General features: G+C 44.2%; 1 protein-coding gene across 2 annotated transcripts; it reads right to left on the bottom strand.

The window, feature by feature from the left end:
* Positions 1–23051: 23051 nt before the first annotated feature.
* Positions 23052–48461, bottom strand: LOC137346992 (uncharacterized). 2 transcript variants are annotated; one of them, XM_068010976.1, is made up of 7 exons: positions 48140–48461; positions 47966–48018; positions 34451–34622; positions 31096–31159; positions 29120–29198; positions 26915–27339; positions 23052–24411 (listed from the first exon to the last, which is right to left on the bottom strand). In XM_068010976.1, the coding sequence occupies exons 3-7, from the start codon at positions 34603–34605 to the stop codon at positions 24394–24396; spliced, it is 741 nt and encodes a 246-aa protein (XP_067867077.1). In that variant the 5' UTR covers positions 34606–34622; positions 47966–48018; positions 48140–48461; the 3' UTR covers positions 23052–24393. The 2 variants fall into 2 exon arrangements, with proteins under 2 accessions (XP_067867077.1, XP_067867078.1); XM_068010977.1 differs by lacking the exon at positions 47966–48018.
* Positions 48462–56095: the final 7634 nt, after the last annotated feature.

The raw sequence follows: 56095 nt of genomic DNA, 5'->3' as shown, positions 1-56095 counted from the left end.
TGTCCTTGACCTTTATGTCGTCATTGTCGACAGGAATAGTGCCGGAAGACTGGAGGATAGCAAATGTTGTCCCCTTGTTCAAGAAGGGGAGTAGAGACAGCCCTGGTAATTATAGACCTGTGAGCCTTACTTCGGTTGTGGGTAAAATGTTGGAAAAGGTTATAAGAGACAGGATTTATAATCATCTTGAAAAGAATAAGTTCATTAGCGATAGTCAGCACGGTTTTGTGACGGGTAGGTCGTGCCTCACAAACCTTATTGAGTTTTTCGAGAAGGTGACCAAACAGGTGGATGAGGGTAAAGCAGTGGATGTGGTGTATATGGATTTCAGTAAGGCGTTTGATAAGGTTCCCCATGGTAGGCTATTGCAGAAAATACGGAAGTATGGGGTTGAAGGTGATTTAGAGCTTTGGATCAGAAATTGGCTAGCTGAAAGAAGACAGAGGGTGGTGGTTGATGGCAAATGTTCATCCTGGAGTTTAGTTACTAGTGGTGTACCGCAAGGATCTGTTTTGGGGCCACTGCTGTTTGTCATTTTTATAAATGACCTGGAAGAGGGTGTAGAAGGGTGGGTTAGTAAATTTGCGGATGACACTAAGGTCGGTGGAGTTGTGGATAGTGCCGAAGGATGTTGTAGGGTACAGAGGGACATAGATAGGCTGCAGAGCTGGGCGGAGAGATGGCAAATGGAGTTTAATGCGGAAAAGTACGAGGTGATTCACTTTGGAAGGAGTAACAGGAATGCAGAGTACTGGGCTAATGGGAAGATTCTTGGTAGTGTAGATGAACAGAGAGATCTTGGTGTCCAGGTGCATAAATCCCTGAAGGTTGCTACCCAGGTTAATAGGGCTGTTAAGAAGGCATATGGTGTGTTAGCTTTTATTAGTAGGGGGATCGAGTTTCGGAGCCACGAGGTCATGCTGCAGCTGTACAAAACTCTGGTGAGACCGCACCTGGAGTATTGCGTGCAATTCTGGTCACCGCATTATAGGAAGGATGTGGAAGCTATGGAAAGGGTGCAGAGGAGATTTACTAGGATGTTGCCTGGTATGGAGGGAAGGTCTTACGAGGAAAGGCTGAGGGACTTGAGGTTGTTTTCGTTGGAGAGAAGGAGGAGGAGAGGTGACTTAATAGAGACATATAAGATAATCAGAGGGTTGGATAGGGTGGATAGTGAGAGTCTTTTTCCTCGGATGGTGATGGCAAACACGAGGGGACATAGCTTTAAGTTGAGGGGTGATAGAAATAGGACAGATGTCAGAGGTAGTTTCTTTACTCAGAGGGTAGTAGGGGCGTGGAACGCCCTGCCTGCAACAATAGTAGACTCGCCAACATTAAGGGCATTTAAGTGGTCATTGGATAGACATATGGATGAAAATGGAATAGTGTAGGTCAGATGGTTTCACAGGTCGGCGCAACATCGAGGACTGAAGGGCCTGTACTGCGCTGTAATGTTCTAATTCTAATTCTAAGAGATCCCATGGCACTAGTTAAAGGACTGGGAAATCCTCCCCAGTGCCCTGGCTAATATTTATCCCTCAATCAACATCACAAAAACAGATTATCTCGTCATTATCATATTGCTGTTTGTGGGAGCTTTCTGTGCGCAAATTGGCAGCCATGTTTCCTATGTTACAACAGTGACTGCACTTCAAAAATACTTTGTTGGCTGCAAAGCAGTTCGTAATGTCCTGTGGTTGTGAAAATATACATGCGCTATATACATGCAAGTCTTTCTTTATTTCTTTTATCTTTTGGTGAGGCACTTTACAGCCTTCCAGACTCAACACTGAGTTCATAAATTTCAGATCATAACCACTGCTCCCATCTTTTCTGACAGCAGCTGTTGGTAATGATTCCACTGCTGTCATTTACACTTCCTCTGGACCCATCTTGTATTTCTTTATTGTCTCATTACCATTTCCTTTTGCCTTGCACCATCATTCCTTTTGTCATTTAATCTCTCCTGCCTTCCACCCTATCACAGACCTTCCCTTTTGTTCTTTCCTCCCCTTCATCATTTCCCTGCCTCTGTACGTGCTTAAAACATGTTACATTTCCAACTTTTTCAATTCTGATGAAAGATCATCGACCTGAAACGTTAACTCTGTTTTTCTCTCCACAGTTGCTGCCTGACCTGCTGAGTATTCTCTGTTTTTATTGTGTGATGGAATATTCTCCATTTGCCTGGATGAATGCAACTCCAACAACATTCAAGAAGCTCGACACCAGCCAGGACAAAGCAGTCTACTTGATGGGCACCCAATCCATCACCATAAATAGTCATTCTCTGCACCACCAGCGCAATGTGACAGCAGTGTGTATCGTTTACAAGATGCACTGCTGCAAGTCGCCAAGGGTTCTTCGACAGCGGCTGGAATTTTTCCAGCTCGCAGTGGCGAGCTTCAAAAGCGGCGGTGCACATGTGCAGGATTCGCTCCGCGGAGCCACCACAATATTTAGCGTGGCGGCTCATTTACATGGAGGGGGTGGAACGCCCGCCCCCCCATGACTTGGAGGGGATGGGTGCTTCATCCCCGGCAACAGCATCAGGCGGCACAGCGCAGGTGCCGGCGCCAATTTTAAAGGGCTTCCAGCCCTTCATTTAAATTTAAATATTTAAAGGTACCTGATCTGAAAAATTAAAAGGAAAAGTTTATTAAAATTCCAATTCAAATTAAAGTTTCAATCCCCTCTACCACTCCCAAATGAACTGCACACTTTATTTATTGCTCTCTTCCCCCAACAATGTAAACTTGCGATCCAGACCTTTCCCCCTGTACTTTCTTCACTTTAACCTTCAACCCCTTCCCACCATTCCCGCCACCAATTGCAATGGTTTTCCCTCCCCTCCCCCACCCCCCACCACCCTGAAAACTTACCTGCTCCCCCCTCCCAACCACTGTTCCGCCTCGGATCTCTGAACGGAGATCCGAAGGTGCAGGAGTTCCGGCAACCGGCCGGAATATCGCAGCTGAACGCCATCACGATGACGTAAGTATTAATTCATTGATTTAAATAAATTTAAATATTTTAATGAAGGTCCCGTCGCCGAGCATCAGGGGATCGTCACGAGGGCTCGCTGCCGCTGGTAAAATGGGGCGGGACCTTCCCGGATTCAAGGCCCTTGGCAGGCCTCTCCCGGAGGTATTTTCTGGGCCTCCCCCACCACCACCCCCAGCGTCGGGGGGCTGGTAAAATCCAACCCAGCACCTCCCAAACTCGCAACCTTGACCGCCTAGAATAGTGGTTCTCAAAGTTTTTGGTTGAAGGACCCTTTTTCAAGTGAATTACTAATCACAAAACTGCCAAAATTATAATAGTATTTAATACTCATAATAGGAAAATGCTGCATGTAAGGACTGTTATAATAATGTAGGATCTTTTTGAATCTGTTGATTCTGATTATAACATCAGTAACAGTAAATTCTGCACTAATATCACCTAAAATATGTTTTTTTCACCAAAAGGTCACTAATTCTACAATCGCCCATCTCACCCCAAAACTGAAAAATAGCAGGAAATAGAGAAACACGCAATAATTGATCAACTTTTTGGCACCCACCACTGTGCAACTCTCAGCGCTCCTTCATGTGATCACCCCTCCGAGGTGCAATAATCAACCCACTGTGTGCTGCACAACTGGCGGCCGCACTCTGCACCCACCTCTCAGCTCGCACCCCAGCAGCATAATTGATTATTTCATGGACCCCCGAAAAGTCTCTACCCATTGCCAGGAGTTCACAGACCCTAGTTTGAGAATCGCTGACCTAGAACCTGGTGCATGGGAACACCACCACCTCCAAGTTCTCCTTCAATTCACACATCATCCTAACTTGGAAATATGTCAATATTCCTTCATCACCACTGAATCAAGTCCCTACCCAACAGCACACGGACTGCAGCAATTCCAGAAGGTAGCTCACCCCCACCTAAGGAAGGGGAAAAAGGGTTGGGCAATAAATGCCCACTTCCTGTGAAAGAATTTTTTTTAATTTAAAAAATATTTCCCAATGCTTTCCACCATGAAAGCCTATTCGTTAGATGGAACATTCACTGGCCCTGTGACTAAATTCTTTTATACTTTGTTATTATTGCCTGCATGCACCATTTTATGTTGAGTAAGTAGTTATATGGAAAGATCATGAATGATGTCAAGAAAAACAATATGCCAAATAAGGAATATTAATTCATCGGTTGGAAACTTACATTAAACTTTTAATGGGAAAAAATCTTGCAGTTAACTTTTAAAAGCTGGCAGCAAAGAAACACCTTCTGACATTCCAAGACCCTAACTGGACCCATAACAATGATTGAATTACCAAAGATTGCTTCAGTAGCACAACATTCAAGGCAATCCTAACACCTTGACTTTGATAGAACAAACCCCTACAAGTGTAAAAATTGGCATCCTGGGGCCAATTCTGAACCTTGACTATCATTAGAAGGTTCCAGAGAATACACTGAGGCAGTCATGTAACTGTCTGTCCACCTCTGTGAAAGGTGGGAGTTTCCTTGAACAAATGCTCAAGCCAGTAACTCAGACTGTGCAGCAGCAGGAAGGCTGTGGGCCTCCCGCTCTCTCTCTCTCTCTCTCCCCCCAGATAACACCACAAGTTTGAAAACCATCTGTAATTGTGGACCCTCCAAACCTACAGATTGCTACAGACAGAGACCAGGGGAAGAGAGCCACCTACAAGTCTGCCTCCAAGAAAGCTCTGAGCCAAGCCGGCCAGCCACAAAGTGCACTTTGAATAGCCAAAGACTTAAAGAATACATCTTCAGCCGGAATGCCACCGAATCATCCAACCGCACAGATTATTTTAATTTTTATTTATTCTGGTCTTTAATTCAAACACAAAATCTACTTCTCACTCTGTAATCTATTTGTGTATGTGTGATTCTTGTATGAATGTGTGCGTGAATGTGTAGTGTTTTTTTAATGATTTTATTTAGATCTGGTCTAGATTGTTACGTATAATAAACTCACCCCTTTCTTGTTTAAACTCAAGAAAACTCGTCTGATTGGTTCTTTCACAATCACATTAAAGGTAAAAGGTAAAACACTCACTGAGGTGGTAAGCACAACCATTGTTAAAAAAGGAATAAACCCTTTGTAGTCAAATAAGAGGAAGGGCAAGAGGGGAGCCTGTGACCCCCCCCCCCACCCCACCTCCTCACCTGGCCGTAACAATGACTTTTCCACATAAAATACCCCTGGAAAGTGACCAGAAGGGTGTCAAGTATCTTACACATGAGTTTTGTTACATTAAATGCACTATATAAATGCAAGTAGTCACTGATGTTAATATTGAATAATTACTGTAATTTCAAGCTCTCCCGAAGTGATTAACAAAAGTAGTGTCTTGTTTGGAATAAAGTAATTTCAAAAGTTCATATTTGTTGCTGTAAGACTGAGCAATCCAATTTAATGATTTTGTTTCACAAAGTTACAACAGCCAAAATCAAAGCAACAGGCCCCATCAGAACAACACAAAAATCTGACAAAGTCCCAGTTAATGCATTTATATCGACACCCTTGTCACTATTACTGCTGCCAAATCACCATTATCCAAAGCAATTGCCATCACCTATAAATAAATCTGATACAAATAAAGCCTTTGAAATATAGCTGTCAGAATGTTTATTATGCAAATCTTGAAGTCATGCTTAAGAAATATTTAAAAAGATCCACCCTACCTCTATTGATACGCTGCATATTAAGAATAGAATGACTTGCATTTACATAGTGCCTTTCACAACCTCAGGTTGTTCCAAAGTGCTTCACAGCCAATGAAATACTTCTAGTAAAGGAACCACAGTGACTGATTTGTGCATAGCAAGATCCCACCAGCAAGGGAATACACAATAAACGGGAGGATATTGAAAGGGATAGAAGAAGTGAGAGATCTTGGAGTACATGTCCATAGCTCCCAGAAGGTGGCAGGACAGGTAGATAGAGTGGTGAAGAAGGTATCATAAAGACCCCCACCTGCCACGAATGAGGCATATTAATTTCATCATATGAAACATCAATTTTAAATAGTTGCTGGACTGAAAAGATGACTTGTTTGAAGAGATCACAGCAATGACAGGAAACATTTGCATTCTAAGAGACAGTTGCCTGGAGAAGACAATGGAACTGCTCCCTGAGCCAATTAACCCAAATGGATTTTGATCACCAGACATTGAATGTGTTAAGAGCCAGTATTTCATTCTCCCGCCCCCACTGAGGGTGTCTGCTAATATGGAGAATCCACAAAAACGCAGGAGAGTTTGTTAAAAAAAAAAGAAGCTGTTCACATGACTAACCTGCTGGCCCAGGTTTGGTTTTAAATTGTGTTCACAGAACAGTTTGAGTCAGACTGCAATTTGAAGACGAAAGAGAAGGAAGTTCTCTCCATGACTCTCTCTCATGAATTTCCAGACCCATTGAAGCCACTTAAACCTCAAGAGAGAAGACTCCTACATCGAAACAAGTTTGAAAGCGTGCACTGGTCCCCAAAGAAACGGCAACATTTATCTGCAATCAAAGGCTCTACATTGAACTCAAAAGACAGTAAATGAACTCCAGCTACTGCTTCAAACTTTTCCCCTTTATTTTTTCTCCTCTCACGTCTCTATCTGAATGTGTGTTTATCGCGTATACATGCTAACGCGGTTGTGTCGCGTATTCGTAGTAGTTTTAATTGAATTAGAGTTTTAAGTTAATAAACTTACACCTTTCTTGTTTAAATTTAAGAAAACCTGTCTGGTTGATTTCTTTGCCATTATAACTGGAAAGTAGTGAACAAAGATTCACTGAGGGGAAGCTAAAACACGGTGTTTCTAAAATTAAACCCTGTACGGTCAAACCAGGAAAAGGCTGAGAGGGAACCCCAAGACCCCTTTCTCACCTGGTCATATCAGAAATTTGGGGCCTCGTTTGGGATTTGACCCACAGACAAACGAGAAATTGGAAGTGGGAAGTCAAATTGATCCCAATCAAAAAGAGAAAAGATTTCAATACAGATTTTCTTGTGGTTGTGTGTGCTAGAATACTAACATGTCTGTGACTGAAACCAGTAACTGCCCAAGCCAGAGTGAAGTAATTTGGGATAAGTTAAAAGTACTGTCTCTGGAAGAGTTGAGAAAAATGGCTGAGCAGCGTGGGATCACTGTACGTGGCAAAGCTAGAAAGTCTGAACTCCTAGGACTAGTGGCCAACCATTTTCCCCCCAAATCTGAAGAAACAGGGTTAGAAATAAACTGCGACAGGATATCGCTAGCAAAGATACAACTGGAGCAGAGGAAACTTGAAATAGAAGACAGGGAAAGAGAAAGGGAGAGGCAGGAGAAAGAGAAAGATCCTTCCAGAAGGAATGCGAGGAGAGAGAGATGAGGCAGCTTGAGTTAACTAGGGGACGACAGAGTAACCCCAGTGAAAGCATGGCAAATATGGAGGATCGTAATTCAGGGTTGGGTACTGAATTGTTAAAATTTACTCAACTGATCCCAAAATTCAATGAGGGAGACATGGAAGCATTTTTTGTATCCTTTGAAAAACTTGCAAGGCAGTTAAAGTGGCCAGCTGAGACTTGGGCTGGAAATTTACAGTGGGTGGATGGGAGCCGGACTCCGACGTAAATGTCGGTGCCGAACCCACTTCCGCCCAGCCTGGGGATCCGTCCCGTATTTTACGGATCCCCAGGCTTTAATTGGCCCGAGGTGGGACTTCCACCCACTTGAAGGAGGAGATCCCACCTCAGTGAGCGGTGGCCACTGCTGGGACTGCAGCCCAGTCGACTGAGGAGGATACCAAGGAGTCGTGACTGAAGGTAAGTTTGGGTTGCCTCACCAGGGGAATTGGTCGTGCCCTGGTGAGGTTAGGGTGGTCGTTTGGGGGGAGGGGGCGTCTTGGATCCCTGGGTTGGGTTGGGAGGTGGTGGCGGCCCTTAAGTGGCCGTTAAGTGGCCACTTAAGGGTCTTGATTGGCCTCGGGCGGGCGAGCGGCTTCTCACCCCCAACCTCCCCCCCCACCCCCCGCCGGACCTCCATAAACTTGGTCGGAGGTAGAATCTAGGCGGTTAGGCCTCCCGGAGCCTGCCACTCAATTTTATGCCGTCCCCCGGCCACCATCCGACCCACTGGGGCGACATAAAATTCTGTCCTTGGACTCTTCTGTTCCAAAGCAAGTTAACAGCAAAAGCCCATGAGGTTTATTCCCTGTTGCCAGATGAGAATCCAAATATGGACTGACAAAAATGCTATCCTCGGGACATATGAGCTAGTACCGGAAGCCTATCGCCAAATGTTTAGAACTGGTCAAACTTACCTGGAGTTTGAGAGGTAAGCAGCTGGCTTTTGACCAGTAACTGAGGGCTCTTAAAGTGCAGCCCAGCTATGAAAATCTCAGGGAAGTAATTTTGCTCGAGGAATTTAAAAACTCTTCCCACTCTCCATAAACATGTAGAGGAACAGAAAGTTCCTAGAGCCCGGCAAGCTGCAGTTCTCGCTGATGAGTTTGCTCTCATCTATAAGTCGGTTCCCCAGGGGAAAACCTTTCCTAGTCACCCCTACAAATCGGAATAGGATAAAGAGTGGGAAGGTGATAGAAGCCCAGGCAGTCCTGGTAGAGAGAGAAAAGCAGGAGACACAGGGGGCCCTCCTCCAGCCAAAAAATAAGTAGGAGTGAGACCCGGAGACCTGTGTGCTTCCATTGTAATAAAGCAGATCATCTAAGAGCTGACTGCTGCAAACTATGGGGAAAACCTATAGGGTTAATCAGGGCACACCCACTCAGTGAAGAAGAAAGGACCCTGATGGAAAGCACAGTTGAACAAGCTGTGGCTTTAACTGCAGCAGTAGTAAGGCCCAAGAAACATACTGCTGTAGGTGCAGGAAAATTTAAAAGGATTCCTGAAGGTTATCAAGATTTTGTGTCTGAAGGGAGAGTAACCCCATATCCCTTGAGTGGGGCAAGCAAGCCCATAGTAATCCTCAGGGACACAGGGGCCACCAGATTCCTTTTACTGGGAAAAGGCCTGATCTTTGTCCCAGAGAGTGCAGTAAATACCAGAATCGTGGTGAATGGTATTGGAGGGCAGTGTACCTTTACTTTGGGTGCACTTGGAGTGCCTCCTAGTTTCGGGACCGGTGACCGTAGGGATTGTCCCTAGTTTGCCTGTGGATGGGGTTGACCTCCCGTAGGTAATGATCTGGCAGGGGCGAAGGTAGCAGCTTCCCCAGTAGTGAAAGAGAGACTGCAGGAGGTCAGAGAGACAGGGCAGTGGCAGGAGACGGTCCCTTGCAATTTCCCTGAATGCATAGTTAATCGGGCCATGACTAAACCTGCTCCCCCAGAGAAGACTGAATTGGTACTGCAGGCAGATGACCATGAGGTCTGTCTGTCTGAGACTTCCTTTGGAAAGTTAGAAGACCCAGGGAATGAATTAAATGAATCTTTCCTAGCTGAGGCTCAGCAAGCTAACCCAGTATTGAAAGAGTTAGCACAGGCTGCCCAGTCTGAAATTGAATCAGAGGGAGTTCCTGATTGCTATTATTTAAAGAATGGGATACCGATGAGGAAGTGGAGTTCACTGCACAGACCTGAGAACAAAGAGTGGACAGTGGTTCACCAGTTAGTGGTGTCGCAGAGGCACTGGAGAGAAATATTAAGAATGGCCCATGAGATTACAGTGGCTGTATATGTCAGTATACAAAAAAACCAAAGCCTGCTTAAGACAACAGCTTGACTGGCCAAAACTCCACAAAGAAGTGGTGGTGTATTATAGGAGCTGCCACATGTGCCAGATTGAGGGGAAACCCCAGCCTACAGTGAAAACTGCACCCCTAAGTCCTGTATCAGTGTTTGGAGGACCCTCCAGCAGAGGGCTGGTGAACTGTAAGGGACCCCTGCCGAGAACAAATTGGGACAGACAGGCACAAGGCTGGCAAAAGGTTAGAGAGGAAAGGGGAAAAAGGGACAAAGCGGACAGGTTAAAGGAGATCCGAGAGGAATCCCAAATGGAAACCCCTACTGTCCGGTCAGCCAACCCCGAAATGTTTGAAAAATTAGACCCCACATCCTCCTATGTAAATGCAGTCACCCGAAGCACCCCACCAGAGTTGCATTTACAGAAACCGAAGAGACAAAGAAAGTCCTCAAGAGGGCAGAAAACCCATGAGGGTGATGCCTCACTGAGTCTAAGTGTCGCAGGAGAGTGCAGTAGAATCTGGACAAATACCTGCAAGCAGGAGTGTCCCAGAAGACAAAGGGAAGATTAGCAAATAATCGTCTCTCACAGTCAGGAGAAAAGGGAACCAACCATTCCCTAGGTAAAAAGCCCTTGCATGACTCAACAAAGTACTGAAAGAGAGTTCAGAATGGATCCACCCACTACTGACTCTCATGAGCAGAATTCCAACCTAGGGCTAACTAAATCTAACCCTCCCGCTGCATACCTCAACAGGAACAAAGGCACCCTAGGCAGTCATGGAAATGTGCAAACTGAAAAACTTCCCCAAAAATCACATGTTTGTTGGGATGCCAAAAAGGGCAGTTTAAAGCAACACTGCAACCAAGAAAAGGCAGGTGGTAACAAATTTTTAGGATTTCTGAATGAATGAGAATGAATGAGAGAGATGCCTGTGTGTTTTCCTGTACTTACTCTTCTTCTAGTCATTTTTAATGAAATGCTCTTCTAAAAATCACATTTCATTCCACTGGGTTTGGAGGTGTCATGAAGACCCCATCTGCCACGAATGAGGCATATTAATTTTGTCATATGAAACATTAATTTTAAACTGTTGCTGGACTGCAAAGATGACTTGTTTCAAGAGATCAAAGGAGTGGCCGAAACATGTTTGAAGTGTGCACTGGGCCCCAACGAAATGGCAGGATTTAACTGCAATCAAAGACTCCACATCAAACTCAAAAGATATTAAATGAACTCCAGCTATTGCTTCAAACTTTTCCGCTTTATTCTTTTTCCTCTTCTGTCTCTATCTGCATGTGTTTATCGTGTATGCATGCTAGCGTGGTCGCGTCTTAGAACAGAGGAGGCTGAGGGGTGACTTAATTGAGGTGTACAAAAGTATGAGGGGCCTAGATAGAGTAGACAGGAAGGACCTGTTTCCCCAAGTGGAGAGGTCAATTACCAGGGGCACAGATTTAAAGTGATTGGTAGAAGGATTAGAGGAGACATGAGGAAACACCTTTTCACCCAGATGGTGGTGGGTGTCTGGAATTCACTGCCCAGATTGGTGGTGGAGGCAGAAACCGTCAACTCTTTTAAAATGTACCTGTACAATCACCTGAATTGCTGTAACCTGCAAGGCTACGGACCAGGTGCTGGAAGGTGGGATTAGATTGGGCAGCTAGTTTTTTCAGCTGGCGCAGACACAATGGGCTGAATGGCCTCCTTTTGTGCCGTAACTTTTCTATGATTCTAATGCAAAATAATTGCTTATTTTTCAGTCAGCATCACTAAGACAGATTATCTGATCATTATCACATTGCTGTTTGTGGGAGCTTGCTGTGCGCATATTGGCTGCCGTGTTTCCTACATTACAACTGTAAGCATTTCAAAAGTACTTCATTGGCTGTAAAGTGCTTGAAGCTATCTGGTGGTCGTGAAAGGCGCTTTATAAATGCAAATTTATTTTTGCATGATGTAGCTTGAGGGATAAATATTGGCCAGGACATCAAGGAGAATTCCCCTGTTCTGTTTCAAAATTCCTTTCCTTTTTGGTCTCCTTGTCTCGAGAGACAATGGGTAAGTGTCTAGAGGTGGTCAGTGGTTTGTGGAGCAGCGCCTGGAGTGGCTATAAAGACCAATTCTGGAGTGACAGACTCTTCCACAGGCGCTGCAGGTGAAATTGTTTGTCAGGGCTGTTACACAGTTGGCTCTCTTCTTACACTTCTGTCTCTTTTCCTGCCAACTGCTAAGTCTCTTCAACTCGCCTCTCTTCAGCCCCACCTTTCCAGCTGTCTGCTAGCTCTGGTGATCGCTGGCAACTGGCTCCCACAATTTATGGTCAATGTCGCAGGACTTCATGTCGCATTTGCAAACGTCTTTAAAGCGGAGACATGGATGGCTGGTGGGTCTGATACCAGTGTTGAGCTCGCTGTACAATACATCCTTGCCATCTTCCATGCGGCTCACATGGCCAAGCCATCTCAAGTGCTGCTAGCTCAGTAGGGCTGCCTCGAGGACTTCTGTGTTGGAGATACAGTCCTGCCACCTGATGCCAAGGATTCTCCGGAGACAGTGAAGATAGAATGCGTTGGGACGTCGCTCTTGGCTGACATACGTTGTCCAGGCCTCGCTGCCATAGAGCAAGGTACTGAGGACACAACCTTGAAACACTCGTACTTTTGTGTTCCATGTCAGTGCGCCATTTTCCCACACCCCCTTGGCCAGTCTGGACATAGCAGCAGATGCCTTTCCCATGCGCTTGTTGATTTCTGCATCAAGAGACAGGTGATGGTTGAGCCTAGGTAAGTGAATTCTTGAACCACTTCCAGAGCTTGGTCACTGATATTGATTGATGGAGCATTTCTGACGTCCTGTCCCATGATGTTCATTTTCTTGAAACTGATGGTTAGGCCAAATTCGTTGCAGGCAGCTACAAGCCTGCCGATGAGTCTCTGCAGACACTCTTCTGTGTGGGATGTTAATGCAGCATCGTCAGCAAAGAGGAGTTCCCTGATGAGGACTTTCCGTACTTTGGTCTTCGCTCTAAGGCAGGCAAGTTTGAACGATCTGCCATCTGATCTTGTGTGGAGGGAAATTCCTTCTTCTGACGACTTAAACGCGTGAGAGCGCAGCCATAATAGTGCCATGGTATTGTTTATAACAACCTGAGAGGGCAAACAGGTGCCTCAGTTTGACATCTCATTTGAAAGGCAAACAGTTCTGGTAATGCAGCACCCCCACAGTATGAGAGTGCTTTCAATAAGCCATTAAATGGTTTAATGCTCATGTAATAGAAACTATTGCTTCATCTATGAAGAACATGATGGGAGACCCACCAGTTTTATTTGAAGAACAGACTTTTGTAAGGTTACAGGCAATTTCTGAAACATAAATTTACATATACAAAATAACTAAGTTATATTCTGGGCAGACAAGATTATTGGTACATCAAGCCTTCCTCTATCTTATTAATGTGAAAATTTCTTACCTTTCTCACTTATTGTTTTTGATTATCAAGAAGAACACCAGCAATTAATTCCACACAGCTCAGTCGCGAGATTCTCATTCGCTAGACAAAAACAATAATTGTACTCAAAAACCAGCAGAGCTGTGAGAAGAGATTTTATAAATGTGTTGAGGTACATTTACACGACTGGTTTGGGTTTTGGGATGAAGCAGTTTGGGATATCCAGCATATGGGCTGGATTTAACACGGCTGTCAGGGGTGGGAATGGTGACGTGGAGGGACGGAGAATCGCAACGCAACCATCTGTACTGTGACGTCAGTTCCGGATTTTTCAGTGATGGGAAAGCAAAATGGTGGAATTGCCGCTGCAACACGACAGGAACCTATTTTAAATTGCTAAACTGCCTACTAACATGAATTTAAATATAATTAAAAGCGATTTAACGATCGGTGAGCGATTCTGTGGACGGTGGATGGCACTGACGTGCCTCCGGATCCATGATGGGTAAACCTGGGGGCACTGAGGCAAGAGGCCACATTGTATTGATGGGAAGGCAGCCCGCAGCATTGCTGCATAGCTGAAGAAGGGGGTTTGGAGGCCATTGTGGGACTGTGTTGCTGTGGACTCTGCAAGGGCGGCAGGGGTGCTGGGGGCTCTACGTTGTACCATATACATTTTGTGTTAAATAATTAAAAGATCCTTGGTTCAATCTTGAGGCCTCATTGTCTGAAAGCCATTTGCCATTCTGCCTTAATGGTGAGATGTTGACCTCTCCTTTCCCCCTTCGGGCTTTGCCAATGTGACCACAGCCCTCATTAACATGCCAATGTGATGAGAGCCCTTATTAACACATGGTCGCATTGCATCCGATCGCAGGACAGGGACCACAAATGGAAATGACGTGACAGAATTCAGTCATTCTGGTGAGCCTTTATTTCACTTTCTGTGAATGGACACCAGGATGGCTGTAAATGAGTCATCATGAGGTTGTCTCGTGCCTTCTTTGCACGTTTCTCAACTAGTCTGGCCTTTTGCCTTGGCACCTGAGGATGAGACAATTCTATCGGTGGATTGGCTGATGGACCTCAGATCCCAACCTTGATATTGGCCCACCCTCTGTTCCAACAGTGTGAGCAAACAGACCCATCACACAGCAGTTTTCCAACCCTTTGATGACACTCCTCCCCTCAACCACCATCCCAAACTCACACTTAGACCCCGAGCAGAGCCTTCGGTACCCCAAACCCCCTTGTAGAACCCCTGGCACCCCGGACCCCCTTGTAGAGCCCCGTCATCCTGGAGTCCCTGACACTGCGGGCTCCCCTTGCAGAACCCCTGGCACCCCGGACCCCTTATCGAGCCCTGATACCCAGGACCCCCTTGTGCAGCCCTCGGCACCCCAGAACCCTCTTGCAGAAACTGTGGCTATGTGCTCTACTTAATATGTTTGCGGGTGCTCCTATGTGGTGGCAGCTGGGCTGGAGGCATGCTTCTAATCAGGCTGCCTCTTGGCCAGTGATGATTTTGGCAGGTTCTCTCTGGCTGCTTGAGGCTATGAAGGGCCTGGCTGCCTATGGGTGTCCTGCACTGGTGCAGGATTCTCCTCAGGCACCACAGCTGCTGGAGCTGGGCTCACTGGCGGAGGGGCTGAGGAGGCGGTGGCCACACTCGGAGCGCCAAGATGGGAGACCCTAGATGTGGATAGCAGCCTCTCCTCCTCCCTATGAATGCTCTCTTGAGCCTCCCTTTTCACCAGAGAAGGACCAGGAGCATCAGAAACCTCCAGGCTCCTGTTCCTTCTCTTGCCTTGGCACTGCTGCCTTGAGCTATGTGCATCTATGGGATCTAGCTCTCCATGAGGATCGCCAACCTTTCAATGTACGAAGCCATGTGCTCTTCTGCCTGAGACATGGCAGCACTCATGGCATGGATGGACTCCTCCATTGTCCGCTCATGGCTGCGCATGGCCTTTGGCATCTATGCCAGATGTTGTCTTACCTTTCTCTTGAACTCCAGCATGCCCTGTGCTGTCAACACGAGAGGCTCTCATCATTCTGGGTCTCACCATGGGCCTGACCTCCCACAGTCCTCCAACTGTCAGAGGCCTTGGCGGTCTCCACCTCAGCTGTCTCAGCCTCAGCCAGTTGCTCAGGCACATTTGTGGTGCACTCACCAGCTTGTGACCCAGTTTCCAATGCCGAGTGGGTACCCATCGAGGTGAAAGTATTTGCATCAGTGGAGGGTGCAAGAGAGTCATGGGACAGTGCATCCTCCGAGTGATCCTCTTCCTCAGATGTGGACAACTGTTCCCCGGTGTCTGTAGACCCCTGAGAACATTGATGCAAATGCTGATGGGAGGCAATCCTCACTTTCTTATGCAGGGACTCCAATCTCCCTGTCCAATATTGTATGGCTACCCTGGGTGCCCACCAGCTCCTGTACTTCTCCCTCGGTGGAGGTGAGTGGACGTAGATCTGGGAGTCCTCCGCCTGTTTGGGCCATCTCCCTCCTATTATGGGCCCTCTTGTCCTGCAAGAGGAAGGATGGAGATGATTGAGAATGGCACATAGATCTGTGAAGGAATATAGGTATAATAGGCTTGCTTAAAGCCAAAAGACTTGCAGGTTAATAGGTAAATTGGCCATTATAAATTGTCACTAGTATAGGTAGGTGGTAGGGAAATATAGGGACAGGTGGGAATATTTGGTAGGAATATGGGATTAGTGTAGGATTAGTATAAATGGGTGTTTGATGTTCGGCACAGACTCGGTGGGCCGAAGGGCCTGTTTCAGTGCTGTATCTCTAATCTTAAGTAGAATTTGGAAATTGGTAGTATATTATGCCTTTAGAATTAAAGATTGAATAAATGGTTAGTTTTCAGAGCTCACTGAAGTTCCCCTTTAAGATGGTAGAGATAAACATTTCAATATCTCTGTTAGAATAGAATCTCTGTTACCAGGGGTCTCTGTTAGAATAGAATTGCTGTTACCAGGGGCTTGGGAGATAAACACACACATTGAAATATACTGTGTGACCTCAGTAAGAGGTAGCAATAAAACTTAATTGGTTTACGGGGTCGTTATTCAGACAGGTCAGCTCCGGAGGTTGCTGTGGATACCACGGAAAGGGTAATTAGCAAAAAAGGGAATGTATTCACAGGGACAAGAGAGGTCAGGTAAACACAATTATGAACATTTTGACCAAATAAAAGCTCACAAACTTCAAATTCCAATAAAACATTAAATTAAAGATATAGATTTTAAAAGGGAACACAGGAAGGACACAACTAATGCAAAAGTCATATGACACCTTAGAAATAATATAAAAATTTAAGGTTCTGCAGCAGACACTTAGAAGTGTTGTATCCTCAACAAGGTTTCTCAACTATGGGGATTTAAGGTAAAAGTTTACTTTAAATTTTGATGGATATTCTAAGATAATTTTGCTGTAACATTAGCAAGGTTAAACCTTTGAATTCTATGTTAGAAATAAGAATATATGTTACATCTCTCAGTAATATTTGATAATGTGATATACTTATTCACTTAAGAAGTTTATTGCATGTTAAATTCTTTATTAAATATATAAAAGTTAATAAATCGTCTCATGTAGTATTCTGTATACAACTACAAGAACCTCCTCTCTGTGTCTCTTTAAGTGAGAGATACATATTGAAGAGAGTTACTCAGAGCCTTATAGTATCTGGGATATTTATGACTTAGCCATAAAATATTTGAAGTTGGCTATCCGAAAGATGGTAAAATTCTCTGTTGGTTTTCTTTATTGAGGGAAAGCTAGTGCAATTGTTTGAACCCCAATAAGTGTCTGAGAATTTGTCTGGTTTGAACTTGATTAAAGGAGATTCATGGGGATGTACTCCTGCTTTGGTTTAGTCCCTACAAGGGGTTAAAGTCATAAATCACTTCAGATCAACATGACAGTACAGCTCTTTTCAGCCCCTCATCTCCTACTGAGGAATCTGATGTCTCTCTTACCAACACTTCCTATCCGGGGAGTTAAGGTGGATGAGCTATGAAGGAAGGGGGCCTGTGGCTGAGAGACTGCCATTCAGCTCAAGGAAGAGACAAAATCCAAGCCACTTAGCCAATGCTGCATCACTGCTACCCTCCCCATATTGTGAAACCTCTCACACAGTCACATGCAAATCTCAGAAAGGTGATAGGTATGGAGCACTCACCTTGGCAGAACACAAGAGGCCATTGATCCTCTTCCTGCATTGGACCCAGTTGCACTAGGTGACTAACCTCCTCTGCGATCTCCACCCAGGCTTGCTTGGTCAAGTGGGAGGACCTCTTATTGTCATTGCAGTGGAAAAGAACCTCCCACCTTTCCTTTGTAGTCTGGCGGAGAATCTGCAGGGAGGCATCACAGAACCATGGGGCTACCCTGTGTCTTGCCTTGACCGTAGCCTTCTGCCCTCTTCAGGGGGTGGGGGGCACAAGAACCAGTCAGAGAAAGTTGTAGGTTTCACCAAGCTGACAATGAATGCAAGACAGGAGTGAATGCAGGGCTGGCAGGCCTTTAAATATGGCGCCAGCATCTGCTTTGGAGTCATCTGAGACTGTAATTAATGACTCACCTCCTACCCCTGCCACATGATTGGGGGAGACCCCCGCCACCGCTACATAATTGCGGTGGGGTGGGCGCCCATATGACCATAGGGAATTACGCTTTTTACCAGGCTTGCCAGTCCCAGCAGCAGGCTCATTAAATTCAGTCCGTGGTGTGTGTAAATTGAGCATGGAAGCACCTCCAGGGAGTCTCACTCCACTTCTCTCCATTGGCAACTTGTCCTCCGACTTAAAGCCTGGCTACCCGACCCGAACCCAACTACATGTGTTGGGCTCGGGTCAGGTCGGATCTAAATTCCGAGTCCAGCTTTCTGGCTCAGGTCAGGTCAGGCTAGAAGGTGCTGCCTCTGGGAACTCACGGGACCAGGTTTACCCATGATTCTCCACAACTCCATCTGCAGCAATAGACAGCTGCTGGAACAGATGAACGATATTCTTGTTGGGTCGGGTTGGGCATGAAAAAAAATTAAAGGACTCAGGCCCAGGTTGGTTTTGGGTTGGCTGTGGTCAGGTCGGGTTTTAATTTTATACCTGAGCCAGGCTTTACTCCGACTCAAGATTCAGGCTGTGTTTATTCCATAACTGCACTGCTTCAGTTGTAGTGTAAATGCACCCTTATTCTTTATTAATCTGCAGTGAAATCAAAATTAGCATTGCTGTAGTTTGAATCATGTTGTACGGCCAAGGTTCCATCATGCAGTAAGAGAAATTGGAAGTGAATCTGTCATCACAAAAGAAAGTCTCAGGTGGCCTTTGGAAACATATCCATCTTCTCAACTATCTAGTGGCTAAATGAGTGAAGGCAGTGACTCTGTGTTCGTGAGACATGCAGCCAGTAAATCCCAGACTCAAATCCCAACCTTTCTACCAAGCATGGCTCAGTGGGTAGCACTCTTGCTTCTGAGGTACAAGGTTGTGAGTTACAAAATTGTAAGTTCAAGCCCTGGTCCAGAGGTTTGAGCACAGAATCTAGGCTGAGACTCCAGTGCAGGACTGAGGGAATACTACACTGTCAGTGGTGTTATCATCTTTTGGATGAGACTTTAAACTGAGGTCCAGTCTGTCCTCTTAGATAGACCTTCCTACATGGAAACAATGTCTTTATAATATAGGGAAGAGAAACTTACCATTTGTTAGTGAATTAAGCTCAGAGTCAACAGTATTGTGTAAGGAAAATGCTTCACCAGAATCAATACAAAAATATGTATTAACCACGTCCCCACATTGTTTGTTTGGGTGAAAGAAATAAAAATCGTTTCTCCACAACAGTGACATCACAGTGACAATACAACATCACAATGCAGTTCCAACTGATCTTCTAGAACATTACAAACAACCCCGCTTTAGAATTGCACCCTTTATTGTATATTGTCTCTCCACATTCTTCCTACCAAAATGAATCACTTCACACTTCTCTGCATTAAATTTCATCTGCCAATTGTCCACCCATTTCACCAACCTGTCTATATCCTTTCGAAGTTCTACACTATCCTCCTCACAGTTCAAATGTTTCCAAGTTTCATATCATCAGCAAATTTTGAAATTGTGCCCTATACACCAAGGTCTAGGTCATTAATATATATCAGGAACAGCAAGGGCCCTAACACTGATCCCTGGGGAAGTCCACTACAAACCTTCCTCCTGCCCGCAAAACATCCATTAATCACTATTCTCTGTTTTCTGTCACCCTGCCAATTTCATATTCATGTTGCTACTGTCCCTTTTATTCTACAAGTTATAACTCTGCTCACATGTCTGTTGTGCGGCACTTTATCAAATACTTTTTGGAAGTCCATGTACACCACATCAACAGCGTTACCCTGATCAACCTTTTCTGTTAGCTCATCAAAAAACTCCAGCAAGTTAAACAGGATTTGCACTTCACAAATCTGTGCTGGCTTTCCCTAATTTACCAGCACTTGCCCAAGTGACTATTAATTTTGTCCTGAATTACCATTTCTAGAAGCTTCCCCCACCACCTAGGTTAAACTGACTGGCCTGTAGTCGCTGGGCTTATCATTACACCTTTTTTTGAACAAGGATGTAACATTTGGAACTCTCCAGTCCTCTGGCACTACCCCTGAACCTAAGGAAGACTGAAAAATTATGGCCAGTATCCCCACAATTTCCACTCTCACTTCCCTCAGTATCTGTGGATGCATCTCATCCAGTCCTGGTGCCTTATCAACTTTTAAGTATAGCTAGCCTGGACAACGTATGCCAGCCAAGAGCGACGTCTCAATTCATTCCATCTTCGCTGCCTTCGGAGAATACTTGGCATCAGGTGGCAGGACTATATCTCCAACACAGAAGTCCTTGAAGCGGCCAACACCCCCAGCTTATACACACTACTGAGTCAGCGGCGCTTGAGATGGCTTGGCCATGTGAGCCGCATGGAAGATGGCAGGATCCCCAAAGACACATTGTACAGCGAGCTCGCCACTGGTATCAGACCCACCGGCCGTCCATGTCTCCGTTATAAAGACGTCTGCAAACGCGACATGAAATCGTGTGACATTGATCACAAGTCGTGGGAGTCAGTTGCCAGCATTCGCCAGAGCTGGCGGGCAGCCATAAAGACAGGGCTAAATTGTGGCGAGTCGAAGAGACTTAGTAGTTGGCAGGAAAAAAGACAGAGGCGCAAGGGGAGAGCCAACTGTGCAACAGCCCCAACAAACAAATTTCTCTGCAGCACCTGTGGAAGAGCCTGTCACTCCAGAATTGGCCTTTATAGCCACTCCAGGCGCTGCTTCACAAACCACTGACCACCTCCAGGCGCGTATCCATTGTCTCTCGAGATAAGGAGGCCCAAAAGAAGAAAGAAAGAAAAAAAGAAGCCTACCCAATAACTCCTCTTATCAATTTCAAACCCTTCAAGTGTCTGAATTACCTCTTCTTTCACCATGATATGCGCAGCATCTTCTTCCTTGGTAAAGACAGATACAAAGTATTCATTTAATACTTCAGCCATGCTCCCTGCCTAAATTCCCTTTTTGGTCCCTAATGGGCTCCACTGCTCCTTTTACCACCCTTTTACCATTCATATGCCTATAGAAGACTTTTGGATTCCCTTTTATATTAGCTCCCAGTCTCTTTTCATACTCTCTCTTTGCTTCTCTTATTTGCTTTTTCACTTCCTCTCTAACCTTCTATATTCAGCCTGATTCTCAGTTGTATTATCCACCTGACATCTGTCATAAGCACACTTTTTCTTCTTCATTTAAATCTCTATCTCTGTTGTCATCCAGGGAGCTCTGTATTTGTTTGCCCTCCCTTTCCCCTTTGTGGGAATATACCTTGACTGTGCCCGAACTATCTCTTCTTTAGAGGCAGCTCATTGTGCAGTTATGATTTTGCCTGCCTACCTTTGATTCCAATTTATCTGGGCCAGATCTATTTTTTTTTAAAGAGATACAGCACTGAAACAGGCCCTTCAGCCCACCGAGTCTGTGCCGACCATCAACCACCCATTTATACTAATCCTACACTAATTCCATATTCCTACCACATCCCCACCTGTCCTTATATTTCCCTACCACCTACCTATACTAGGGGCAATTTATAATGGCCAATTAACCTATCAACCAGCAAGTCTTTGGCATGTGGGAGGAAACCGGAGCACCCGGAGGAAACCCACGCAGACACAGGGAGAACTTGCAAACTCCACACAGGCAGTACCCAGAATTGAACCCGGGTCGCTGGAGCTGTGAGGCTGTGGTGCTAACCACTGCGCCACTGTGCCGCCCGAGACTTAGTCCATCCCTTCTTTGAGCCAAGTCTCTGTTATCAACACAACATCTGCAGCTCAACAACCTTAATTACCACACTCCGCGCATTCACATACATGCAAGTAACCCTAATTTAGACGTTATTACTTGCCCTCTTACTCTGACCCCACCTAAATGTTTACTATTTCTTACTCTAATGCAATTTGTCTCTCACAATTCTCTGTGCACCTTGGTGCTTCTCACTTTTATCATCTCCTGGTTCCCACACCCCTGCCAAGTTAGTTTAAAACATCCCTAATAGCACTAGCAAGGTCTCCCCACAAGGAAATTTGTCCCAGCTCTGTTCGGGTGCAACCCGTCCAGCCTGTACAGGTCCCAACTCCTGCAGAACTGATCCCAGTCTCCCATGAATCTAAAGCCCTCCCTCCTGCACCATGTTTCCAGCTACCTATTCATCTGCTCTATCCTCCTATTTCTATGCTCACTTGCATGTGGTACCGGGAATAATCCAGAGATTACTACTTTTGAGATCCTGTTTGCTAATTTCTTACTTAGCTCCCTATATTCTTACTGCAAGACCACATCCCTCTTCCTACCTACGTCATTGGACACGACCGCTGGCTGTTCACCCTCCTACCTCAGGGTGTTCAGTGACATCCTTGACTCTGGCACCAGGGAGGTAACACACCATCCTGGATTCACGTCTGTGGCCACAGAAATGCCTGTTTAATCCCTTATTGAATCTCCTATCATTATTGCTCTTCCAGTCTTCTTTGGCCACCAGTGCAGGTTGAACCAGCTGACAATTTTGAAATTGATGTTAATGCAAATGAATAATGGTGAATCACTTTTTGACCGATATAAGCGACTACCTGTTTTAAACATTAATGTATAGGGGCGGCACAGTGGCGCAGTGGTTAGCACCGCAGCCTCACAGCTCCAGGGACCCGGGTTCGATTCCGGGTACTGCCTGTGTGGAGTTTGCAAGTTCTCCCTGTGTCTGCGTGGGTTTTCTCCGGGTGCTCCGGTTTCCTCCCACAAGCCAAAAGACTTGCAGGTTGATAGGTAAATTGGCCATTATAAATTGTCACTAGTATAGGTAGGTGGTAGGGAAATATAGGGACAGGTGGGGATGTTTGGTAGGAATATGGGATTAGTGTAGGATTAGTATAAATGGGTGGTTGATGTTCGGCACAGACTCGGTGGGCCGAAGGGCCTGTTTCAGTGCTGTATCTCTAATCTAATCTAATCTAAGTGGTGGGGACTTTACCATCCATTACATGTTGTGCTCCTAAGATCAATGTCAACTAAGCTCACAAGCAAAGAACTCATCAGAGTGTTCACAAGCTGTGTTCTCTGACTGCTCACGCTAGCCTATGCAAAACTAAATTGAGTTCTTAAAGTGAACTGGTGTGCAGTACTTTTTATATGGTTAATCACACAAGGTTCGTGTGAGATTAGTACATAAGCACATTCCTGTTAAGTGTGGTTACTGTGAAAGTGCATAGGATTAATACATAAGCGAGTCAGTAAGTCACGTAGAGCACCTCCAACTCTCACACAGGCACATTAGTAACTAGCTGTTTATTGTTCTCCAGACATTCATCACACATGATCGACACAAATATGCTTTGCAACCATCATTTCCTTATCTCCTTTAGATATTTGTTAGAGAGAAACCTGGTCTCCTTTCACACTCCCATCTATTGCCAGACACTTGTCCAACAATTTTCACTGGCTGTGAACAGAACAAAAAGACCACAAAAAAGTTTATATAGAAGCAGCCATTCGAATATCTTCTCTAAATTTACAAAAGGCTTTATTAATATGTTGCATAACACGGAGATCATAACAAGATTGGCTGCATCAGTGAACAATAGATTTATATACAGGACAACATACGCATGGGTTCAATCGTGCCATCCAGTAAAACATTCACCACTCCCCCATACTCTCCCCTGAACGCTCAGACTCCTGCTGGGGTACAACTCCACGTGCATCACCCCAGTGGTCATATTCTCAAGCCTCAGCCTGGGCAATGAGCATTGGGAGGCAATTCAACCATGAAGGACATCTGATCCTCTCCATATCCAATGTCCACACTTGCATTGTCAGGAGCAAGGGACCAGTTCCCCTTAAACCACAGGTGCTGAGGCCAAGTGTAGCATACCTACTTCTGATCAGCCAAAAGACCAGGGAACAAATCTGGAATCATCCCAATTTTAACCAGTTAATATACACATTAAATACACACTCATATTCTATACACACATATGCATATATACATGCATACATGTATGCAAACACACTGTGCAATAGAAAGTATTACATTTATATAGGAGATTATCACATCAAACATTTCCAACATATATACAATGAATTACATTCAAATACAGTGACTGTTGTATGTAAGCAAATAAGCAACCATTTTGCATACAGCAAGATGCCATGAGGAACATCGCGATGAAGAACAAGTCACTGTGTTCTTGCTTGCATTGGTTGAGGGAGGAACATTGACACCAGAAGAACTCCTTGCTCTTCTTTGACTCCAGACATATGACCTTTAACATTCAGACTAATGCGGCCTTGAGATTTAGTGTTTCAAAATCCAAAGGAATGCAGCACTCCCTGGACGGTCAGCGTGGATTAGATTATCTAGTCCTTGAGTAGGTCTTCTGACTCAGAAGCGAGTGTTTATCCAAACTGAGCCAAGCTGCGACGGAGTATATACAACAGGATTGCACAGGGACTCAGTAGTACCAGTCTACAAAACAGTGCTGAAAATATTGTTTATAGTGAAAAGTTAGATTGGAGTTTACTGTGATTTACTCCAGTAGTTAAATATATTGTTCAGTATCATGGTATTTTCACTATGAAGGTGCAGTGTTTACAACTGAAAGTCACTACAAATAGCTATATCCAATCTTCAGTTGGGAGTACGACCCTGAAAGAACAGAAAACACATTTAGTTTCACAAGGCCTATATGGAAGGATGTGATAACAACACCTCACGGGATTTCTCCCCACCCATCCCCAGCTTTGATACCAGGGCACATCAAGAGTAGAGTTGCCAACTCTCCAGGATTACCCTGGGATCTCCAGAAATTGAAGATGAATTGCCTGGACGTTGCTACGAGCAAGCCTCGAAAAAAGCTCACAGGGGCATTAAAGAAGAGTGCTTCTTCACCCAATTTCTTTGAACAATTTAGTTTATGAGTTTTTTAAATTTTGGAGATGCGGGAAGAGAAGGTCTGTTTGCTTTCCAGAGTGTGCAGGCAGGGCATCGCAAGGATAGACATGCCAGGCCACTAATGGCTGAAGTGTGGGGGTGGGTCCATTGGCGGCACAAGATCATGTGATGAAATCTCCAGGAATATGTTCAGAGTCTACAAACATTAAGACCATGTTTTTTTTATTCTCCACAGGATGTGGGCATCACTGGCAAGGCCAGCATTTCGTGTCCATCCTAATTACCCTTGACGACTGAGTTGCTTGTTAGGCCATTTCAGAGGCAGTTAAGAGTCAACCACATTTTTGTGGGTCTGGAGTCACATGTCGGCCAGACCAGGTAAGGATGGCAGATTTCTTTCCCTAAAGGACATGAGTGAACCAGATGTTTTTTTACAACAACCCCCAATGATAGTTTCATGGCACCATTACTGGGTCTAGCTTTCAATTTCAGATTTCTTTACTAATTACTTGAGTTTATTAATTAATTGAATTTAAATTCCACCAGCTGCTATGGTGGGATTTGGACCCATGTCCCCAGAGCATTAGCCTGGGCTTCTGAACCAACACATCTCAGGATTCCTCTCTCCATTCCATCCCCAGCTTCAATACCAAGATACATTGAGATCGTAAATTCAAGCCAAAGAGATGCTCAAAATTATAATTTTTAAAAAACTGTTATAAAGTGAGTGCAAAGTTGCAGTGCAACACACAAGGTCTCCTGTGCGAGACACCCCTCAACCCCCCGTCATGTATTGTGTCTTTCTTTTCAAAGCTGCTTAAACTAGATAATATTCAACTGCCATTGCAACCTCTCAAGTCCAAAAATTGGGTAGGAGATCTGCCGGGGTACAACTCATCTGTGCCAATTTCTGCACTCTTTACCTGTCATGCTCTGCTTATAAATTCCTTGAAATGCCAGTTTACGAGCAGTTCATTATATACTGACAAATGTAATGTTTTGAACACTGGGAAAAGAATTAGCTTAGTCATTAACCAGTGAAAGGAACAGAAATTGCACAGGAAGACTCAAAAGGGATCTAATAGTGAGAGACAGATGTCGCAATTTCAACAGCAAGACAACATGGAGAAGCAATTCAATAGAGTGTTGAACACAGGATCCTAACTGTGGAGGACAAGACGGCACACGTTATTCTGAGGCTTTACAATGCACTCATCACACCTCACTTAGAATACTGTATAATTCTGACAGTCACATCTCACATGAGGGACATACATGCATTGTTGAGGATACAGGGAAAAACAACAAGAACACAAACTAGGGTTGTATTCCCTAGAATTTAAAAGATTAAGGGGTGATTTGATTGAAGTATAAGATATTAAGGAGAACGGATAGGGTAGAGAGAAATTATTTCTGCTGGTTGGGGAGTCTAAGACTTGGGGACACAGCCTAAAAATTAGAGTAGATCTTTCAGAAGTGAAGTTAGGGAACACTTCTACACACAAAGGGTGGTAGAGTTTTGGAACTCTCTTTTGCAATGGCAGTTGATGTTAGATCAATTGTAAATGTTAAATCTGTGACTGATAGATTTTTGTTAACCAGCCACATAAATGCCATGGCTACTAGAGCAGGTCAGAGCGAGTGACTCACCTGCTGACTTCTCCATCACTACAAGACATGTTAGGAGTGCGATGGAATACTCTCCATTTTCCCTGGTGAATGCAGCTGCAACAACAATCAGAAGCTTTACACCAAGCAGGACAGAGCAGTCCTCTTGATCAGCTGAAACATCCACTCCCTCCACCATGGGCACACTGTGGCTGCAGTGTAGACCACTTAAATGATTGCAGTACAGCAATTCGCCAAGGCTCCTTCAACAGCATCACCAAAACCCATGACCTTCACTGCCCAGAAAGGCAGCAAGTACATGGGAACCATTAACTCCAGGTTCCCCTTCAAGTCACACACCATTCTGATTTGGACATATAATAGCCGTTCCTTCATCGTCACTGGGTCAAAATATTGAAACTCCCTATCTAACAGTGCTGTGGGAGTACCTTCATCACACGGACAGCAGCGGTTCATGTGGAAGGTCCACAACCCCTTCTAAAGGGCAACTAGGGATGGGCAATAAATGCCAGGCTTGGTGGGGAACTTGGAAGTGCTGGTGTTCCCATGCATCTGCTGCCCTTGTTCTACTGGGTGGTGGATATAACAATTAACAATAAACTTACTTCTATCTGTGCACTTTCCTTACCTGATATTGTGCTGAATCTTCACCATCCAAATGCTTTTCTGGGACTGGTGGGGGCTCATCCACCTCCACTTCATCTTTAGCTTCAGCCTTCTCTTGAACCTGTGGCTGGCACTTATTGTTTCTCTGTTTGACTACTTTTGCATAAATTGGTGCTTGTGTCTGTCCTTCTCTTAACTCCTTGTTCTCATTGCTACACTCATCCATTTGACTTGGATTTGCCGAGGGCACTTCCTCATATGGTGTCATGTACTCCAGGTTCTGTGGCCCTGGACTTGCCTGCTTTGATGCCTGTGCTCTATCCTGGATGTCTCTCACGACTTCATACAAACTATCGTCATTGCTGTCTTCAATCTCTACGAGACTGGTTAATGGGATACTTGGGATACATCGGACAGATATGTCGCCCACCTTTCCCATCTGCTTGTCTGTGGGAATGAAGGGTTAATATTGAGTCAATAGGCATTCACATGATCCAGAAATGGCCATATACAAGTTATGACAACAGTCACCAAGGTTGGTTCTTCCTTCTGTGGCAGAAATTTTTTCCCTGACCTTTGTCATCAGAGGACACACAGCTGTTTGGGGAGCCTTATGGAGGCATCTTAGATGCCTTTAAATTCAGGAAGCACCAGAGAATATTTGTAATCAAGCCTGAGTCAAATTAAAACTGGTTTCGGGAAAGATAGATTAGCCTTGGAAGGGGTGCAGCACAGAATTACCAGAATGATACCTGGGCTAAAAGGGTTAAATTACAAGGACGGGGCTTATACTCCCTTGAGAAGATTACAAGGTAATCTAATTGAGGTGGTTAAGATGATTAAAGGATTTGATAGAGTAGACAGAGAGAAACTAGTTCCTCTGATGGGGAGCCCGGAACAAGGGGGCATAATATTAAAATTAGAATTACGTCATTCAGGGGAAACCAGAATATTAAACTGGTGGAGATGAACCACTCAAACCTTGCAAGCTTTGAACTCTGCCTGCTAACCGTAACCACTGAGCCATATTCCCGACTGTAGTGTTCAGTGGTTTAATTGATCTGTGTTTAATTGTATTAGTCTGATTGATGTTCACTGAGCTTAATTACTTAAACCTGCAGGTGGAGCTAGTGAGTTTTGATAAATCCCAGAAAGAAGAGACAGAGAGTCACTTGAAGGAAATCAGTTGCATTGCTGCCGCCTGGAAAACCACCGAATCAGCCATCCACATCTTCAAACCGGAAGCCTCAGGACCACCAAAGGAAAGTTGCGCGACCACCAAATTCAGACTGAAGTCAGTGGAGTCACCATCCTCCACAGACTGTATAATACCCCTTTTATTTCTCTGGACTCTAATTCAACCAATCTATCCTACCCCACTCTGTGTGTATGAAAGTTAGAGTATGTTTTAAATATTTTACTTAGATCAGATTAAGTACAATAAAGCTAAACTCTTTGTTAAACTTGAGAAAACCTGCCCGATTGGCTCTTTTTATGTTCTCGGCACAAACAGTTTAAAAACTCAGTGAATTGGTAAGTATAACCATTTAAGAAATAAACCTGTTGTGGTCAAACAAGGAGGGAAAGAGGGGTGCCCTTTGACCCCGCCTCACCTGATCAGAACACCATCCTCTTTTGCCTTGCAGTATCATTGCTTTTGTTATTTAATCTCTCCTGCCTTCCACCCTACAACAGACCTTCTCTCTTGTTCTCTCCTCTGCTCCCCACTTTCTCCATCTTTGTACTTGCTTAATACCTATTACATCACTCACATTTTCCAGTTCTAATGAAAGGTCACCGGCCTGAAATGTTAACACAGTTTCTCTCTCTACAGCGGCTGCTAGACCTGCTGAGTATTTCCAGCATTTTCTGTTCTTATTTCAGATTTCCAGCATCCAGAATATTTTACTTTCAAAGTAATTTATTGGCTGTAAAGTGTTTTAGACACCCTGAGGTTTTGAAAGGTGCTATATAAATGCAACCTCTTTCTTTCTTTATTTACTGAGCCAGCACGGGGCACTCCAATTAAAACTTGCAGCAAAAGCAGCTGCACATAGTTTGTGTTACTTAAAGAGATTGAACTAATATTTAACTGAATGCCTAAAGAACATCACAGACTTTTCCTGTTGTGTCTGCTGCAGTTCATTACCTTTTATAAAGATACAAGTGGCTCTTTGCCATTAGCAAGAGATTTCAAATTTTTAAAAACACTGCTGCCATTACATACCAATTGTTGTTGAAATTACTCCATTAACATTCGTTGTGTTTGAATCATCTTTGGGTTGAACAGGATCATTGTGTTTCTTCTGCAGAGTAAACGGAATGACATACAGGATGTGAGAGCTATATCGGGTCTTGTTTGTCAACCAACAACATCACTCCATCCCTGACTGTAACTCATTCTTTCCCACCAGGTCACAACTATCAACTCCTGACTCCCCTCTGTTATCTCATCCTCCTACAATCAAAGATTTTCAAAAGCCCCAATCACTATTTCCTGATTTACCTCATTCACACTCACCTTAAATAGTTTTCTGCACTTTGAGCCTGTGACCTTCATCTATATTTCTCAATCCATAAAAAAAAAATAACTAAGTTAATCTAACTGTTGGAATTGGCTGTTGGATGTTAAGATGCTCCTTAAGTACATTTCTTTTAAAACTATCAAACAGTATCAGCTGTGGCTCAGCGATAACACTCTTGCCTCTAGAGTCAGGAAAGTTGTAAGTTCAAGTCCCACTCATTCACCGAACACCAATCCTTAGGAAAGTGCCCTCAGTCCATCTCTCCCAGTAGTAATCCCTGAGATTCTTCATTCATTCCATCACTGATTGCTGGGACACTCCACTCATCTTCCCCCAAAACTGATATTGAAATACAGAGCTAAATTTGTCAATGATACCATACTTGGAGGTGTGGCAAACAGTGACGGTGATACCAATTGACAACAAGAGGATGCAGATAGAAGTGAGAGGTGATGCATTTTGGCAAAAGGGTTATAGAGAGGCAATATAGATTAAATGGCACAGTTCTAAAGAAGGTGCAGGGACAGAGGGACCTGGGGATTCATATGCATCAATCTTTGAAGGTGGCAGGACATATTGAGAGAGTAGTTAGCAAAGCTTACGGGATCTTTGGCTTCATAAACAGAGGCATTGAGTACAAAAGCAGGGAAGTTATGCTGAACCTTTATAAAGCTCTGGTTAGGCCACAACTAGAGTACTGTATCCAGTTCTGGTCACCACACTTTGTGAAGAATGTGAGGGCCCTTGAAAAGGTGCAGAGGAGAATTACCAGAATGGTTCCCGGGATGAATGATTTTAGCTGCAAGGTTAGGTTGGAGAATCTGGGGTTATTCTCCTTGGAGCAAAGAAGGTTACGGGGAGATTTGATAGAGGTGTACAAGATTATGACAGGTTTAGATAGATAGACAAAGACAAGCTGTTCCTAAAAGCTGATACTACAAGGACTAACGGACACAGAATTAAGATTTTGGGCAAGTGATATGGGAGGGATGTGAGGGAACTTCCTTTATGCAGCAAATAGTAATAACCTGGAACTTGCCGCCTACGAGGGTGGTAAAAGCGGAGACAATGATTTCAAAACGAAATTGGATGGGCAATTGAGGGAATTAAATTTATAGGGCTACGGGGTTAGAGTGGGGGAATGGGACTGACTGGATTGCTTTACAGAGAGCCAGCATAGACTTGATGGGCCATAGTGCCTCCTTCTGTGCCGTAATGACTCCATGACTCCCGAGACGAGCACATAATCCACTCTGACACATCCATCACAGTGTCAAGGGAGTGCTTCACTGTCAGAGGTGCTGCCTTTTGGATGAGGTGTTAAACCAAAGCCATGTCTGCCCTCGGGTGAATGTAAAAGATCCCACAACACTATTCGAAGATGAGCAAAGGAGTTTTCCCTGGTTCCCCGGCCAATATTTATCCCTCAACCACAGATAATCTGGTCATTACCTTCTCGCTGTTTGTGGGAACTTGCTTTGCACAAACTGGTTGCCATGTTTCCTGGTGATGTTTCAAAACTACTTTGTTGGCTGTAAAGCAATTTGGGATATCCTGAAGTTGTGAAAGGTGATATATAAATGCAAGTCCTTTCTTTCTCAACCCCAGGCTATCTACTGAATCAAAAGGCTCAATGGAATTGCACTAGGGATGTGTGTGTGCAGTGTATCTTATTTACCAGAGACACCACTTTTTGTTGTCCTTCATGACCTCTTATTCCTTTTCTTATTCTTCTTGAAAGTCTAGTAAGCACAAAAGGGAGTGGATGGAGTGTTAATACAAAGTAGCAGTACCACCATTATGCTACAATCTTCAGCAGCAGGTTAATGCACTGATGTGTGGGTCAGCTCACTGTTACCCACCAATTTTTCTCAAGGGCCACAAGCCCAACTGATCTCTTGCTCGAGGCCCCATGATTAGGATTGCAATCCACCAAGATTGTCCCGGAGTCTCCATGAATTAAAGATTACTCTCCGGAACAAAATCCCGGGAGAAAAATCATAGTGGCATTAAAAACTATTTTCTTGTATCCATCAATTTATAAAATATATTAAAAAAATGTCTGACAATCATGTATCATTGAATCTGGTAATGAAGAGGCAGTTTTCTTTTGGATGGGCTATGGGAGAGACGGTGGCGTAATGGTAAATATCACTCAACTAGTAATCCATAGTCCCAGGCTAATACCCTGAGGACATGGGTTCAAATTCCATCATGGCAGCTGGTGGAATTTAAATTCAATTAATTTATGGTGCCATGAAACTATCATCGACTGTTGTAAAAACCCATCTGGTTCATTAATATCCTTTAGGGAAGGAAATGCAATTGACTCTTAACTGCCCTCTGAAATGGCCCAGCAAGCCACCTAGTTCATGGGCAATTAGGGAAGGGTAACAAATTCTGGCCTTGCCAGCTACTGTGAACAGTTCGGGTCTCCATATTAGAAAAAGGAAAGAGGCACTAGAGAATATGCAAAAAAAGATTTGCTCGGATGATAACAGACCTGATGAGTAATAACCATCAGGAAATGATTGAATGGACTCTTTTTTTTTTCCCAGAAAAGAGAAGTTGAGGAATGACCTGATAATGTACTTTAAAATTATGAAAGGATATGATAAGATAAATGTGGAGACGATGCTTCAACTTGCGAGAGGGTCCTGAACTAGGAGCCATAAATATAAGATTGCCACCAATAAAAGAATTCAGGAAAAACCTCTCAATCCAGAAAAAGATTAGAAGGTGGCAGTTGCTACAAAAGCAAAATACTGATGCTGGAAATATAAACAAAAATAGAAAGTGTTGGAAATACTCAGCAGTTCTGATGAAATGTCACGACCTGAAACGTTGGGCTGAATTTTATAAGCCCCCGATGTCGGGCTCGTGGCAGGGGGCCCGGAAAATACTTCCAGGAAAGGCTCGCCATGGGCCTTGACGCCAGGAAGGCCCTGCCACAATCTACCGGCAGCGGGGAAGCCCCGGGGCAGCCCCCCTGCCGCTCGGCGACCAGGCCTCGAGGCGTCCCCTGCCACTCGGTGGCAGAGCCTTCATTTAAATATTTAAATAAATTTAAATACACGCAAAAGCACTTACCTTGTACCGACAGCAGTCGCATGCCGATATTCCAGCCGGTGGCCGGAACTCCCGCGCCTTCGGATCTCCGTTCGAGGTGTGACACTGATGGGGAGGGGTGGAGAAGCCAATTTTTCAGGAAGGTGGTGGGGAGCGGCAAAAACGAATGCGATTGTTTGCGGGGATGATGGGAAGGGGCTGAGGGTCAAAGGGAAGAAAGTTTGGGATATGAATGAAAGCTTTTTCTGCGGGGAGGGGGCAATTTATATATAGATCATTCATTGTGGGGGGGGGGGGGGTGGGGGGGAGGTGCGGGAAGAGGGATTTCAAAGATGTAATGAAATTTTAATTTTATTTCCCGGAGACCAGGCCCTTTAAAAATTCAAATATAAGTGAAGGGCTTGAGCCCTTTAAAAACAGCGCCGGCTCCTGCACGGTGGAGTTGGATGCCATTGCCTGGGATGGAGCAGCCACCTCCTTTATATCATCGGGGGCGGTTGTTTCCGCCCCCTTCATGTTAATGAGCCGCCAAGCGAAATATCACGACGGCTCTGCAGCGCACATCTCGCGCGTGCGCCGTGCACTTTTTTGAAGCTCGCTGCCGAGGACAGCAGCAAGCTATTAAAATTCAGTCCGAAAACTCTGTCTCTCTCTCTACAGATGCTGCCTGTCCTGCTGAGTATTTCCAGCATTTTCTGGTTTTGTTTTGAGTTGAATCGCTAGATGTATTTAAGGGGAAACTAGATAATTACAAGAGGGAGGAAGGAATGGAAAGATATGCTAATAGGGTGAAATGAAGTAGGGTGGGAGGAGGTTCTTGTGGAGTATAAGCACCGGCATTATCCCATTAGGCTGATGGGCCTATTTCTGTGTTGTACATCCCAATAATTCTATGTAAATTCTCAGGATCCCTGTCAGATACTGTGGGACTGCCCATGCACAGTTCAGGTTGAGGTTCTGAGGTTATGATTGTGGCAAGGCGAACAATCGGGGATGGCATGGTGTAAAGAGTCACCTCTTGTTATGCCTGCACATCAAAGCTGCCAGAAGGAAAAGGCAGGGAGCCATTCTGTGGCAATGCTAGGGGCTGGAGTGAGTGTTGGGGGCCATCAGCACAGCGGTTATCTCAACTTGAGTGGGCCTCAGTTGCACACCCAACAGGTCCAAAGATCTGAACATACAAAGATTTCCAGTAGGGCAGAGTTCGAGTACAGTAGGGATCAAATCTTTCTCCCAGTTCAGTTCCACAAAAACCAGCAACACCTCCAGTACTGTTGCTTAGCGGTAGCACTCTTGCCTCTGAGTCAGAAGGTTGTGGGCAGATGTCCCACTCCAAACACCTGAGCACAAAACCTCAACTGACAATCCAGGGCAGTACTGAGAAAGCGCTGTGCTTTGGAGATGCAATTTGAAGGTGCCATCTTTTGATGACACTAAATGGAGAGACCGTCTGCCCTCTCAGGTGGACATAAAAGATCCCAGGGCACTATTCTGAATAAGAGCAGGGGAGTTCTCCCGAACCAACATCACTAAAGAAAAAAGATCAGATTATCTGGTCATTATCACATTGATGTTTATGTGACATTGTTTTGTGCTAATCGGCTGCTGCACTCAAAAGTACTTCACTGGCTGTAAAATGCTTTGGGATACCCAGAGGACCTGAAAGATCCTAGATAAACAGATCTTTCCTCCTTTCTTTCATATCACATTTGTGCTCATTTTTAGATGAGCAAGCCTAAAAGATAAGCTTGGCAAATTTCTGTTTGCATTGTCACTGGCTACTTTTCTCAGGATTTTAAATCGACATACATTTTAAATCATTTACCTAATGATTTACATACTGAAGACTATTTCAAAAACCTTCACTATGGTGGCATCACAACACCCAATGTTGTCCTCCCTTTCCCCAAGTGTGTACATCTATACACGCACACAAACAGACACACACAATTCCAAGGTCTTACCTCCTATAGAAAGTGCAGGCAATTACAAGCAGGATGAATAGCAGTGGGAAAGTAATGGACACAGCCAAGAACAACTGAGGAAGGTGCAACAGACCAGTGGCAACCACCAAACTCTGAGAGGCTGGAGCCATGAAGAACACGGGCTTCAGTGTCATCCGATTATGGGAGATCCCTGAGAAAAATCGAAGCATCAGCTCCATAAGTTATCATTCCATGAAAGAAAGTGGCATTACCGTCTCCGAATCCCCCACCATCAAAATCCTGGCGGTCACCACTGACCAGAATCTCAAACCCAATAGTCATACAAGTACTGCAGTTACAAAAGCAGGTCAGAGATTGAGTCTTCTGTGGCAACTGACTCACCTCCTAACTCCCATCCAGGACAAAGCAGTCTGCATGATTGACAGCCCATCCAGCACCTTATACATCCACTCCCTCCACTTCTTGCTGTGCAAAATTGACAGCCAATCAAGCGGAGTGCTTTAAATTTCATTAGTGCCTACACCTCTCCAAGTACCCCATACCTCGTGTATGAGCCTGCACAGGGGGCACTGGAAGATTACTCAATTGTGGTGGGCATCACAGCTGAGCAAATATGCTTTCCAGCAAGGGTCACTGGACAACAATCAGGAGCAGGCTCATTTTGATTCCCCTCACTAACCTAATCCAGAATGTAGGTTCATTCTCGATGAGTGAAGTAAGATGGGCAAAATGAACTTTCTCATCCATAAGTATCTCATTCAAACTATTACAATCAGTTAAGTGCAAGCTGAAGCCAGCTGTCATTTTAAAAACAGCAAACACATTTTGGAATAAGGAGTGATTTTTAAAAAACCTACAGAATTGCAAAACCCCATTGACTCTGCACTTTTGGCTGCTCCCATTCCCTCTCTCTATAAATGAAAGGGATCCTTGTAAATATAGAACTGTCAGAATACTGCTTCAAAACTTCATGCTAAATCAACATAAAGATAATGAGGAGCATGTCCAACCTCCCTACCATTTACCTGATTCTATGTATCTTATAGGTCAGTGGGTCTCTGCAAAAGAATACAATATATTTGAACAAACTTCAGCAGGTTACTTATAGATCTATATTTTCTTTTTACCAAGATTCTTCTCTTTCTAGAATAGGCACTCCAGTTTTCTAGAGGGCTCTGAAAATTTCTAGAACATAACGCAAAAACACCAAAAGTCATAACAGAAGTTCATTTCCCCGCTCCACCTCTACCACTCCTGTGTCTAAAGACATGGCCACATAGTTAGAAGGAGGTTTTATAAAGAAACAGAGCTCAAAGAATGATTCCAGTAAAATTAATAAACAGTCACCCATCTACTTTCAGTTAGTCTAAAGGAAAGAGAATTATTATATGAGGTAAGGACAGACTAAAACTTTAATTAGATTTCCAGAAACTCTGAAACAACCATTAATCCTACTGCTCTTTCTTAGAACCAGAGACACATAAAACCTGTATTAGAACTTAGTCTACCCCTATATTTTATAAAAGCAAAATACTGCGGATGCTGGAAATCTGAAATAAAAACAAGAAATGCTGGAAATACTCAGCAGGTCTGGCAGCATCTGTGGAGAGAGAAGCAGAGTTAACGTTTCAGGTCAGTGACCCTTCTTCGGAACTGGAATACAATATATGGAAGTTCCGAAGAAGGGTCACTGACCCAAAACGTTAACTCTGCTTCTCTCTCCACAGATGCTGCCAGACCTGCTGAATATTTCCAGCATTTCTTGTTTTTACCCTTATATTTTACTTTTCTAGCTCAGAAGCATTTTTTACCTCTCTCTCTACAGTATCTGCTGATTGACAAGATTGACGATTCTGATCAATAGGGAAAGCTACACCAAACTGAGGTGGGAATGAGTGAGTTAGACTGGTCAACAGACACAATCTAATGAGCAGACAGCCACAAACAATCAAAACTCAATAGCATACCTGTGTATTTAAATAAAAGAGGACACAACTTTAATAACACTTGTTTGGTAAATCTTTCCTCCTCCCCTCCTCCTCCTCTCCTGAAGACACTGCCTCTTGCTAGGTACCAAACGATTATTCCTTGTGTGTGAACTTAGATTTTGTAGGGCAGTTACTCTAGGAACATAGAAACAGGAGGAGGCTATTCAACCCCTCATGCTTGTTCCACCCTTCAACCAGATCATGGCTGATCAGTGTCTTAATTCCATCTACCTGCCTTGGTTCTGTATCCTTTAATACCCTTGCTAAACAAAAATCTATCGCTCTCGGTTTTGAACTTTTCATTTGACCCCCAGCCTTGAAACCTTTCTGGAGGAGAGAGTCTGAGATATCCACTACCCTTTGTGTGAAGAAGTGCTTCCTGGTGGCAACCCTGAACGGCCTAGCTATAATTTTAAGGGTATCCATCACCGCCCCCCCCCCCCCCCCCCCGCCCCTTTTGTTCTGGACGCCTCCACCATTGGACCATAGGAAGTAGGAGTAGGCCATTTGGCCCCTTGAGCATGCTCTGCCATTCAACTAGGTCATGGCTGATCTTTTATCTCAGCGCCATTTTCCTGCACCATCCCCATATCCCTTCATATCTTTAATATCTAGAAATCTATCAATCGCTTTCCTGAAAATACTCAATGACTGAGCCTCCACAGCCCTCTGGGGTCAGGAAATCTATCTACCCTATCAAATCCTTTATTCATCTTAAACACTTCAATTAGATCACCGCTTACTCTTCTATATGTGAGGCAATATAAGCCGAGTCTATGCAACCTGTCCTCCTAATTTAACTTTTTAACTCAGGTATCAATCAGCTGAATCTACACTGCACCCCTTCTAAGGCCATCCTTCCTGAGGTGTGGTTCCTAGAACTGAACACAGTGCTTCAGATAGGGTCCAACCAGAGCTTTATATATCTGTAATATAACTTACAAGCCTTTGCATTCCAGCCCACTTGAGATAGTCCAATAAGAGTCAATGCTGCCAGGAGGGAGCCTTACCCACCTACAGTATATGTCAGGAATCTGGGTTCATGCCACGTGCAGTTTTTTGATAACTGTTGCTGCCAGCACAGGCTTGTAGAATTACCCCCATGTGGCCTCTTCCGTGTCCCCCACTCTCTTCGCCCCACCATTGGTAGTGTATCTTTAACTGTTTCGGCTCCTTAGCTCTGGAATTCCCTCCCTAAACCTCTCCACCTCTTTACCTCTCTCCCCTCCTTGAAGATGCTCCTTAAAACCTACGTCTTTGACCAGGCTTTTAATCATCTATCTCATTACGCGACTTGGTATTTTGGTCTGATGATGCTCCTGTGAAGAACCTTGAAAAGTTTTTGTCCATTAAAGGCATTATATAAATGCAAGTTGTTGTTGTGTGTCAATGGTCTATTCAACTGTGATGGACAGCCCAACTGAGGCTGATCTTATCCTCACCCAGTGTCCATACATAGACACTTCTCTTCAAGGTATACTCGTCAGCAGTCAGAACCCATGGCTTAGGGGCAGTAAGGGCAATTGCAATGCCCCACTCATGACCCTGATTGACCCTGCAGACATTGGGAATGGAACTGGGGGCCTTCTTGGTCTGTATGGCTCAGTATCCTCATCAGACAGTTCATTTATCCACTTGGATATTTGGAGAGGAACCAAAGACTAAAATAAATCAGTCTACGTCAGTATCTTCCTTCACACAAGCTTTCTCTCACCTTACTTTATGTAATCATTCGAACATACGAATGTATGAATTAGGAGCAGGAGTAGGCCACTTGGCCCTTCTAGCCTGCTCCGCCATTCAATAAGTTCATGTCTGAACTGATTACTCCACATTTCCACCTACCCCCGATAACCTTCCATCCCCTTTCTCATCAAGAATCTATCTACCTCTGCCTTAAAAATATTCAAAGACTCTGCTTCCACTGCCTTTTGAGGAACAGAATTCCAAAGACTCATGACCCTCTCAGAGAAAATATTTCTCCTTACCTCTGTCTTAAATGTGTGACCCCTTATTTTTAAACAGTGACCCCTAGTTCTAGATTCTCCCACAAGAGGAAACATCTTTTCCACATCCACCCTGTCAAGACCCCTCAGGATCTTATATGTTTTAATCAAGTCAACTCTTACTCTTCCAAATTCCAGCGGATACAAGCCTAGCCAATATTTCCTTATAAGACAGCCCGCTCATTCCAGAGGTATTAGTCTAGTAAACCTTCTCTGTACTGCCTCCAAAGCATTTACATCCTTCCTTAAATAAGGAGACCAATACTGTACACAGTACTCCAGATGTGGTCTCACCAATGCCCTGTATAGCTGAAGCATAACCTCCCTACTTTTGTATTCAATTCCCCTCGCGATAAACGATAACGTTCTATTAGCTTTCCTAATTATGTGCTGTGCCTGCATACTAACCTTTTACAATTCATGCACTAGGACACCCAGATCCCTCTGCATCTCAGAGCTCTGCAATCTCTCACCATTTAGATAATATACTTCTTTGTTATTCTTCCTGCCAAAGTGGACAATTTCACATTTTCCCATATTATACTCCATTTGCCAGGTCTTTGCCCACTCACTTAACCTATCTATATCCCTTTGTAGCTCCCTTATGTCCTCTTCACAAGTTACTTTCCTACCTATCTTTGTGTCATCAGCAAATTTAGCAACCATACCTTCAGTCCCTTCATCTGTCATTTATATAAATTGTAAAAAGTTGAGGCCCCAGCACAGATCCCTGTGGCACACCACTTGTTACATCTTGCCAACCAGCAAATGACCCATTTATGCCTAATCTCTGTTTCCTGTTAACTAGCCAATCTTCTATCCATGCCAATATGTTACCCCCTACACCATGAGCTCCTATCATTTGTTGTTTTGTGGGGTGTTAATTGTATATTAATTATGTTTAATTGCACGCAGCTGCTGCACATTAACTGGGGATTCACTTGTGCCCCTACAAATAGACACAGACTGAAACTGTTCTTGGTGGGCTAAGAGGTGTATGCTTGTAATGTGTAACTCTGTAAATAAATGCTTATAAAAAGTGTGTAAAGATTGGCTCCAGTTCTATCCTTCACCAACTGGCTTTCTGGAATGTAACATGGAGTGCCATTTTATGCACAGTGATATTCTACAAATAGCAGTGAGATGAATGAACAGTTAATCTTTTCTTTTGATGGTGTTGGTTGGGGAAGGAATGTTGGCCAGGACACCGGGAGAATGTAATCCTCAGGGCAGTCTCTTAGGCTAAATCATCTTCAGCTGCTTCATCAATGACATTCCCTCCATCATGCGGTCAGAAATGAGGATGTTCACTGATGATTGCACAGGGTTCAGTTCCATTCACAACTTTGCGGATAATGAAGAAGTCTGTGCCCACATGCAGCAAGAGCTGGACATTCAGGCTTGTGCTAATAAATGGCAAGTAATATTTGTGCCACACATGTGCCAGGCATTTCCAACAAGAGAGAATCTAACCATCTCCTCTTGACATTCGATGGCATTACCATAACTGAATACCCCACCATCAACATCCTGGGGGTCACCATTGAACAGGCAGGCAGTCAAGTAGGACCAGGCAGGAGTCCCAGGAGTGCATCTTGCTCACCAACAAGTATTCTGTTCTGAATACTGGTGAGAGTGATGGTATCTGTGGGGATTGCAGCCAGAGCCAAGTCCACGGCATCACAGCTGACTCAGCTGTACTGACTGGCAGGAGGAAGATTGGGAAAGCAATAGTGATAGGGGTTTGATAGGGGAGCAGACAGACGTTTCTGCAGCCGCAAATGTGAATCTGCGATGGTATGTTGCCTCCCTGGTGCCAGGGTCATGGATGTAACTGAGTGGCTACACAACACTCTGAGGGGGGAGGGTGAACAGCAAACGGTCATGGTCCATATTGGTACCGACGACATAGGTAGAAAAGGAATGAATTCAGGGAGCTAGGAAAGAAACCAGGACCTCAAAACTAGTAATTTCTAGATTACTCCCAGTACCACGCACAAGTGAGTATAATAAGAGGGTAGAGCAGATGAATGTGTGGCTGGAAACAAACAAAGAACAAAGAACAGTACACCACAGGAACAGGCCATTCGGCCCTCCAAGCCTGCACCGATCTTGATGCCTGCCTAAACTAATACCTTCTGCACTTCCAGGGCCCATATCCCTCTATTCCCTTCCTATTCATGTATTTGTCAAGATGTCTCTTAAACGTCGCTATCGTACCTGCTTCCACCACCTCCCCCGGCAGCAAGTTCCAGGCACTCACCACCCTCTGTAAAAAACTTGCCTCGCACATCCTCTCTAAACTTTGCCCCTCGCACCTTAAACCTATGTCCCCTAGTAACTGATTCTTCCACCCTGGGAAAAAACTTCTGACTATCCACTCTGTCCATGCCGCTCATAACTTTGTAAACCTCTATCATGTCGCCCCTCCACCTCCATCGTTCCAGTGAAAACAATCCGAGTTTTTCCAACCTCTCCTCATAGCTAATGCCCTCCAGACCAGGCAACATCCTGGTAAACCTCCTCTGTACCCTCTCCAAAGCCTCCACATCCTTCTGGTAGTGTGGCGACCAGAATTGCATGCAATATTCCAAGTGTGGCCTAACTAAGGTTCTGTACAGCTGCAACATGACTTGTCAATTTTTATACTCTATGCCCCAACCGATGAAGGCAAGCATGCCGTATGCCTTCTTGACTACCTTATCCACCTGCGTTGCCACTTTCAGTGACCTGTGGACCTGTACGCCCAGATCTCTCTGCCTGTCAATACATGGTGCAGGAGGGAGGGTTTTAAATTCCTGGGACATTGGTACCAGTTCTGGGGGAGATGGGACCAGTACAGGCTGGCCGGGTTGCACCAGAACAGAACCAGGACCAATGTCCTTGTCGGACAGTGTGTTAATGCTAATGGGAAGGATTCAAACTAACTTGGCAGGGGGAAGGGAACCAGGAGGCAACATTGGAGAGGAAAAATAAGGTGCACAAAGAATTGGGAGAGACAGATAGCACTGGAGTAAGAAATGGTAAAGTATTAGGTGGGGTCACAGTAAGAGGTAATGAATGGGGCGACAGTGGTGTAGTGGTAATGAACTAGTAATCCAGAGACCCAGGTTAATCCCTGGGGACATGGGTTCAAATCCTACCGTGGCAGCTGGTGGAATTTAAATTCAATTACTTCATTAAAAAAAACCTGGAATTGAAAGCTAGTCTCAGGAATGGTGCTGTGAAACTTATCAACAATTGTCCTAAAAACCCATCTGGTTCACTAATGTCCTTTAGGGAAGGAAATTTGCCGTCCTTACCTGGTCTAGCCTACAAGTGACTCCAGACCCACAACAATGTGTTAAGAAACAGCCTCTGAAATGGCCTAGCAAGCCACTCAGTTATCAAGGGCAATTAGGGGATGGGCAACACCCACATCCCATGAAATAATATAACAAAAAGGTCCAAAGTAGGCTTACAGTGACAAAGTATGAATGCAAAGAGTGTAATAAATAAGGTTGGTGAGCTGCAGGTAGCCACTTGGAAGTATGATGTTGTGGCGATAATGGAGACCTGGCTCGAAAAAGGAAAGGAACTGGGTACTAAATATTCCTGGATAGTAGGTGTTCATGAAAGATAGGAAAGGAAAGAAAGGAGGAGGGTTGGCAGTGTTGATTAAGGATAATATTTCAATGTTGGAGACAGAGGATGTCCTAGAGGAATCGAGGACATTTGGTTAGAGCTATGAAACAATAGGAGTACCATTATACGACTGGGTGTATTCTACAGGCCACCAACTAGTGGGAAAGATATGGAGGAACAAATTTACAAGGAAATTACAGAAAGATGCAGAAACTATAGTGTAGTTATAATGGGAGACTTTAATTATCCTGATTCAGACAAGAAAATAATAGTGTAAAGGGCAGAGAGAGGAAAGTGTTCAGGAGTCCAATAAGGAAGAAGGCATTGCTGAATCTGGTTCTAGGAAATGAGGTGCAACAAGTGGATCACGGGAATCATGATCATAATATCATAAGATATAAATTAGCTATGGAAAGGCCAAAGAACAATCTGGAGTAAAATAATTAATTGGAGGGCAATTTCAAAGGGTTGAGAATGGACTTGGCCCAGGTAAATTAGAATGAAAGTTTGGCAGCCAAAACAGTAATTGAATAATCAGCTGCTTTTAAAGAGAAGATAGATTGGGCACAGTCGATATACCACTCCCAGGAGGGGTAGAGGTAGGACAAACAAAGCCAGATTTCCCTGGATAACGAAGGAGATAGAGCGTAAGATGAAGCAGAAAAAGGAGCATATGACAGATGTCAAGTTGATAATACAATTGAGAACTAGGCTGAATGTAGAAAGTTCAGAGGAGAAGTGAAAAAATAAATAAGAGAAGAAAGAGAGAGTATGAGAAGAAACTGGCAGCCAACATAAAAGGGAATCCAAAAGTCTTCTATAGGCATATAAATAGTAAAAGGGTGGTAAAAAGAGGCGTAGGGCAATAAGGGTCCAAAAAAGGGATTTATACATGGAGGCAGTGGGCGTGGCTGAGGTACTAAATGACTACTTTGCACCTGTCTTTAACAAGGAAGAAGATGCTGCCAAAGTCATAGTGAAAGACGAGGAAGACGAGGTAATTGAGACACTGGATGGGCTAAAAATTGATAAACGATAAGGTATTATAGAACCATAGAACAATTACAGCACAGAAGGAGGCCATTCAACCCATCGTATCCGTGCCGGCCAAAAGGACTAGCCACCCAATCTAATCGCACCGTCCAGCACCTGGTCCAATAGAACCATAGAACAATTATGGCACAGAAGGAGGCCATTCAGCCAAAGTTGATAAGTCACCAGGACTGGATGAAATGCATCCAAAAATACTTAGGGTGGAAAATACAGAGGCACTGGCCATAATCTTCCAATCCTCCTTAGGGGTGGTGACAGAGGACTGGAAAATTGCACATGTTACGCCCTTGTTCATAAAAGGGTGTAAGGATAAATCCAGCAACTACAGGACAGTCAATTTAACCTCAGTGGGGGGAAAGCTTTTAGAAACGATAATCTGGGACAAAATTTAACAGTCACTTGACAAATGTGAATCAGTTAAGGAAAGCCAGCACGGATTTGTTAAGGGTAAAATGCATTGAAGTAATTTGATTGAGTTCTTTGATGAGGTAACAGAAAGGTATGATGAGGTTAATGCAGTTGATGGACTTCCAAAATGTGTTTGATAAAGTGCCACATACCAGGCTTGTCAGTAAAGTTGAAGCCCATGGAATAAAATGGACTGTGGCAGCATGGATACGAAGCTGGCTGAGTGAAAGGAAACGGAGAATAGTGGTGAACTGTTGTTTTCGGACTGGAGGAAGGTGGGGTCCCCCAGGGGTCGGTATTAGGACCACTGCTTTTCTTGATCTATAGTAATGACCTAGAGTTGGGTGTACAGGGCACAATTTCAAAATTTGCAGATGGCACAGAACTTGGAAGTTTTGTGAACTGTGAGGAGGATAGTAATAGATTTTAAAAGGACATAGATAAGTTGGTGAAATGGGCAGAACATGGTAGATGAAATTTAATGCAGGGAAGTGTGAAGTGATTCATTTTGGTAGAGGCAATATAAATTAAAGGGTACAATTCTAAAGGGGATGCAGGAACAGAGGGACCTGGGGGAATATGTGCATAAGTCATTGAAAGGGACAGGGCAGGTTGAGAAAGTAGTTAATCGGGATCCTGGGCTTTATAATAGAGGCAGAGAGTACAAAAGCAAGGATGTTATGGTGAACCTTTATACAACACTGGTTTGGCCTCAACTGGAGTATTGTGTCCAATTCTGGGCAGCACACTTTAGGAGGGATGTGAAGGCACTGGAGAGGGTGCAGAAAAGATTTACGAGAATGGTTCCAGGGATGAGAGACTTCAATTATGAGGATAGATTGGCAAAGTTGGAGCTGTTCTCTTTAGAGAAGAGAACATTGAGAGGAGATTTGATAGAGGTGTTCAAAATCATAAGGGGTCGGAACAGAGTAGATCGGGAGAAACTGTTCCCATTGGCAGAAGGGTCAAGAGTCAGAGGGCACTGATTTAAGGTGATTGGCAAAAGAAACAACAGCGGCATGAGGAAAAACGTCCTTGCACGGCACGTGTTTAGAATCTAGAATGCACTGCCTGAGGGTATAGTGGAGGTAGGTTGAATCATGGCTTTCAAATGGCAATTGGATAATTATAGGAACAGAAAAAATTGCAGCGATAAGGGAAAAGGCAGGAGAGTGGGATCAAGCTGAGTAGCTCTGACAGAGCTGGCAGGGACACAATGGGCCGAATGGCCTCCTTCTGTGCCGTAACCATTCTATGATTCTATGAAAAACTTAACTGGACCAGCCACATAAATATTGTGGCTGCAAGAGAAGGTCAGAATATTTTCAACAAGTGACTCACTTCGTGATTCCACCTTCTTGAACTGCTGCAGTCCATGTGGTGTAGGTACACCAACAGTGCTGTTAGAGAGGGAGTTCCAGGATTTTGACCCAACGACAGTGAAGGAACAGTGATATAGTTCCAAGTCAGGATGGTGTGTGGCTTGGAGGGGAACTTGCAGGTGGTGTTGTTCCCATGCACCTGCTGTCCTTGTCCTTCTCAGTGGTAGAGGTTGCGAGATTGGAAGGTGCTTTCGAAGGAGACTTGGTGAGTTGCTGCAGTGCATCTTGTAGATAACTTGTCCGGATAAATGCAGTTCCAACAACACTCCAAAGGCTCAACACCATCCAGGTCAAAGCAGCCCATTTGTTTGGCACCCCATTCAACACCTTAAACATTCACTCCCTCCACCATTGGTGCACAGTTGCAGCAGTGTGTACCATCTACAAGATGCACTGCAGCAATTGTACTCAGGGTTTTTTGACAGTACCTTCCAAACCTGCAACCTTTATCTCCCAGAAGGACAATGGCAGCAGGTGCATTTGAATACCACCATCTCCAAGATCCCCTCCAAGTCATACACAATCTGGTTTGTAAATATATCACTGTTCCTTCATTGTCACTGGGTCAGAATCCTGGAAATACCTACCTAACAAAACTGTGGGTGTGCTGACACTACACGGACTGAACCAGTTCAATAGGCGGCTCACCGCAGCCTTCTCAAGGGCAATCAGGGATGGGTAATAATACTGGCCTTGCTAGTGATGCCTATATCCCATGAATTAATTTAAGAAAGAAGTCTAACTCTCAATGAATTTGAATACCACATGCCATTAAAAATGTACACTATCCATCTTGATCATTGTAATCTAGAAAGATCCAGAGCTTTAAAGCATCAGAGGTCAGGACTGAGTAACTCATGAGCAGTTAATAAAATCACGCGTTCTGTTTTCAAAAGGTGTGTCTTCAGGTATTGTTTAAAACCTACATTCCAACCTTGTTAAATACAAACAGGTTATTGTGAATGTTGTTAGATTTCTGGTTTCAATTCCCAAACACTGCTCTTCTTAGTTACCTGGAAAAGAGCCAAGTTACATCAGAGCTACATACAGCATGAAATCTCTCACAAAAGCCTTCAAGTCTTCTAATTTTGCCCTCTGTTGCTGAAGGTACAGACTTGTTGGAAGGAGCCAAGTGCATTTCATGGGTTCCAGATGCCTTTCAGTACCTCACCCAAACGACCATGTGCTGGCCTAGACAGCAGAGGTCAGGAGGTTATAGCAACATTAGGAACAGGAGGAAGTTATTCAGCTACTCAAGCTTGCTCTATTAGATTATGGCTGATCTGTATCTCAGCTCCATTTACTTGCCTTTGTTCCAAAATCCTTGATACTCTTACCCATCGAAATCTATCAATCTCAGCTGGTTGATCTGAGGGCACCTTCACTGTCACATGTGTGCAGTCCATGACTCCCTGTACCTGTGAGAATCCAGCCATTGCAGCAAATCCAAGGGTCCTCTCCTTCTGATTGGCCTCATCAGCAGCAAAGTGGATGTAAGTGACAGCTGTGGCAAACATGGCATCGGTCACCTGGGAGATGCATTTGTGCATAGCAGATTGTGAAATCCTGCAGATGTCACTAGCAGATACCTGGAAGGCAATAATCTGCCAAGAACCTCTGAGCCTCCTGAGGCAATGGTACTCAGTCATGTCCAGTATGCTGATCCTCTGCCTGTACACCCTGTACTGGGAGTATAGCCTCCTGCGAGCTGGAGCTCCTCGTTCATCCCCTCTGTCCCGTGAAGTGGCAGGTGACTGCCTCCAATAAATGGTATTTTTGATGCACGTACTGATACCTTGCTATCCAATTAGTCCCACTTTGCTGCTCTTTCCCCATAACTATGCAATCCTTTCCCTCTTCAAGCATTTATACAATTGCCTTCTGAAAGTTCCAATTGAATATGCTTCTACCACCCTTTCGGGCAGTGCATTCCAGAGCATAACAAATCACGGCAGAAAAAAATCTCCTCATTTCCTTCATTGGTTCTTTTGTTAATTACCTGAAATCTGTTTTCTCTCTTTCAGATACTAGCTGACCTGATAAATACATGCTGTGAAATCTGGATAACATGGGCTAATTGGACAATTATCCCAGTGCTTTTTGTGGAATGTCACGATATGTAATTTGGCTACGTTTACCTACAAAACCATTACTGCACTCCAAAAATAATAAGCTACTGAGATAAGCCGAGATACATACATTAAGAACATAAGAAATAAGATTAGGAGTAGACCATATGGCCCCTCGAGCCTGCTCTGCCAATCAATAAGATCATGGCTGATCTGATCTTGGCCTGAACTCCAATCTCCTGCCTGTTCCCCATAACCCTCAACTCTTATAGTTCAAAACTCTGTTTATCTCAGCTTTGAATATATTCTAAGAGTCGGCCTCCACAGCTCTCTGGGGTAGAGAATTCTGAAGATTCACAACCCTCTAAGAAGAAATTCCTCCTCATCTCCATGTTAAATGGGCAACCCCTTATTCTGAAACTATACCCCCAGTCCTAGATTCTCCCACACGGGGAAATATCCTCGCAGCTTCTACCCTCAGTTAATCTAAATTATGTACTCAAGTCCTAGAGTGGGACATGAATACACAACCTTCTGACTCAGAGGTAAGAGTGTTATGCACCGAGGCATAGCTGATATGAGAATATCCTAGATTCAACGAACAATCTCTGCCAAGTATCCTAATTGGTGCTGTACAACATTCTTATTATCCCTGTAATAAAGCGAGATAATATCAACCTGACAGAAAGTACATGGCTATGTGGAAATCGGGTGAGGACAAGATGGACTTTGGCCATGATAACTCTTGCAGGCAAATAGCCTTCACAGTCTAGGACTGAATATGAAGAATGGTCATTTGGTTAAATACCCAGGACATTTGGATGTTGGAGGAGCTTGGACCCTGGCTGGAGTCAATCTTTTCAGAACATGGAACCAAATTGACAATTTAACCTGTTAAACCTACTCACCCATATACCACACACTCGCACATCTCGACTGATACACACACTCCACTCATACTCACGCACATACGCAGCAAAAAGGAAATAAAACCATGTATTACCTTCACAAGTTGCCCCGGTTGATATTGTGTGAATCTTTGAACAGTGGTGATGCCTAAAATTAGAGAATTTGCTGAGGTGGAGTGTGTCGCTAATGCGCTGTCTGTACAGTGTTTAAGAGGTAACACAATGACTGGTTTGTCTTTCTTTCCGTGTACGTAATAATTTACACTCACCTTGACCTCTGCAAGCAATGGTCCTCTCACTCTGTACAGGAACAACAGCGCAATCCTCCTTTTGCTGACTCCAAGTCACAGCCAAGCAATGACCCAACTCCACAATCAACGGGATGATTTATTGCAGAGCTAGGAGGAAGTGCTGGTCTGTCACCAGTTAATGCACCTTTAGTCAACAATTCAGAGCAAGAAGTTCATTTAGCAAGAATGAATATTTTACTTCTCTTGTCTTTACAAACTTGAGAGAACACGTAAAACACCAGCTGTTTGGGAGACAAAAGGCAACAAGGAAGAGGAACTTTCTGTTGCTATTTCTAGGGAGCGACTGCCGACAACAGTAAAAGTGAGTGCCGGAGTATTTTATACCCAGAGGAATGTTGAATTTCACAAAGATATATGTGTGGGTTGGGCATTTAGCTATTTTGGAACTAAGCCATGTTAAACATTGACTTTATGATTAGAGAAGAATTATCTCAATTCCCAACTACACAAATCACTGTATGGCCACTGCCATGAGATCACAGGTTTATCTAGGAATGTAGCTGGCCAATAATCCTTTACACCCAGTGAGATTGATTTGAAAATGGACACTTTCCACCAGGAAACTGTTTAAAATAGATCAGTGATAGCATCCATTTAATTTTATTTTATTATGTTTTAGACTTTGCTGTGTTCCTAGGAACAGGAGTAGGCCATTCAGCCCCTCGATCCTATTGCACTATTCAATCAGACCATAGAAAGATTTATGGCACAGAAGGAGGCCAGTCGACTCATTGTGTCTGTGCCAGCCGAAAAAGGGCAGAGCATTTCTTGGTCTGTGTCCCTATAGGTTACAGATCTCAAGTGTATATCCACCTGTTTTTTAAATGCCATGAGGGTATTTGCCTATTCCATCCTTTCAGACAGTGAGTTCCAGACCCCCACCACCCTCTGGGTGAAAAATTCCTCCTCAACTACCCTCTAATCTTTCCACCAATTAAAGGCCTGCTTGGGTCTGCAAATGAAACCCGACCCGAGCCCGACAGAACCACATCAGGCCCGAGCCCGACTCAGCCCAAGTCCTTTCATTTTTTACCGCACCCAACCCGACCCAACCCAATGAATGTTCAGTTAACCTAGCTTCCGTTTTTCACTTTTTAAGCTTGTGCATATAAGTAACAAAAACTGTAACTGGACTTTAAAGGTTGTTTAAAAAGTACATTAAGATTGGAGCCGCATACCGTAGGTAGTAAGCCCAAGATTGTTACCATAGAAGTTAGTGATTGTTTGGTCACTAGTTAAACAGAAACTCATGGAGTTGTGCCCAGACAGGTTGTCCCACTACACAGTAAGTTGAAATACCAAGCAGAGTAGGAAGCACACTTCAAAAGATCTGCAGTTTCCAGTGTTTCACTAACACAATTGTAACGCAAAGCTGTTAGAGTGTTGGAATGTGTCCGACCCGGCCCGACCTGACCCGAGCCTGAATGCCGGACCTGGAAGAGCGACTTGACCCGACCCGAACCCTACACATGGCGTCGGGTTTGGGTCAGGTAGCCATGCTCTACTACCAATGACTTTAAATCTATCCCCCCTGCTTATTGACCTCTCTGCTAATGGAAATAGATTCTTCCAATGCAATCTATCTGTGCTCCTCATAATTTTATACACCTCAATTAAATCTCTCCTCAGCCTGCTCTTTTCCAAAGAAAACAAACCCAGCCTTTCCAATCTTTCCTCACAGCTAAAATTCTCCATTCCTCGCAAAATCTTCATAAATCACTTCAGTACCCTCTTTAGTGTGAACACATCCTTCCTGCTATGCGGTGACCAGAACTGTACAGTGTACTTCAGCTGTGGTTTAACTAATATTTTATAAAGCTCTAGCATAACCTCAATGCTCTTATACTCCAGGCTTCAGCCAATAAAGGAAAATATCCCATATGCCTTCTTAACCATCTTATCTACTTGTCCTGCTACCTTCAGGGAGCTATAGACATACACTCAAAGATCCCTCTATATTTCTATACTTTTCAAAATCCTACCATTTTTTGTCTATTCCCTTGCCTTGTTTATCCTCCCCAAATGTATTACCTCACAGTTCTCTGGATTGAATCCCATTTGCCACTTTTCTGCCCACATGACCAGCCCATTGATGTCTTCCCACAGTCTACAGCTTTCTACCTCACTATCAACCACAGAGCCAATTTCTGTATCATCTGCAAACCTCTTAATCATGCCCCCCTACATTTAAGCCTAAATTATTGATTTGTAACACAAACAGCAAGGGATCCATCATCATCATCGGCAATCCCTCGTGTTGACAGGAAAACAGAGGCTAGATAAAGATAAACTATTTCCACTGGTTGGAGATTCTAAAATTAGGGGGCATAGTCTATAAATTAGGACCAGACCGTTCAGGAGAGATGTTAGGAAGCACTTCTTCACGCAAAGGGTGGTAGAGGTTTGGAACTCGCTCCCACAAACAGCAGTTGAAGCTAGAACAGTTGTTAATTTTAAATCTGAGATAGATAGATTTTTGTTAAGCAAAGATATTAAGGGATATGGGCCAAAGTAGGTATATGGAGTTAGGCCGCGGATCAGCCATGATCTCATTGAATGGCGGGACAGGCTCGAGGGGCTGAATGGCCTACTCCGGTTCCTATTTTCCTATGTTCCTATGTTCTTATGAATCATCCTTATGGATGGCTGGGTAGAAGTCAGATGTCAGTGTTGGCTATGGGTTTGCAGATGGCTCATGAGCCCTATCTTAGCCTTGCAGGTTCCCCCGCAGTGAGGACATTGGTCAGCAGCCGGTAGAGGTGCTGGCGGATTGTTGGCTCAAGCAGCTGCCTTCTCTTTCCAGCTCTCGTGCCGTTCTCTCTCAGTGATTGGTCTTGTTAATTGGAAGGTCTTGATACTATTTTAGCTGATGGATTGCCATTTTGGATGTGATTGGGCATCTCCTTCCCGTGGGTTGGTGTTACTAGAACAGACCTTCAAGGAGGCTTTGAGATTGTCTTTGAAATGTTTCCTTTGGCTCCCGTGTGAATGGGCTTCTTCACGTACCTGTGAGTAGAGCACCTGTTTGGGTGTACTTGAGTCGGGGACTCTGACAACATGTCCTGTCCATCTCATAGAGTCATACAGTTATACAGCACAGAAACAGACCCATCGAGTCCACACCAGCCATCAAGCACCTATCTATTCTAATCCCATTTTCCAGCACTTGGCCCGTAGCCTTGTATACCATGGATTTCAAGTGCTCATCTAAATTCTTCTTAAATGTTGAGGGTGTATGCCTCTACCACCCCTTCAGGCAGTGTGTTCCAGATTCCAACCACCCTCTGGGTGAAAAAGTCTTTCCCTCAAATCCAACTAAATCGGCTGCCCCTTACATTAAATCTATGCCCCCTGGTTATTGACACCTCCGCTAAGGGAAAAAGTTTCTTCTTATCTACCCTATCTATGCCCCTCAGAATTTTGTATACCTCAATCAGGTCCTCCCTCAGCCTTTTCTGCTATAAGGAAAACAACCCTAGCCCATCCAGTCTCTTCATAGCTGAAATGCTCCAGCCCAGGCAACATTCTGGTGAATCTCCTCTGCACCCTCTCCAGTGCAATCACATCCTTCCTATAGTGTGGCAACCAGAACTGTACACAGTACTCCAGCTGTGGCCTAACTAGAGTTTTATACAGCTCCATCATAACCTCCCTGCTCTTATATTCTATGCCTCGGCTAATAAAGGCAAGTATCCCATATGCCTTCCTAACCACCTTATCTACCTGTGCTGCTGCCTTCAGTGATCTGTGGACAAGTACACAAAGGTCCCTATGACACTCTGTACTTCCTTGGGTCCTACCATCCATTGTATATTCCCTTGCCCTGTTAGTCCTCCCAAAATGCATCACCTCATACTTCTCAGGATTGAATTCCATTTGTCACTGCTCGACCCATCTTACCAGCCAATCTATATCATCCTATAATCTAAGGCTTTCCTCCTCACTATTTACGACACCACCAATTTTCATGTCATCTGCAAACTTACTGATCATACCTCCCATATTCACATCTAAATCATTAACGTAAACTACAAACAGCAAGGTTCCCAGCACTGAACCCTGCGGTACACCATTGGTCACAGGCTTCCAATCGCAAAAACAACCCTTGACCATCACCCTCTGCCACTAAGTCAATTTTGGATCCAATTTGTTAAATGGCCCTGGATCCCATGGGTTCTTACCTTCTTGACCAATCTCCCATGCAGGACCTTATCAAAAGCCTTACTGAGATCCATGTAGACTACATCAGCTGCTTTACCCTCATCTACACACCTGGTCACCTCCTCGAAAAATTAAATCAAATTTGTTAGACATGACCTCTCCCTGACAAAGCTATGCTGACTATCCTTGATTAATCCCTGCCTCTCCAAGTGGAGATTAATTCTGTCCCTCAGAATTTTTTCCAATAGTTTCCCTACCACTGATGTTAGACTCACTGGCCTGTAATTACCTGGTTTATCCCTACTACCCTTCTTGAATAATGGTACCACATTCGCTGTCCTCCAGTCCTCTGGCACCTCTCCTGTAGCCAGAGAGGATTTGAAAATTTGTGTCAGAGTCCCTGCAGTCTCCTACCTCTCCTTACATAGCAGCCTGGGATACATCTCATCTGGGGATTTATCCACCTTTAAGCCCGCTAAAACCGTTAACATCTCCTCCCTTTCAATGCTAATTTGTTCAAGTATATCACAATCCCCCTCCCTGATCTCTACACCTATATCGTCCTTCTCCATAGTGAACACAGATGAAAAGTAATCATTTAAAACCTCACCTACGTCCTTTGGCTCCACACACAAATTACCACTTTGGTCCCTAATGGGTCCTACTCTTTTCCTGGTTATCCTCTTGCCCTTAATATACTTATAAAACACCTTGTGATTTTCCTTTATCTTGCCCACCAGTATTTTTGCATGCCCCCTCTTCACTCTCCTAATTACTTTTTTAAGTACACACTACACTTTCTTTACTCCTCTAGGGCCTCTGCTGTTTTCAGCCCTCTGAATCTGCCTCCTTTTTTTTCCTTATTCAATCCTCTATATCCCTTGACATCCAGGGTTCCCTGGACTTATTGGTCCTACCTTTCACCTTTACGGGAACATGTTGGCCCTGAACTATTTCCTTTTTGAATGACTCCCACTGGTCTGATGTAGACTTTCCTACAAGTAGCTGCTCCCAGTCCACTTTGGCCAGATCCTGTTTTATCATATTGAAATCGGCCTGCCCGCAATTCAATACCTTTATTTCCACTCCATCTTTGTCCTTTTCCATAACAACCTTAAATCTCACAGAGTTATGGTCACTCTTCCTGAAATGCTCCCCCATTGACACTTCTACCACTTGTCAGGCTTCATTCCCTAAGATTAGGTCCAGTACCGCCCCATCTCTTGTAGGACATTCTACGTGCTGTCTCAAAAAGCTCTCCTGGATGCACTTTAAGAATTCCGCCCCCTTTAAGCCTTTTGCACTAAGACTATCCCCTACTATTATTATCCTATTATTTTTACGCCTCTCTGAGATTTGTTTACATATCTGCTTCTCTATCTCTCCCTGACTGTTTGGAGGCCTATAGTACACTCCCAGCCAAGTGATTGCCCCCTTTTTGTTTTTAAGTTCTACCCATTTGGCCTCATTTGAGGAATCTTCTAAGATATTATCCCTCCTCACTGCAGTAATTGACTCCTTAAATCAATAGTGCAATGCCACCTCCTCTTTTACACCACCACCCACCCCCCCCCCCCCCCCCACCCCACACACAGTCAGGCCTGAAGATTCTATACTATACCCTGGAATATTGAGCTGCCAGTCCTGCCCTTCCCTCAACCATGTCTCTGTGACAGCAATAATATCATATTCCCATGTGTTAATCAACACCCTCAATTCATCTGCCTTACTTGTAAGACTCAGCTGATGTGAGATTATCATGGCCTCTATACTTGGATATCTATGTCTTGGAGGATGCTCATGCTTGTGCTTTTGTCCTCCCACTTGATTCACAAGATCTTTTAAGACAGCATTGATGATGTTATTCCAGGGCCTTGATATGGTGTGTATAAGTTGCCCAAGCGTCAGCACCATAGAGAAGTGAGGAAAGAACCACTGTTCAATAGATTTGAGTTTAGTGTCGGGTCTGATTTCATGATTCTCGAAAACTCAAGTATGTAATTGACCATAGGCTGAGCTAACACATTGGATTTGGACCTCTTCATCAATGTCAGCTCTTTGGGATAGATACCTTCCAAGGTATAGGAATTGAGGGACATTTTCCAACACTTCAGCATGACTCTCAATTGAATGTGTTGGATTTGCTACATTTGGTGTGAGTTGGTAAAGGACTTTGATCTTCCTGACGTTCAGGGCAAGTCATAGGCTCTCATAGGCTTCGGTGAATATATCATCTATGTGTTGTAGTTCTTCTTCAGAGTGAGCACTAACTACTGTGCGGAGTTTGCAAGTTCTCCCTGTGACCGTGTGGGTTTCCTCCGGGTGCTCCGGTTTCCTCCCGCATGCTAAAGACTTGCGGGTTGATAGGTAAATTGAACGTTGTAAAAAAATTGCCCCTAGTGTAGGTATGTGGTAGGAGAATTGAGGGAAAGTGGGGATGTCAGAGGGAAAAAATGGGATTAATGTAGAATTAGTATAAATGGGTGGTTGATGGTCGGCACGGACTTGTTGGGCCGAAGGGCCTGTTTCGGTGCTGTATCTCTCTATGACTCTACTGTGTTGTCAGCATACTGTAGTTCTATTACACAAGTGGTTGTTGTCTTGGTTTTGGCCTTCAGCTGGTTGAGGTTGAAGAGTTTACCATCAGTGCGATAAGTTAGTACCATACCTGGGGGCAAGCCTGTCAGTAGCAAGTTGCAGCATTGCTGCAAGAAAGATTGAGAATAGTGTTGGTACAATGACACGCCCCTGTTTGATGCCTGTTTTGACAGGGAAGGGGTCTGTAGTACAGCCATTGCATTGTACTCTTATTTGCATATTGCCATGTAGGAGACAGATGATGTTTGTGAACTTAGCTGTAGCACCTTCCAAAGGGTAGTTCGATTCACCAAGTTGAAGAATTTTGTATAAAAGTATGTTCTGCCCTCTGCATCTTTCCTGAAGTTGGCATGCTGTGAAGATCATGTCGGTTATTCCTCTAGCTGGTCGGAAGCCGCACTGGGACTCCTCTGCAATTGGCAAGAGGCGACTAAAAAGTATCCTAGCTAGGACTTTGCCAATGTTTGAGAGCAGTGCTATGACCCTTTAGTTCAACTTGTCTGTCTTCTTGAAGATTGTGATTATCATGGTGTCTCTAAGGTCACTTGGCATTTCTTCATTCTGCCAGAGCTTCACAAATAGGGCATGTATTCAAAAGATCAGTATGTCTCCTCTGTGTTTCAGTACGTCCACAGGGATATTGTCAGGACCAGAGCTTTTGTTGTTTTTCATCTGATTGACAGCAGTTATCACTTCGTCAAGCATTGAATCATCGTCAAGCTCACTTCTGATTGTACGTTGTGGGAGGTTTTCTCGCAGGTGCATGTCCACCACGGAGTTCTGTTTGAATAGTTCTATAAAGCGCTCTTTCTAGCGGCTGTTGATATTGTCCATGTCTTTGAGGAGAGTCTTGCCATCTTTCAACTTTAGCAGTGTTGGTCTGTGTTTTGAGGGTCTATAGATCTCTTTGGTTGCCTTGAAGAGGACGTGCGTGTCATGCATGTCAGTGAGGAATTGAATTTCCTCAGCCTTCTCTGTCCACCATTTGTTCTTTAAATCATAGGTTCTTCTTTGTACTTCAGCTTTGGCTGTCTGGTGGGCAAGCTTCTTTTCTGTGGAGATTGGCTCCTGTTGCCAGGTTTGGAAAGCTGTCCAGTTACAATCAATGTGTTTGCATATTTCTGTATCACTCTCATCAAACCAGTCTTGGTATCT

The sequence above is a fragment of the Heterodontus francisci genome, chromosome 31 (genome assembly GCF_036365525.1).
Source record: "Heterodontus francisci isolate sHetFra1 chromosome 31, sHetFra1.hap1, whole genome shotgun sequence".
NCBI classification, from domain to species: Eukaryota; Metazoa; Chordata; class Chondrichthyes; order Heterodontiformes; family Heterodontidae; genus Heterodontus; species Heterodontus francisci.
Note: the sequence above shows the minus strand (reverse complement) of the source record. Positions and strands in the feature narration are given on the sequence as shown.

What these genes read in the sequence shown, in the direction of transcription:
- LOC137346992 (XM_068010976.1), bottom strand. Translation starts at nt 34,605, where the DNA reads ATGACACTGAAGCCCGTGTTCTTCATGGCTCCAGCCTCTCAGAGTTTG. An exon ending in GCCTGCACTTTCTATAGGAG is followed by an intron (nt 31,160 to 34,450) that starts GTAAGACCTTGG and finishes TGTGCTTACTAG; the next exon opens with ACTTTCAAGAAGAATAAGAA. An exon ending in AGTAATTTCAACAACAATTG is followed by an intron (nt 27,340 to 29,119) that starts GTATGTAATGGC and finishes TCATTCCCACAG; the next exon opens with ACAAGCAGATGGGAAAGGTG.